This window comes from Chaetodon trifascialis, chromosome 11, assembly GCF_039877785.1.
Source record: "Chaetodon trifascialis isolate fChaTrf1 chromosome 11, fChaTrf1.hap1, whole genome shotgun sequence".
NCBI lineage: Eukaryota > Metazoa > Chordata > Actinopteri > Chaetodontiformes > Chaetodontidae > Chaetodon > Chaetodon trifascialis.
This window is the reverse complement of record NC_092066.1, coordinates 22,987,191-23,048,859: the sequence shown is the minus strand read 5'-3', so window position 1 is coordinate 23,048,859 and position 61,669 is coordinate 22,987,191. Positions and strand designations below refer to the sequence as shown.

Sequence of the window (61,669 nt, the reverse complement as noted above, 5' to 3'; positions counted from 1 at the left end):
AAAGGGAACAATGCCATGACAACACCATGAGACAAAGGGTGTAGACCTTGCTGGGCAGAACAGTGGTGAGTGATAATTTAAAGTCCCTGACCTTAGCTCTCACTCAGCAACAGCTGCAACACTTTATTGTCTCAGCAGAGGCTGTTGAAATGCATTCACCACCCTTCACATGACTGACCTTTGCTGAACTTTATCTTTTTGATTAGGAATCTGAAAGCACAATGTTTAAAGAACAAATTAGTCTTATTAAGTCATTAATCTTGTTTGTCTATCCTTGTCTATCCCTCCCTCTGTTTAGGATTTAGAAGAGACACTGAACTGACTAGTGATGAATCATGGAAAAGAAAGGCAACCCTGCTGCTTCTCAGTTTTGCTCTTACTTTATTTTCAATATAAATGTGAATTTAAATGGATACAGTAGTTTGAACTCTCTCCATGTTTGAATTTTTCCATCTTTTCAGTTCTGATTATCAAAAACTGCACCTGCTAGATAATTAAGAAAGATTATAAATGAAAGATCGTCTCACCCATATCAAAATATACTTTATAGGCTGATATTGTTTGGCACTAGGCCATTACATCCATGAGACATCAACATAAGACAGGGGTTAAAAAGGAACAGTACTTAATTCAAATTCAACATTTAAATGCCCTTTAAAATATTAAAATACCAATTTATTTTGGTAAAAGTGACCAAACAACAACAAACAAAGCTGAATTTTGAAACTATGAAATCACATTCAACAGATCTAAGTAAATCAACTCAGTAGCTGGTAAGAAAAAATATATAAAATGACTATTTTAAATGAATAAAATGAGTCACTGCATATCAAGTTTGTCCCTACTCCCCACCTCTTGCCCTCCCCTTTCTTTGTACCATGCATCGTCCTCGCCTTGTTTGTCACAAGGTGAAAGCAACAAATAGCAGCAGTACATTCTGCCCAATTATGAGAACGCTTTTTTTAATGTGCAACCTTTCTCCAAAACTTCATCCCATATTTGGGGGATAAACAGCCTTTATTAAAGGAGGGAGGGCTGCTGTCAGCTACAGGGCTCAACACTGCACTTGATTAAAGGTTGAGAGTCAAAGGTAAGTAAGACATTTATATCAATACTATGGAACAGAAATGTGACACATGTCTTGACTTTGCTATAACATGTTTTTGGGGAAAGTTTTAGTGATATACTTCACAAGTATATCATGTTCCTTGTAATGATATAATGTTTTGCTTTGTTGCTGGGTTTGAAGAGCATAGACCCTGACTGACCCGAGTCTCCTTTGGACTCCAAACCCACCCTTGGTAAAAGCCATTTTTGATTCAATACAAAAAATCTTTAATCATGACCATAACACACGAAACTTAAGTCAGGACTTGGAGTAAAATTATGCTATTTTATCTACAGTTTTATGTACATTTTTAAGAGGTTAACGGTATTTGCATACTAAAGACACAGATTACAGAGAAAATACTGTCATAGTACTATCTACCTTGTCATCCTGATGGCTAATGTACTGTAATGCATGAAAAGATGTGACCAAAGTTCTGTTTTGTAAATCTGTAACAGGTATAAAAATGGGTGATGCTGCCATGAAAGAGTTTGGGGCTGCTGCTCCTTATCTGAGAAAGTCAGATAAGGAGCGTCTGGAAGCCCAAACGCGCCCCTTCGACATGAAGAAGGAGTGCTTCGTCCCTGACCCCGAGGTTGAGTACGTCAAGGCTTCCATTACAAGTCGTGATGGTGACAAAGTCACTGCTGACACTGAATTTGGAAAGGTAATACATTTTAAGTTCTGCAAGAGATTACAGATTTCTACAGCTGCATTTGGTCAGATTTTGGTGAGTGTGACTGTAAAATGCGTCGTTTTCTTTTGTAGACTGTCACAGTGAAGGACTGCGATGTGCACCCTCAAAATCCACCAAAGTTTGATAAAATTGAGGACATGGCGATGTTCACCTTCCTCCATGAGCCCGCTGTGCTGTTTAACCTCAAAGAGCGTTACGCTGCATGGATGATTTACGTAAGACAGCTGCTAAATTGATACATTTCCTCCATTCATGAGACAGCTCAGCATCTGAAGCCACTCTCATCTGTCCCTCAATATGGCAGACCTACTCTGGGCTGTTCTGTGTGACTGTCAACCCCTACAAGTGGCTGCCAGTCTACAACCAGGAAGTGGTTGTTGCCTACAGAGGAAAGAAGAGAAGTGAAGCTCCCCCTCATATCTTCTCCATCTCTGACAATGCCTACCAGTACATGCTGTCAGGTGAATAATCTATTTAAGCTTTCATCTTGTTTGAATATTCAATTTTGATGTCATTGCATTTTTTGACTGATAATGTGAAAAATCTCTCATACTGACAGACAGAGAAAACCAGTCAATCCTCATCACGTAAGTCACACAGCCAACAAAAACCTCTCCAGTAGTTATTGGTCACAGATATTGGCCTAAAACTTTCTGTCTCTGTTCCACTCAGTGGAGAATCCGGTGCTGGAAAGACTGTCAACACTAAGCGTGTCATTCAGTACTTTGCCAGCATCGCGGCTGTACCAGGTGGGAAGAAAGATCAAGCAGCTGAGAAGAAGGTCTGTGTTACAACATGTATTTCAGAATATTTCACAAAGTATCATTTGTAAAGCACAATTACACTTAAAGATAATTTCTAAAAGGTGAAACACACTTTGGAATTTTATATATTTGGCGCTGAACCTGAAGTTATGTCTTTATTTAACAAAATCAGGGCACCCTGGAGGATCAAATCATCCAGGCTAACCCTGCTCTGGAGGCCTTTGGGAACGCCAAGACCATCAGGAATGACAACTCCTCCAGATTTGTGAGTGTGGGACTGCAAATTGTAATTTCTAAACTGAGTGAATTAAATGGAATATAATGAGTGGCATTCATTCTCTTAGGGTAAATTTATTCGCATTCATTTTGACAACCGAGGAAAGCTGGCATCTGCTGATATTGAAACTTGTAAGTAACGTGGTTTATGTGAAAAATTTGAAGGTGTCATCTGTAAACCTATCCATATAGCACAGTAACAACTGATTTCTCAATTACTCTCAAAACAGACCTTTTGGAGAAGTCTCGTGTAACCTACCAGCTCAAAGCTGAGAGGGACTACCACATTTTCTACCAGATCCTATCTCAGGCAAAGCCTGAACTTCTGGGTATATATCTGAAACAATTACTGTAAATCTCAAGAACCATCAACACTGAGAATTACTACTGTCTTTGAACATAGTGAGATATTTCACATTTTTTCATTCCCTCCTTAGAAATGTTGCTTATTACCAACAACCCCTATGACTACGCCTTCATCTCCCAAGGAGAGACAACAGTACAGTCCATCAATGATTCTGAAGAGCTGATGGCCACTGATGTGAGTTGAATCTTCAAATCCCAGTCAAAAGTGAATTTAGAAATCAATTTTTACAATGCCAGAAATGATTTTTATCATGCATTATCTTTTTCAGGATGCCTTTGATGTGCTGGGCTTCATTCAAGAGGAGAAGAATGGCATTTACAAGCTGACCGGTGCCATCATGCATCACGGCAACATGAAGTTTAAGCAGAAGCAGCGAGAGGAGCAGGCAGAGGCTGATGGCACTGAGGGTGAGAGGATTTTGGAAAAGAAACTACAGACAATTGTGCTAAAGAAATCAATTATGAAAGAGTGATGAGGACAATGAAAGGTCGTGATGACCTTGATGAATTACCACAAAAATTTCTCAACAGATGCTGACAAAGTAGCTTATCTGATGGGCCTGAACTCTGCTGACCTCATCAAAGGTCTCTGTCACCCAAGAGTCAAAGTAGGAAATGAGTGGGTCACCAAGGGACAAAATGTCGCTCAGGTAATGAGTTGTAGGGAACCCTCTGAGGATAGTTTGATAAAATATAAAGTTCAGTTTTAAAAATATTTCTAATGATTTTCTTCCCAAGGTGTACTATGCTGTTGGTGCACTGTCTAAGGCAGTGTATGAAAAGATGTTTCTGTGGATGGTGGTGAGAATCAACCAATCCCTGGACACTAAGCAGCCCCGCCAGTATTTTATTGGTGTGCTGGACATCGCTGGATTTGAGATCTTTGATGTGAGTTTTAAAAGAACAAATATTACTGTATTCTTTGGTGTAAGGAGAAGTCATTAAGCCTGGTTGTACTGTGGACTATTTGATTGCAGTTCAACACCTTTGAGCAGCTGTGCATCAACTTCACAAATGAAAAACTGCAACAGTTTTTCAACCACCACATGTTTGTGCTGGAGCAGGAAGAGTACAAGAAAGAGGGCATTGAATGGACATTCATTGATTTTGGCATGGACTTGCAGGCCTGTATTGACCTGATTGAAAAGGTGAGTTATGAAGTACCATAAACTACTGTATCAGGGCATTGGCATTTAAGTATGTTACTGCATTGTTAATTCCACTTTAAAGACCTGCCATGACATTTGTCTTCATACTGTAATGATTTTTACAGCCCTTGGGTATCATGTCCATCCTTGAAGAGGAGTGCATGTTTCCCAAAGCCTCTGATGCCACCTTTAAAGCTAAGCTCTATGACAACCATCTGGGGAAATCAAACAACTTCCAGAAGCCCAGAGTTGTCAAAGGAAAACCAGAGGCCCATTTTGCCCTGATGCACTACGCTGGAACTGTTGATTATAATATCAACAACTGGCTGGTGAAGAACAAAGATCCTCTGAATGAGACTGTTGTCGCACTGTACCAGAAGTCGACTCTCAAGCTGTTAGCTTTGCTCTTTGCAAATTATGCTGGAGCAGATTCAGGTTTGTATTTATAAAGGAGATAATAAGGATTATCAATGTGTCATGTGGAAGAGTTGTAAAAAGGTAGAACTGTGGAATGAAGAAGCTTTTAATATATATGAAAAATGTCTATTTTTCTTCATTTGCTTGCCATGTCATTTGTACTATTTAAAACAATCTAACAACATATCTTCTGTATATTTTTTTTATATCACATTTAGTTCAAGAGACTAGTGGGAAGGGCAAAGGTGGTGGGAGCAAGAAGAAAGGTTCATCCTTCCAAACGGTATCAGCCTTACACAGGGTAAGATCATTCTAATTCAGTTTGTGAAACATTAGCTAATTAAGAGATTCTTCTCAGATTAAAGACAGTGTCCTCGAAGTCCTTAACCATATGGAATTATATTGTTTATATTCATAATGGTGCTGTCATGGCAATGGCAACAGGAAATCAATTCTGACCTCTGTGGTACACTCACAGGAGAACCTGAACAAGCTGATGACCAACTTGAGGTCTACTCACCCTCACTTTGTACGCTGCATCATCCCCAATGAGACCAAGACTCCTGGGGCCATGGAGAATCCTCTGGTGATGCACCAGCTGCGCTGCAACGGTGTGCTGGAAGGCATCAGGATCTGCAGAAAGGGCTTCCCCAACAGGATCCTCTACGGAGATTTCAAACAGAGGTATCTGTCAGATATACAAATGGGTGACAAATTAAAGAAAAAAAACATCAAGTCTTGTTGAAGGTGGACAACCAGAGCAGCTTCAAGGTGAACTCTCATAGATTCTCCAAGTCTTCACACCATTCTACTAAGATATTCCCTTATTCCCACATTTTGATGATGTGGTGAAGAGCACAGTCTAACATGTTGGCCCAAAACTCTAATAGGTGTTCAACTGGGTTGTTATCTAGTGACTGTGAAGGCCACAGCATACAATTCACATAATTTTCAGACTCATCAATCTGTTCAGTGAATCTTCATGCCCTGTATGCATTTGTTAGGTTTCTCCACTGAACTCATTTGTTGTCATTTTTCACCCAACAATAGATTCTATTTTTAGTGATAGTCACTGAGTTGGGCATATTTTGGGAATGATATTTCATTAAACTTGAAATACTGAAAAAACTGAAAACTGAAACGATCTTTCATCTTCATGATGAAGATACCGCATTTTGAATCCAAGTGCTATCCCTGAGGGACAATTCATTGATAACAAGAAGGCTTCTGAGAAACTGTTGGGTTCTCTGGATATTGACCACAACCAGTACAAACTGGGCCACACTAAGGTAAGTAAATTGGTGAAATACATTCTAGCATACATATTATAAAGCATATATATTTCTGCCTCATTGTGGTAAGGAACTGTGCAGAGTGAAACTGGATTTTAGGTTATTATGGTTTTCCATTGACTACAATTCTTAACCATGGACAAAAATTGGATATCACTTTGTTCAGCTAATTCTGCTTTCATTCACAATAATACCATCTATGTGATAACACAAACAAACGTGTCTATAACAAGCTGCAGATAAGGGATCATCTTCAACATACACACTCACACTCGCCTTCAATGTGCATGCCACTGATGATCTCATCTACATGCAAAAAACAGGTCTTCTTCAAAGCTGGGTTACTTGGTCTGCTGGAGGAGATGCGAGATGACCGTTTAGCTCTAATTATCACCAGAATCCAGGCAAGGTCACGAGGTGTTCTGGCAAGAATTGAATTCCAGAAGATTGTCGAACGGAGGTACATGCAGTAATCAATCCCAACCTCTTATGCATAAGCAGACGATAAAGTTTCATTTGCATCAAATAACAAGCACAGCACATTCAGACAATGGGCTCATGATACAGAATGTCATTATTTTAAGTGTAAATGAAATAAGTGCTTGTATTGCTCTCCTCAATACTTTTATGAATCAATATCCACAGGGATGCACTACTTGTGATCCAGTGGAACATCCGTGCTTTCATGGGGGTCAAGAATTGGCCCTGGATGAAGATGTATTTCAAGATTAAACCTCTGTTGAAGTCAGCAGAGACTGAGAAGGAGATGGCCAACATGAAAGAAGAGTTTGGAAAACTCAAAGAGGCTTATGCAAAATCTGAAGCCCGCAGGAAGGAACTTGAAGAAAAAATGGTCACTCTTCTCCAAGAGAAAAATGACCTGCAGCTCCAAGTTCAATCCGTACGTTCAAACACTGTTTCTGACTGCATTCCAATTAATATCAACATTAAACCAGGACTACTTACGCTTTATGACATGCTTTATGGTCTTAATAACAGGAACAAGACAATCTCTGTGATGCTGAAGAAAGATGTGAGGGGTTGATAAAGAGCAAGATTCAGCTGGAGGCAAAGCTCAAAGAGCTGACAGAAAGACTGGAGGACGAGGAGGAGATGAATGCTGAGCTTACTGCGAAGAAGAGGAAGCTGGAAGATGAGTGTTCTGAGCTGAAGAAAGACATCGATGACTTAGAGTTAACTCTGGCTAAAGTGGAGAAAGAAAAGCATGCCACTGAGAACAAGGTGCCACAAACACAAATTACTGTGAAATTACTCTGTGTGTCCCAATTAACAATGGTGTTGGAGTCTGTTAAAAATTTCCACTGTCCACAGGTCAAGAACCTGACTGAGGAGATGGCTGCTTTGGAAGAGATCATCGCCAAGCTGACCAAGGAAAAGAAAGCCCTACAGGAAGCTCATCAGCAAACGCTGGATGATCTGCAGAGTGAAGAAGACAAAGTCAACACTCTGACCAAGGCCAAGGCTAAGCTGGAGCAGCAAGTGGACGATGTAAGGATTTACAAGATCAGGAGGATTTGTGTATAACAAATAAGAAATAAGTGAAAAAGAAGATTTTATAATATGTCTGCCCACAGCTTGAAGGATCCCTTGAGCAAGAGAAGAAAGTGCGTATGGACCTTGAGAGAGCAAAGCGGAAGCTTGAGGGGGACCTAAAATTATCTCAAGAGAGTATCATGGACCTGGAAAATGACAAGCAGCAACTTGAAGAGAGGCTGAAAAAGTAATATGAAAAGTGCACTTTTAAAAACTCAAATAGATTTTAAATTCTGTGCCGCCCAGTATGTTTTACTGTTTTTTTTTTTTTTTATCCACAGGAAAGATTTTGAAATCAGCCAACTCACTGGCAAAATAGAAGATGAACAAGCAATGAGTGCCCAGCTCCAGAAAAAATTGAAGGAGTTGCAGGTAATATTAAATAAGATGAAGAAAGTCAATTGGCTTGTGCAGGGATGTGACATTTGGCTAATTCCACAATTCATAGCCATTCAATGCAAAAACTGACTTTGATTTTGGTCTAGGCCCGCATTGAGGAGCTGGAGGAAGAGCTTGAAGCAGAGCGAGCTGCCAGAGCCAAGGTGGAGAAACAGAGAGCAGACTTGTCCAGAGAGATGGAGGAGATCAGTGAGAGGCTGGAGGAGGCTGGTGGAGCAACAGCTGCCCAGATTGAGATGAACAAGAAGAGGGAGGCTGAATTCCAGAAACTCCGCAGAGACCTTGAAGAGTCCACTCTGCAGCATGAAGCCACCACTGCCACACTCAGGAAGAAACAAGCTGACAGTGTTGCTGACCTGGGAGAGCAGATTGACAACCTGCAGAGAGTCAAGCAGAAACTGGAGAAGGAGAAGAGTGAGCTCAGACTGGAGCTGGATGATGTCATCTCCAATATGGAACATATCGTGAAGTCAAAAGTAAAATACTTTGTACTATCTTTTCTCCTCATTGCTTGATTGGTGTCTTACTTTGCTAGTTTAAGAGCATCACTCATTTTGAAGTAGTTTATTTGAAAGTGTTAAACTGCTTTTTGTTTTCAGAATAATTTGGAGAAAATGTGCAGGTCTCTAGAAGACCAGATGACTGAATATAAAACGAAGTCAGAAGAGGGCCAGCGTACCATCAATGACTTCAACATGCAGAAAGCAAAGCTTCAAACTGAGAATGGTATGCATTTGATTTGAACACTGTGTTTTGTTTGGCTTATTTTGAAGTACTCACTCTATTCTTCAAATTAGGTGAACTTGCAAGGCAGCTTGAGGAAAAGGATTCCCTTGTGTCTCAACTGACCAGAGGAAAACAATCCAACACTCAACAAATTGAAGACCTTAAAAGACAACTGGAGGAGGAAGTCAAGGTAGCAAACAAACAGCAATGAGGCCTCATTTTGTGTAGATTAAATGTTGGTACATGAGAGGCATTAAGATATGCTTTCATTTCAGGCCAAAAATGCATTAGCCCATGCAGTGCAGTCTTCTCGCCATGACTGTGACCTGCTCAGGGAGCAGTATGAGGAGGAGCAGGAGGCGAAGGCTGAACTGCAGCGCAGCATGTCCAAGGCCAACTCTGAGGTGGCTCAGTGGAGAACTAAGTACGAAACTGATGCCATCCAGAGAACTGAGGAGCTGGAGGAGGCCAAGTGAGTAAAATAAATTTTCACTCAAACAACCTTAGTTTAAAAGTTTAAAAGCAACGAATTTATAACTTATCCAATCATAATCCAGAAAGAAGTTGGCTCAGCGTCTGCAGGAGGCTGAGGAAGCTGTTGAAGCGGTGAACGCTAAATGTTCCTCTCTGGAGAAGACCAAACACAGGCTGCAGAATGAGATTGAAGATCTCATGGTGGATGTGGAGAGGTCTAACGCTGCTGCTGCTGCTCTGGACAAGAAGCAAAGAAACTTTGACAAGGTTGGGTTTACAATACATACTGTATGGCAATTTTGCTCTTTCAGATGAAAAATTTAAATGTAACGACCTTCAAGCAGACACATTTCAAATCCTTTATCTAAAATGTGAACTGTCTCTCAGGTTTTGGCAGAATGGAAACAGAAGTATGAGGAGTCTCAGACTGAGCTGGAAAGCTCTCAGAAGGACGCCAGATCTCTGAGCACTGAGCTCTTCAAACTGAAGAATTCCTATGAAGAATCTCTGGAACATCTGGAGACCATGAAGAGAGAGAATAAGAATCTGCAGGGTAAGAGTAACATCAGTTTACAGCTCTACTGCAGAATTTGCTCCAAGTGACGAAGCCACTTACAATGTTACACTTTGTTTCTCAGAGGAAATATCTGACCTCACTGAGCAAATTGGGGAGAGTGGAAAGAGTATTCATGAGCTTGAGAAGATTCGAAAACAGCTGGAACAAGAGAAGTCTGAGATACAAACTGCCCTGGAGGAAGCAGAGGTATGCTGAAAGTGCTGCCGCTGGACGTCACAAACTCACATTTTCTGGCCATTAGCAATAACCGGTCAAATATTTGATTTTCAATACATATTTTCTTATAGGCCTCACTGGAGCATGAGGAAGGGAAGATTCTCAGAGTCCAGCTTGAATTCAACCAGGTTAAGGCTGATATTGAGCGCAAGCTGGCCGAGAAAGATGAAGAGATGGAGCAAGCAAAGAGAAACCAACAGCGAACTGTGGATACTCTGCAGAGCTCTCTTGAGGCTGAGACTCGCAGCAGGAATGAGGCCCTCCGTCTGAAGAAGAAGATGGAGGGAGACCTCAATGAGATGGAGATCCAGCTTAGCCAGGCCAACAGGCAGGCAGCTGAGGCCCAGAAACAACTGAAGGCTGTTCATTCGCATCTAAAGGTATGTACTTTATTTCAAAAAGGACTCCCCGGGCACATTATGTTCTCATTTGATTGTGCTCACTTTACAATAAATATGGCACTCCTCCAGGATGCTCAGCTCCAGCTTGATGACTCTCTGCGAGCCAATGATGATCTTAAAGAGAACATTGCCATTGTTGAGAGACGTAACAACCTGCTTCAGGCTGAAGTGGAGGAGCTCAGGGTTGCTCTGGAGCAAACTGAGAGAAGTCGTAAACTTGCTGAGCAAGAGCTGCTGGATGTTAGTGAGAGGGTGCAGCTGCTGCACTCACAGGTGAGACACATTATCAATACATTCTCACATGTTTGTTTTACTGTTTCCAAATTCACATTCTACTCTATTTATGTAAAACTAGAACACCAGCCTATTAAACCAAAAGAAGAAGCTGGAGGCTGACACATCCCAGCTTCAGACTGAAGTGGAGGAAGCAGTGCAGGAGTGCAGAAACGCAGAGGAAAAGGCCAAGAAGGCCATTACTGATGCTGCCATGATGGCAGAGGAGCTGAAGAAAGAGCAGGACACCAGCGCTCACCTGGAGCGTATGAAGAAGAACATGGAGCAAACCATCAAAGATCTGCAGCACCGTCTGGATGAAGCTGAACAGATCGCCATGAAGGGAGGCAAGAAGCAGGTGCAGAAGCTCGAGGCCAGGGTGAGTATAAGCTGGATCTTTGGCAGTTAAACATAAATTGCTGCTCTATGTCAAGTACAGAAGCATTGGCCGACTTTTTGCATCCTTAATCCTGCAGGTCAGGGAACTTGAAAATGAGGTAGAGAGTGAACAAAAAAAGGCAAGTGATGCTGTAAAAGGAGTACGAAAGTATGAAAGACGCATCAAGGAGCTTACCTATCAGGTAACTATTACATTACAAATTTGGCCAAACATGCTGTGTTTTTACAATGCCCATCTTGATAAGCTCAAGTAATCAGATTTCCCCAGATAACCTTTGACCAGTGTCAAAGGTCAGTAAATCATATTCAGTTTCAAAATACACACACATTTTTATTTGATGTTTTTGCACATCTCAGACAGAAGAGGACCGTAAAAATCTAGTCCGTCTTCAAGATTTGGTGGACAAGCTGCAGCTAAAGGTCAAATCCTATAAGAAGTCTGCTGAGGAGGCTGTAAGTACTGTGAAATTCAAATGCAAACTTTGTTTGAACCAGAGAAACTATGCATCATCTAATCAGGTATATTGTATAATATATACGGTGTTTCTGTTGTACAGGAGGAACAGGCCAACAATAATCTGACCAAGTTTCGTAAGATTCAGCATGAGCTTGATGAAGCAGAAGAGAGAGCTGACATTGCTGAGTCTCAGGTCAACAAGCTACGTGCCAAGAGCCGTGATGTGGGCTCAAAGGTCAGTATACACCTACTGTGCATACATTAAAAAAAAAGGAAGTCCTCCTATACTTTCTTATGTCCCTGCACAAATAGAAATGTTACCTAGCAGTGTATAGCACATATACTGTATAACAATGAGACACTGGTCTTGTACGAGGTCATTGGCTATTGTTATTACTACATTTAGAATAATCCTCTGAGGGGTCTAAAGGGCAAATAATATGGGGATACTGGATACCATCACCATTGTAACATATGGGTTGAAAATACATCTCAGTATTTATATTGTATTTTCTTTCTTTTGTTTCAGAAAGGACATGATGAAGAGTGAAGTTCTCTCAATTTTTTTTTCTGAGGCACCTGTTGCCTGTGTAATGGTGTCTCCCTAAATATGTTTTGAGTTCAGTAGAATAAATTTATGTGCATCTGAACCATTTCCTGACTTTTCACTGACAAAGGCTCTAGTGGTTCATAAACTTGAGTTATTTCTCCAAAGAATTAAACAAATGAATACATTTTTTAAATAAATTGAGAAAAGAAATGGTGACATGAAGATAATGATAAACAATGAATAAATAAGTGAAAAGTACAATTACAAAGAAGAAAGTCTAAGGATATGTGTTTAATTGCCAAATGTATCTTTTAATGTGAATGAAGAACTGCATTTTAAGAAAGATCTGTGTGCTAAATATTGACACATATTAGAAGGTTGGTGGTTTGATCCCTGGCGTCAGCAGTCTGTGTGTTGAAGTATCCTCCATTGTATAAATGTGTGTGTGAGTGGGTGAATGCAGACTTTGAGTAGTTGTCAGACTACAAAAGAGCAATATATAAATACAGTCCATTTACCAGTGCTGAAGTTATAGGCCCTTTTTTGTTTTTATTTACATAATGCACAAGTGTCCAGCACATTTCACCTTCAACCAGATATCTGTAGGAACTAGTGGACTCAGTGCTTGTTCCAAAATAAATGGCAAATCAACATTGAAAAAAGATAAAATGTCTAAAGCTTTCAAATTTGAAGTTGAGTCACTGACAGCTGAAATCAACAAACAGAGAAACAACAGCAGAGAAACTGGCTGCTTTGCTCATAACATTACCTTCCACATTTTCATGAAACAATGTCAGACTGCGAGGTGGGCAGTCACCTACACAGAGGATAAAAGTGGTGCTGTTTTACATAGTGATGTAGGCAAGTAATAGAAGAAAAGGCTGGACTGCAGACAAGGCGTTTAAGGTGGCTCATATCAGTGTTTTCTGTCGGAAAGAAAAACTTCCTTTAATGCAGAGTTTGGGCTTTAACTTTGCAAATGTTTTACAAGTACAGAAAAGCCATATAACACACTGAAGGAAAGGGAAAAACCATATGCATAATATGACCTCTTTAACAAATTCTGCTGAAGGAAAAATGAATCCTGATCCTGATACGCATATATTTAATTCATTCATTTATTGATGCATAACCCAAGAATAGCAGGAATCATACAAGTACAACCTCAGCAAATATGCTGAAGTGCTTCCAGTGCTACATTTAGAAACAATATGAGGTGAAGAAAGAGTTTCTGTTTTTATCAGTTAATTATCTGTATTCATATTATTTAATGTGTAAAAGAAGGTACATGTATTTGGTAAATGAGTCTTGTTCAACAGTTAACCCTTACATACTGATAACACCTTCTGTACTATTTTAAAATTGATAATATTCTACAGCTGGTAAATATTTTGTAAGGTGTCTTTTCCCTTGGAGCATTTCTTTCAGGCATTACACCTTTTTTTTTTTGCAATATGTTTAAAATAAAAACGAATACAGCATTTCTCTAAATCAGTATCGATGAACTGAATCAATGTTTTGGGGGAAATGTTTTTAAATGCATTTCAAGTTTCCGGATTTTAATCAGATTGTAAAAGATACTGAAAGAGAATCGAGAATCTTCACAAGTGACCATGTGATAAGGAGAACAAACTGCAGAATGTTGCTTCTAGTGCACTACTTCACAAATCACAGTTTATAAAAGCTTTTTCTGGGAAGAAGCCTCCACTGCACAGGGCATATAGCATTTTGAGTTTTCAGTAGCCCTTAAGCAAAAGGGGAACATTTGGGATTATTAGAAGAGGATGTGGGTAGCTAGCATAAACAATATGGATGCCTTCAGAACAGTAGTGGATACACAGTGTATGAGAAGAAATATGAGAAGGATGTAATACCTACAAAGGACATATAAATATGAATCTCACCAATCACCCATTTAAAACTGCTAAAATAGTAATGCTGTAGTGTGAACTAATGATAAATGAAATATTTTATTGTTGGATTACGCTTATGCAAGGTAGTTGCAACTGAAAAATAACCATCTATTCATTATCCAAAATCTTTTAATTACTAATTTTGGACATAGAAAATTGGAGATCATCCATTGACGATGAAAACCTTCGCTTTTCACAATTTTATAACTCGTAATGTTTCACTCCACGTTGATAAGATGACAGACTAAAATGTCAAAGATCTAAACCAGACAAATTTAAATTACTAACCTTCATATTAGTAGTGCATTTCAGTCTTTGGAAAGCAGTATCTTCTTTTCAAAGGCAGATGAGGGGAGGCTATCTGGAACACAGAGAGGATACAGACTTGACAAAGATGTCTGACTGACTGCAGATAATCTGGATTTGGTGTGTTCAGGGTTAGAGTTCTACAAGGCAGACCTACGATTCAAGAAACACCATTTCATCAATCAAAATAGGACTGTAAGACTATATTATGGCTACATCAAATCTTAAAAAATAAAAATAGACAATCCAAGTTTTAAATGGTCAACAGTACCTTTTCATTATTTCACCATGTCCTGGTCATTGCCTCATGAGAAGAAAAGCAGTAATCAGGAGGAGAGTCCACACAGCAGTCCACAGTCTAAACCAGTGCGTGGAAGACAAGCCAAGAGAACATCAAGTCCTCACCTCCACCAGAGCTCAACACCCCCTTAGAAGTGACCTTTCACAACAACAAAGAACAAATACTAACAATAGCTTTGTTGGCTCTGGTTTCAAACTTAAGTCAGGCAAGGTGCCTCACACCTTCCCTTGTGTGTTCATGTGATTGTAAAAGTCAGAGACACAAGGACTGTGGACAGCTGGGAATGAGACCTTTACTGGACTGCTGAGTGCTCTGCAAGGGCCTGGAATACACTGAGGGACAAGTAAAGGAGATGTCAATTCTAGTGCAGAGGCAATAAGGGACAAGACCTGGTGAGATGTGATGTGATAGAGAGGAAGACAGCTGAGATTCCAGTTGCATTATTAGCCAGCATGCTGTGTAAGACTTCATTTGTATCGGCGAGTTTCACCATACCCATGTTTAACTTTTGTGTTAGAAAGCTTATGATTGCAATCACCCATGGTAGATTGGTAAGTTGATTTGCCTTATTGTCTTTGAGAGTATGACACACTTAAGTTCTTTTAAAATCTGGGGTGAATACAGATTCCTTTACCATATTCTTGTGTATAAGTGATATAGTATCCGATATCAAACTATGCAAAGCACATACAGTACATAATTGCTTTCTCATGGGTTTGTCACCTGTTGCTGCTGGTCAAAGAAAAAATAAAAATGTGTCCTGACTACCTGCGTCACAAGCTGTCCCCAAGCTGTCCTCTGAACCACCAAACCCCCAAAGGCAGCCAGCAGGAATTTCACAAGTTATCTTTGTGCTCAAGGATAAAGACAAGAAAACAATGCCATGTCAACAGAAGCAGGACAAGGGCATTCACAGCAGGCAGCTTTTGGAATGAGGCCTAGAGAACACAACAATATGAATTTATTTCAGTTGCATACATAGGTATCTTGTATATGAAGGTTTTTGTTTTTCTAAAAAAGAAATGATCGGAATTCACTCGGATTTCTAAGACTCAATGAGAGGGATAATACAATGAAAAAATGAATTAAACAAAAATCTGAGATCTAAAAATCAGAATCTCTGACCTTGAAATGATCTGTTCCTCAAAATCCAGTATTCTTTATTTACAACCAATAAAAGACAAGGGGAAAAAGGGCACAGCAACAAACTACATTCTGAAAAAAATAGTTAGTTTTATGATAATTAATACTGCCAGTATAGATAACAGAGAAGATAACATCATCTGCAAAGCCTGGAATGCACACGTAACTTTTTACCACCCTTATCCTGATGACTGTTTAATGGTGGTATGGCGACAATTCCTAAATTTACAGCTATAAAATACAAACAAAATGAACTGAATAAAATTAACTTAAGTTGTTTAATTTCTGACAAAAAAACCAAACTGTACAACACATTTTACATCCTGGGTCATAATGCAACATCTGAAAACTCAATCACTCTAACACACACACACACACACACACACACACACACACACACGCACGTGCCATAATGCAACATCTGAAAACTCAATCACTCTCTCTAACACACACACACGCACGCACGCACGCACGCATGCACGCACGTGCTTTTGTGAATGGCACAAAAGCATAAATTAAGAATCATTTCAATACCTGAGTGAATACATACACAGGTACACCAACAACACTTGTGCAGTTATACGAATCTGACATCAAAGGTAATAACTCATCCAAATGCAGAATGCGAGCAGGAATAAAAAAACTTCATGGCTTTGTTACTATGAAACAGTGGTATCTTTAATGTTGCATTCACAAGCAGACAGCAGACGGCTCATGTTGTTTCATGCCCTATTAGTTAATTTTATGTAATGCAAAGGCCTTGACCACAATGTTGGATACTCCCTATAAAAGATTGATAGGTGAGAGTGTACTCTAGCCCTTGTCACATTCAATTGCCTAGGTTAGTGGATGAACTGGAGGGACTGTGGGTCTTGCAGATATGGTATGGTATCGGTACTGGCTCATGAGAGCATACTATCCTACAGATTTATAGTTTGAACTATTTCAACTGTCTCTTTACTAATCTTTATTGATTACCAAGCATGTGGGCCTTTGACTCCAAAATCAAAGAAAATATTTAAATATATAATTATTCAGGTGGAGAGAGGTCTTGCTCAGTTCCAGCTCATTAAACACGGTCTCTCTGAAAAGGTCAGCTCAAGTACATTTATGTATGTTAACGTAATATGAACATGAGTTGGATTGCATGGTCTCTGAATATTTCTATTGTTGGTAAAGAAAAAAATTAAACAATGCCAAGTGACCAGGGTTAGACTTAGGGCATATATCTGTGAACAGTGGTGAGTGATAATAAAGGGATTTCACAGCTGTGACCTTGGCCTTGTCTTGCATCTCTGTAGACAACAGCTGCAGCTCTTTATTCTCCCTCTTGAAATGTATTTCACACCCTATCACTTGACAGACTATTGTTGAACTTTAGATCATGAGATGTTTGATGTCCCATAAATCCTGCTGGCTTGCAACTACTTTATTTAGTTTGAGTATAGAGGCAGGCTATGATAAAGCATGTATGCCATAAATAAGACATACATCATCATAAAGCACAGTGGATCTATCTTCTAAGCAACAAACAGCCATTAATATAAGCAGATGCATTAATGTGTTTCCTCTTGAGATTTTCAGTGCCAAGACAGGAAAGTATTTTTGCCTAGTTAGTGCTGTTACAGAGCACAGTGTACAGCAGTTCCTGTAATGTCGGTACAAATTAAAAATTAATTGAATCAGGATTGATTCAAGATTATCAGTTAGTGTTATACTTGGAATGGATTTATCTACTTTCTTTACTGTCATCATGTCCGAATAAGTTTTGTCAATCACTGATTTATGTAATATATTCAACAAACAAAGAAACTTTGAATAATTACATTTCCAGCATGAAGTCAACTGCCACTGCCACTCTGACTGTTCATTACTATTCCCAAACAACTTCATATAACTGGGACAAAAGAGAATTAGTTGATCGACTGTAGCCTGTCCCTGTTCCCCCACCTCCTGCCTTCCCCTTTCTTTGTCATATCCCGTCTGGCGTATTAGTCTGTCGTTCACAAGGTGAGAGCAACAAATAGCAGCACTAGGCTCTACCCAATTTGGAGAATGCTTTTTGTGACGGGCAACCTGGATGCCATTTCTCTGATATTCATCTCCATATTTGGTTGACTACCAACCTTTATTAATGGAGAGGCAGCTTGCTGACAGCCACTGGATCCATCATTTCACTTGACAAAGGTTGACAGTCAAAGGTAAGAAAAACATCATGTGAGAAACAGCTTCACTGTGTGTTCGTGACCATTTTGAAGAATGTTTAAGGTGTAGGAATATTTTACTTGTCAAACTTTGATTTGTCTTCATTACATAATGACGTAATATGACATTTGGTTTGCTTCTGTCCACTGATTATAAATAGCACAGATCCCAATTTCCTGTGAAGTGACACACACCTCAGGTAAAATTCCCAGCTACTTTGTAGTTTTTATTATGAAGTACAACATTTAACCATTTTTTTTATTCAAAGCATCTTGCTTTCCTGTTGATACATGGATATGTGAGCAACACATGAATGCCTTTTCCTATTCATACATTAAGGGGTGAAGGACCTCTGCATGTCCCTATAACTCTAATGTTAGTAATGTTAGAGACAAATCCATTTTTTTTGTGTTTGTATTAAAAAGATAAAAGGTTTTAAATAATACAGGTATGTTTATAAGGCAATGAGTGGAAATATCATATATTGTTTCGGGGGATACAAGAAACTTGGAAACAGGTTCACTAAGTCGACTTCTTTAACTACTTTTACTAAACCTATATCTTGTGTGTGTATTCCTCGGGTCTTATGTGAAGGATCAAAGGTCATGTGTAAAGAGGATTTTAGGCCATGAAAGATGTTTCATTCTTGAAAGGTTAAAAAATGGGTGATGCCGCCATGGCAGAGTTTGGGGCTGCTGCTCCTTATCTGAGAAAGTCAGATAAGGAGCGTCTGGAAGCCCAAACGCGCCCCTTCGACATGAAGAAGGAGTGCTTCGTTCCTGACCCCGAGGTTGAGTACGTCAAGGCTTCCATTACAAGTCGTGATGGTGACAAAGTCACTGCTGACACTGAATTTGGAAAGGTAATACATTTTAAGTTCTGCAAGAGATTACAGATTTCTACAGCTGCATTTGGTCAGATTTTGGTGAGTGTGACTGTAAAATGCGTCGTTTTCTTTTGTAGACTGTCACAGTGAAGGACTGTGATGTGCACCCTCAAAATCCACCAAAGTTTGATAAAATTGAGGACATGGCGATGTTCACCTTCCTCCATGAGCCCGCTGTGCTGTTTAACCTCAAAGAGCGTTACGCTGCATGGATGATTTACGTAAGACAGCTGCTAAATTGATACATTTCCTCCATTCATGAGACAGCTCAGCATCTGAAGCCACTCTCATCTGTCCCTCAATATGGCAGACCTACTCTGGGCTGTTCTGTGTGACTGTCAACCCCTACAAGTGGCTGCCAGTCTACAACCAGGAAGTGGTTGTTGCCTACAGAGGAAAGAAGAGAAGTGAAGCTCCTCCTCATATCTTCTCCATCTCTGACAATGCCTACCAGTACATGCTGTCAGGTGAATAATCTATTTAAGCTTTCATCTTGTTTGAATATTCAATTTTGATGTCATTGCATTTTTTGACTGATAATGTGAAAAATCTCTCATACTGACAGACAGAGAAAACCAGTCAATCCTCATCACGTAAGTCACACAGCCAACAAAAACCTCTCCAGTAGTTATTGGTCACAGATATTGGCCTAAAACTTTCTGTCTCTGTTCCACTCAGTGGAGAATCCGGTGCTGGAAAGACTGTCAACACTAAGCGTGTCATTCAGTACTTTGCCAGCATCGCGGCTGTACCAGGTGGGAAGAAAGATCAAGCAGCTGAGAAGAAGGTCTGTGTTACATTTGTATTTCAACCAAAATATAATTTTAAGTCATTGTCGTTTTTTTCCTTAAAGTCTTTATTTGTAAATGTCTCTATTTTCTATTCAAAATAAGGGCACCCTTGAGGACCAAATCATCCAGGCTAACCCTGCTCTGGAGGCCTTTGGGAACGCCAAGACCATCAGGAATGACAACTCCTCCAGATTTGTGAGTGTCTCCATGACTGCAGTGAAGCTACTTGGTTATCAGTAATTGACTGAAGGATTACTTTTTCATTTTAAAAATAGAAATGAACTACCTTTCCTCTTAGGGTAAATTCATCAGAATTCATTTTGACAACCGAGGAAAGCTGGCCTCTGCTGACATCGAGACTTGTAAGTCAAACTAAATCAGATCTGTACATCCATTTTCAAAAGTGGGAGCCAATCCCTCAATGTGAGAGGCAGTGTAGATAGTGAACAGGATTGTCCACATTAACACATATTATACCTCTAACAGACCTTTTGGAAAAGTCTCGTGTAACCTACCAGCTCAAAGCTGAGAGGGACTACCACATTTTCTACCAGATCTTGTCTCAGGCAAAGCCTGAACTTCTGGGTGAGTGTACAATATATACATGTTTCATATGTTTATTAATGTACTGTATCATGAAATGAGAATTTTCTATTTTGTAAATATCTTTTTAGAAATGTTGCTTATCACCAACAACCCCTATGACTACGCCTTCATCTCCCAAGGAGAGACAACAGTACAGTCCATCAATGATTCTGAAGAGCTGATGGCCACTGATGTGAGCTGAATCGTCAGTTTACTACAGAAAACAATGTTTAGTGAAGCACTGGTTTACAACAATATAAGGACATATACAAGAATTTCACTGTCTGATTTTTGATCAGGATGCCTTTGATGTGCTGGGCTTCACTCAAGAAGAGAAGAACAGCATTTACAAGCTCACTGGTGCCATCATGCACTATGGTAACATGAAGTTTAAGCAGAAGCAGCGAGAAGAGCAGGCAGAGGCTGATGGCACTGAGGGTAAGAGAGGCTGTTATATGTTCATGTGTATTATTGTATTATTATCATTATTATGATTATGTGACGTGGAGCAGTTAAGATGCAGATCCAACAGTTTTAAGCAGTGTACATCCAACTGAATTCATGAAAAATGCACTATTTATTTTCACATATGTCATTTCATGGAAAATAAAGACAGGTTCAGCAATGGATTTGCATTATCTGAACTGGTTTGTATGTTAGGTTGACATCTTGCTCATCGCGAATGTTTTTTAGGACAAAAGGTGGTCCAATTTTCAAAAATGATAATAATTTGATATATCTAAATAAAAGAAATGTTTTTACACATACATTCAGTTATTAATTTATTAGGCACATTCAGTGAACACTAATTCAGTCTAATGCAACAGTCCTGCAAGATGACAGAGAGTTGTTGATTCCACTTTATGGGAATTCTAGAGATTATAGTTTGTAACGCTGCTTAATTGTATTGCATTATATGAATAGGTTTTTCAGTTATTCAGCCTACCCTCACTGATATAGATGGATGGACAAAGTAATAGCAACACCTGGCAGTATCACACAAGACAATTAAACAGCTTGATCAAAAACTGTACGTTATAACCATCATAAAGGTAGAATATCTCTCTAGGTAGAGTGTCTCCTAATGCCCTGCAGGACAAGCACAGATGATCCACTACATCAAGTTAATCTGAAATTACCTAAAAGCTGCACAAAGCTTGTAATGTACAATATAATCCGCTGGAGGCACTGTGAATCATAACTTGACACTGCATTAAACAAAAGTTCCCACATTAATCAATGCTGCATTATTTGCAAAATAATGCCCACAATAATTTCAACTGTCTTTGGGGGGGTGGACACACACACAAGATCCAAATGACATTGAAAGCAAAGTCTCTGCTGCAATAAAGACTTTTTTTCATGAATGTACTACACATTTTCCAATATGTACTGTATGCCTTGTTGAAATGTATGCATGTATTGTCATGTGCTACATTGTTCACCACTTTATACTGACTCAACTGTGTCAAAGAATTCTAAAGAGAGAGAAATAAGTTGAGAGATCATGCCATGTCAGGTTGAAGAGGTTGTTACTTATGTATACGTGATTTATGTCTATCATCACTTTCTCAGATGCTGACAAAGTAGCTTATCTGATGGGCCTGAACTCTGCTGACCTCATCAAAGGTCTCTGTCACCCGAGAGTCAAAGTAGGAAATGAGTGGGTCACCAAGGGACAAAATGTCGCTCAGGTAATGAGTTGTAGGGAACCTTCGGAGAATAGTTTGACCTAATAAGAATTTCAGTTTTAAAGATATCACTAGTCATTTTCTTCCCAAGGTGTACTATGCCATTGGTGCACTGTCTAAGTCAGTGTACGAGAAGATGTTTCTGTGGATGGTGGTGAGAATCAACCAATCCCTGGACACCAAGCAGCCCCGCCAGTATTTTATTGGTGTGCTGGACATCGCTGGATTTGAGATCTTTGACGTGAGATTGAAATGGAATCCAAAGTTCATACACATTAGTGAACTTTCTGCTTAAGATTTTCATGCATGAATTAATTTCTGATTTCTTTCAATGTTATTGCAGTTCAACACCTTTGAGCAGCTGTGCATCAACTTCACAAATGAAAAACTGCAACAGTTTTTCAACCACCACATGTTTGTGCTGGAGCAGGAAGAGTACAAGAAAGAGGGCATTGAATGGGTTTTCATCGATTTTGGCATGGACTTGCAGGCCTGTATTGACCTGATTGAAAAGGTGATTTTTTTGAGTTTACACACACACACACACACACACACACATACGTACTTAGACCACCTTTGGGGTCGAATGGAAAAACACGCCACTTTTGGGGACACCCACATTTTTGCTGTTCTGTCATGGTTTAGAGAGAAGATGCCATCATTTTCAGATGTGGAAGGATGCCCACAATACAAAAATCACTTGTTTTTTTTGATTAAAGCTTCTTTTTTCCAGTATGATTTTTTACCTTGAGATTGGGGACAAATGATATTTTAGCAACCTTTGGGGACTTGGGCTATACACAAACTCTGATAGAAGTCATCTTTGGGGTCGTTTCTTCCAAGGCAGAGATTCCACACCTTGAGATGTGTCTAGTCCCCCATTTAGGGGAGTCATTTGATTTGGAGGTTGGAGATTCTTGAAATTATGTCAATACTAACTGAATTAACACAAAACATGTGAGGACAGTTGAATATATTACAAGTAAATGTTCCAACCAATGAGAATGGGACCCACACACAGGTGCAGAACACAGGGAATAAAGTCTGAAGAGAATCACGTTTGTTGCAGCTTCACTGATCTTTTATTAACAAAAAGATCAATTATTACAAAAAAAAATGGAAACAGAAAGAGACACAGGGCTCTATTTTCGACTCCGCCACCGGCGCAGCGCAGGCTGCGCCATCGGCGCAGTAGTATTTTCGACCGGCGCAGGCAGGCGCACTTGGTATTTTGGTAAACCCAGGCGTTCAGAGGTGCGCCAGGATGGGCGTTGCGGTGCAGTAGGGGGGAGGTGTCGCCATAATGAGCCGGCGGATTGGAATTTTTGACCATTTTGGTCTGCGCCGGCAGCGTAAAAGTGCACTGAAAGCTCACCACCTCAGACCTGGTCAACTCTGTGCGCCAGCAGCATAAGTGGAGTCATTCGCTCACCTCACAGTCAGGTTTCCACAGTGTCTGGCATTTCACTGCGATCAATAATTAGCAACAGCCGCAATTCAATGCAACTATCTGAGTCAGCACATACAGTCAGACCTAAATTTCTATGTTTTGATCGGTATCTCACCTGACCACATCGAAAGCGCGTTCGGCATGCGTAATGGTCACTCAACCTGACCGAATGTACACAGGTGAAACAGAGATGTCTGGTGATCTGTGACTCAAATTGCCTGGTGACAAACGTGTATGCCACTTTCCCCGGTTCTAGCATCCCTGCAGTCTTTCAGGGGGGCACCCCTCTGGATGGGTGGCTGCTAGGTGATAATGGCTATCCACTGAAAATGTGGTTGATGTCGCCATATATCACACCGTCAACAAGGCGGCAGCATGGTTTTAACGGTGTTTTCAGCAGTGCTCGGTCAGTCATCGAATGCACACTGCGATCAATAATTAGCAACAGCCACGATTCAATGCAGCTATTTAAGTCAGCACATACAGTCAGACCTAAATGTAGATATTTTGATCAGTATCTCATCTGACCACATCGCACGCACGTTGGGCACACGTAATGTTCACTCGCCCTGACCGAATGTACACAGGTGAAACAGGGATGCGAACTAATCGATTAACGTCGCTGTGCCAACTAGAAACAGCCGTGGTGTCCTACAGAGCAGATATACTGCATCTATCTCAGAGCTCTGAGAGACAGAGAGAGACAGACACACGGAAAAAAACGTAAATGATGATCATTGTCCGCTATTACCCACGTCATTTCATTCCAAATACAAATGTTATCATTGTAATGCTTAACGTTATCTACAAAGATGGAGTACATCATTGCTTTGAGGAGGATGAGGAGGAGGCCGAGGATTTACCATCCAAGGACCTCATATTTAGACACCAGAATCAGAAATCCTTTATTTATCCCAGAGGGGAAATTGTTTTTGTTGCAGTGCTCCTTACAAGAATAGAATTAGAATAAAATTAGAAAATAGTAAATCGTAACTTCTGTTGTGTGTTTTCGTGGGGACATTCATGTGTTTGGACGGCTTTAACACTAACACATAATAACCTATCCATACTACTGGGGACACTCCACACTCATACACATACTATATGATCCAAACTGGGGACACTCATGTGTTTGGACTGCTTTAACACTGATACATAATCCTATCCATACTACTGGGGACACTCCACACTCATACACATACTATATGATCCAAACTGGGGACACTCATGTAGGGCTGGGCGATATGGCTGAAAACTCTATCACGATATAAGTGTTTTATATTGGTCGATATCGATAATTATTGATATTTTTTATGACCTGTTTAAAATAAGGACCGGGAGAAAAATACATTCAGTTTAAACATTTTTATTTTAAATTGAACCTTCCTCTGATTATAATCCCCTCAGCTATCAAGGCAGAAAGGAAAGGAAATGTCAACACAACCATGGAAAACACTCAAATAATAAATGCAAAAAAAGAGTAAAAATGTAAACAGAGAAACCTGAGAACTTTTTCCTGCAGGTTTAGTGCAGAAAGTTCACAAACTGATTCACCTTCTGGTGAATAAAATGTTTTCAGATATGTGCAGTGTTTTAGAAACACAGCAGAAACTGAGGTAGACTTGACATCAGTAACATACAAACAAACAAACAAACAAACAAACATGATGACAGCACAGTAACACTGACTGAACTATAAAACCAGCCTAGACATAAGAACAACTTCAGTCACTCTTCTTACTCTAAACATACATGAACTATTCAGTTATATTTTTATTATAAGAGCTGTTTATAACCTGGCTTCTCCTCAGAGCTCAGTGAAGCGTGTCTTTAGCTATATGATATGCCGCTGCCTCCGTTACGTCTTCGTGCCTTTTAGATGATTTGTCATCAGGCACTGAAGCAGATACCTCTGCATGGCGGTCAGCTGCTTGTGCGGTGGTGCTGCGGTTGGCGGACGTTTGTGCTCCAAAGAGTGAGCGCGGCTAAGGTGGTTAAACAAGTTTGTGGTATTACCGGTCTTAGTGGGGACGAAAGTCTTGCATAAGTTACAGACCACATTGGTCTGACTACGGTCCAACTTATAAAATCCAAAAAACTCCGTACTGGCGAGCTGACTTTCCCTGTTTTATCGACAGTTTCTTCGCTCACTGCAGCGCTCACTTTCTATTTCTCATCTCACTCCTTGCGGAGCAACAAACACGTGACAACGACACGGCGCAACCGAACTTGATAATGTTACATGATTGGCGTGTTAGCGTGTCTCTCTCACTGATTAGCGATTACTCCCTACGTTGCTCGGTTACCTGAGAGCGAGTGCCTTTGTTCATGCAACTAACCTTGCTTCAAAACTTCAGGTTTCTTCCGACGAAGAAAAAAAAAATTATTGAATGTTTTATCGAACGCATTTTATATTGATATTGATGGCGTGTCTATCGCGAGACATATCGCTATTGTTCTATCGGCCCAGCCCTACACTCATGTGTTTGGACTGCTTTAACACTGATACATAATCCTATCCATACTACTGGGGACACTCCACACTCATACACATACTATATGATCCAAACTGGGGACACTCATGTGTTTGGACGGCTTTAACACTAATACATAATAACCTGTCCATACTACTGGGGACACTCCACACTCATACACATACTATATGATCCAAACTGGGGACACTCATGTGTTTGGACGGCTTTAACACTAATACATAATAACCTATCCATACTACTGGGGACACTCCACACTCATACACATACTATATGATCCAAACTGGGGCCGTTTATCTGTTTGGACCATTAATATATGTAAGCAAGCCTATAATAACAAGTTAACACAGACTATCACTACCTGGCCAAGACAAACACACAGGACTAGCTTTGTATGTAGAGGAAGATACTACACACATGGTAAATAGTACTTTTGCAGTACTACAGGAGAGCGCAATGTAGGTTGGACTTGTACTCTCTTTTGTTTATTATGTGCAGAACATGATATTATTAGCAACACCTGTGCTCACCGTGCTTTGATGATATAAAGTCTGTATAGAATGGCTCATAGAATTAGTAGGTTCAGAGCACCGATTAACTTACCCACATCAAATATAAGCTTGCTGTAGTTAAAATATTCTGGTGTTAAATGCCCAATGTGATCAGAATACCTTGCTGTCTCTGTAGTTAACATGTGGGATTTGATAACTGTTAGCCTGGCGAAAATATTCAGTCAGCTTGACCTTAACTGTTTGGTCTAACAATTTACTATGATTTTACAGTTATTAAACCAATGTTCTTGTGATTGAATAATGTAATCTATCAAGCAAATTCAGAAATCTAATCATCACAAACTTTTGTGGCAGTAGAGTGCTGATCTCCAGGCATCTTGGAATTCAGGATTTTCCAAAATCAGTCAAATTACAGTTCTGACTCGGAAACTTGGAGAAAAAGTGTCTTGAATCCATTGTGAATCCATCGTAAATCAGTTTTCTGACATCACATTACAATGGTAGCACTCTTGGAGGAGCATATCTTAAATAGTAAATCAACAACTAAAAAGAATTCAAGTATATTTGCCCGTATTTATTTCTAGTTATGCATACTTTCATATAAGTAAAACCTTTTCTGTATGTAAACTGATATGCCACTAGTATGATTAGGAGGCTTGTAAAGATTATTTCTTTTCTCTGTTGTACATTTCAGTTTATACTGAAATGTACAACAGAGAAAAGAAAGTTTATGAAATTTCCCCTCCGGGGGACTAATAAAGGCTTTCTGATTCTGAAGGGGGTAGGATGTATTTGTAGACTACACAAACATCAGCCAATTTGTATTTGGCTAGTCAGTGGAATATGTTTCCTGTTATAAAAGGACCAGATAAGATGTATAATGGCAACTGTTCCCCTTCACATAGTTTTCTCTCCCTTTTTTGTTTTAAGGAAGCTAAAGCAAAACAAGAGGGAAAAAAAATCTAAATTGAAAAACACCTTGGCACCCATAGAGGTATTCAACCCCAATTTTTTTCAATAGCTTTACTATAAAATACACAACATACACAATAAAATTTAAGTCATTCAGTTGAAACAACAGACAAATAGAATAAAGTCAGTATCCCTAGCTAATATTATGTGCTAACTTTGTTGTTTGTGGTGAAATTCTTAATGAATAAGAGTAGTCTACTGGCGAAAGACATTTAAAAACAGACATTATTTATACAGCTATACTATACATGATGTATAGGATTGCATTTTGCTTGCTGATAACCTTAAAAGCAATAGCTTTGTTATATTTAACAAGGAGTGGAGACACACTTTTATCAGAAAATGTATCATCAAATTGGGGACATGTGCATGATGTAGTACCATACACTTCCACCAGGGGCAGTGTGCAGAATTATACACAGATTGAGTGGGGGTTGGGGGGGGGGCACACACTCTCACACACGAAATCTAAAAAAAGTCAGTTTTGGGGACAGTGGCGATTTTAAGACAGAAATGCATGTTGGAGCTTGTAGAATACGATTATAATGAAATCTAAATGGGGACGGTAATTTTTGTCCCCATTTGCAAAGCCGTCCCCAATCAACTGGTGTGTATTCTGAAAAATGTCCCCAATTTTTGGTTAAGTCAACGCACACACACACACACACACACACACACACACACACACACACACACACATATACACGTTACTGTTTTTTGAATGTCTTGCCAAAAAGAGGAAAAATACAACTTTTTATAAAGTATTTTTTTCACAACATTGTCCTCCTCAGCCCATGGGTATCATGTCCATCCTTGAAGAGGAGTGCATGTTTCCCAAAGCCTCTGATGCCACCTTTAAAGCTAAGCTCTATGACAACCATCTGGGGAAATCAAACAACTTCCAGAAGCCCAGAGTTGTCAAAGGAAAACCAGAGGCCCATTTTTCTCTTGTTCACTACGCTGGAACTGTTGATTATAATATCAACAACTGGCTGGTGAAGAACAAAGATCCTCTGAATGAGACTGTTGTAGGACTGTACCAGAAGTCTAATCTCAAGCTGTTATCTTTCCTCTTTATGAATTACGCTGGAGCAGACTCAGGTAAGGATAAACTGAAAGGACTGCATTAATCTCTGCTGGAAAAGTCAATATTATGAATAAAATATCATTGTGAGAACAGAAAGACTAAATCATCTTTTCCTGTGTCTGTTGATGCAAACTAACGAGTTGCACACTGGTTTATTAGCTGAAGGAGGAAAGGGTGGCAAAGGAGGAGGAAGCAAGAAGAAGGGATCATCCTTCCAAACTGTCTCTGCCTTGCACAGGGTTAGTAAAAACACGTAAATATGTGTGAATGACTACTTCATATGGAAACCTGAGACTGTGACTTAATTGTACATTGAAATGTGCCACAGTAATCATTTGAACTGGCTGTTAAACAGGGTTTGAATTACCTCCACAGGAGAACCTGAACAAGCTGATGACCAACTTGAGGTCTACTCACCCTCACTTTGTACGCTGCATCATCCCCAATGAGACCAAGACTCCTGGGGCCATGGAGAATCCTCTGGTGATGCACCAGCTGCGCTGTAACGGTGTGCTGGAAGGCATCAGGATCTGCAGAAAGGGCTTCCCCAACAGGATCCTCTACGGAGATTTCAAACAGAGGTTTGCATGTGATGAACGTAACCAAATCTAAAACTGTCAATGAAAGCATATGATTGTCCTGTCAAAACTGTTGTTGTGTCTTATACGATGTTTTCACAGGAAACAAATAATTTTATCTTTTGTATTTGTGCCAAAGATATCGTATTCTGAACCCTAATGCAATTCCTGAGGGACAGTTCATCGACAACAAGAAAGCTGCTGAGAAACTGTTGGGATCTTTAGATATTGACCACAACCAATACAAACTGGGGCACACCAAGGTCAGTATACAGTGTTGATTGAGAGAAAATGAATTTTACTTAACAGGTTATTACTGATTATTCAATCTCCTGCTATAAAAAAGGTGTTCTTCAAAGCTGGACTTCTGGGTCAACTAGAGGAGATGCGAGATGACCGACTAGCACTAATTATCACAGGCATCCAAGCCCGGTCAAGAGGCCTCCTGGCAAGAATCGAATTCCAGAAGATTGTTGAACGCAGGTACCTGCTCACAGCATGGCCAAACCCTGTTGACCAAACTCTTATACACTCTACCTAATATACACAAACCAAACAGTACAACTGCTATTGAAATCAACATCAAACACAGGAGAGCACTGTGAATAGTGAGAATTGATTGAGGGCATATTGAAAAGGAGATTTTTATTGCTATCAAGCTAAAGTTGGAAATTCAGTTTGGAACTGGTTTTATAGACAGTGACAATCTGTTGTCTGCAGGGATGCACTACTTGTGATCCAGTGGAACATCCGTGCTTTCATGGGGGTCAAGAATTGGCCCTGGATGAAGATGTATTTCAAGATTAAACCTCTGTTGAAGTCAGCAGAGACTGAAAAGGAGATGGCCAACATGAAAGAAGAGTTTGGAAAACTCAAAGAGGCTTATGCAAAATCTGAAGCCCGCAGGAAGGAACTTGAAGAAAAAATGGTCACTCTTCTCCAAGAGAAAAATGACCTGCAGCTCCAAGTTCAATCCGTATGTTCAAACACTGTTTCTGACTGCATTCCAATTAATATCAACATTAAACCAGGACTACTTACGCTTTATGACATGCTTTATGGTCTTAATAACAGGAACAAGACAATCTCTGTGATGCTGAAGAAAGATGTGAGGGGTTGATAAAGAGCAAGATTCAGCTGGAGGCAAAGCTCAAAGAGTTGACAGAAAGACTGGAGGACGAGGAGGAGATGAATGCTGAGCTTACTGCGAAGAAGAGGAAGCTGGAAGATGAGTGTTCTGAGCTGAAGAAAGACATCGATGACTTAGAGTTAACTCTGGCTAAAGTGGAGAAAGAAAAGCATGCCACTGAGAACAAGGTGCCACAAACACAAATTACTGTGAAATTACTCTGTGTGTCCCAATTAACAATGGTGTTGAAGTCCGTTTTAAAAATTTCCACTGTCCACAGGTCAAGAACCTGACTGAGGAGATGGCTGCTTTGGAAGAGATCATCGCCAAGCTGACCAAGGAAAAGAAAGCCCTACAGGAAGCTCATCAGCAAACGCTGGATGATCTGCAGAGTGAAGAAGACAAAGTCAACACTCTGACCAAGGCCAAGGCTAAGCTGGAGCAGCAAGTGGACGATGTAAGGATTTACAAGATCAGGAGGATTTGTATATAACAAATAAGAAATAAGTGAAAAAGAAGATTTTATAATATGTCTGCCCACAGCTTGAAGGATCCCTTGAGCAAGAGAAGAAAGTGCGTATGGACCTTGAGAGAGCAAAGCGGAAGCTTGAGGGGGACCTAAAATTATCTCAAGAGAGTATCATGGACCTGGAAAATGACAAGCAGCAACTTGAAGAGAGGCTGAAAAAGTAATATGAAAAGTGCACTTTTAAAAACTCAAATAGATTTTAAATTCTGTGTCGCCCACAGTCGCCCCTTACTTTTTCTTTTCTTTTTTATTTTCAATCCACAGGAAAGATTTTGAAATCAACCAACTCACTGGCAAAATACAAGATGAACAAGCAATGAGTGCCCAGCTCCAGAAAAAATTGAAGGAGTTGCAGGTAATATTAAATAAGATGAAGAAAGTCAATTGGCTTGTGCAGGGATGTGACATTTGGCTAATTCCACAATTCATAGCCATTCAATGCAAAAACTGACTTTGATTTTGGTCTAGGCCCGCATTGAGGAGCTGGAGGAAGAGCTTGAAGCAGAGCGAGCTGCCAGAGCCAAGGTGGAGAAACAGAGAGCAGACTTGTCCAGAGAGATGGAGGAGATCAGTGAGAGGCTGGAGGAGGCTGGTGGAGCAACAGCTGCCCAGATTGAGATGAACAAGAAGAGGGAGGCTGAATTCCAGAAACTCCGCAGAGACCTTGAAGAGTCCACTCTGCAGCATGAAGCCACCACTGCCACACTCAGGAAGAAACAAGCTGACAGTGTTGCTGACCTGGGAGAGCAGATTGACAACCTGCAGAGAGTCAAGCAGAAACTGGAGAAGGAGAAGAGTGAGCTCAGACTGGAGCTGGATGATGTCATCTCCAATATGGAACATATCGTGAAGTCAAAAGTAAAATACTTTGTACTATCTTTTCTCCTCATTGCTTGATTGGTGTCTTACTTTGCTAGTTTAAGAACATCACTCATTTTGAAGTAGTTTATTTGAAAGTGTTAAACTGCTTTTTGTTTTCAGAATAATTTGGAGAAAATGTGCAGGTCTCTGGAAGACCAGATGACTGAATATAAAACAAAGTCAGAAGAGGGCCAGCGTACCATCAATGACTTCAACATGCAGAAAGCAAAGCTTCAAACTGAGAATGGTATGCATTTGATTTGAACACTGTGTTTTGTTTGGCTTATTTTGAAGTACTCACTCTATTCTTCAAATTAGGTGAACTTGCAAGGCAGCTTGAGGAAAAGGATTCCCTTGTGTCTCAACTGACCAGAGGAAAACAATCCAACACTCAACAAATTGAAGACCTTAAAAGACAACTGGAGGAGGAAGTCAAGGTAGCAAACAAACAGCAATGAGGCCTCATTTTGTGTAGATTAAATGTTGGTACATGAGAGGCATTAAGATATGCTTTCATTTCAGGCCAAAAATGCATTAGCCCATGCAGTGCAGTCTTCTCGCCATGACTGTGACCTGCTCAGGGAGCAGTATGAGGAGGAGCAGGAGGCGAAGGCTGAACTGCAGCGCAGCATGTCCAAGGCCAACTCTGAGGTGGCTCAGTGGAGAACTAAGTACGAAACTGATGCCATCCAGAGAACCGAGGAGCTGGAGGAGGCCAAGTGAGTAAAATAAATTTTCACTCAAACAACCTTAGTTTAAAAGTTTAAAAGCAATGAATTTATAACTTATCCAATCATAATCCAGAAAGAAGTTGGCTCAGCGTCTGCAGGAGGCTGAGGAAGCTGTTGAAGCGGTGAACGCTAAATGTTCCTCTCTGGAGAAGACCAAACACAGGCTGCAGAATGAGATTGAAGATCTCATGGTGGATGTGGAGAGGTCTAACGCTGCTGCTGCTGCTCTGGACAAGAAGCAAAGAAACTTTGACAAGGTTGGGTTTACAATACATACTGTATGGCAATTTTGCTCTTTCAGATGAAAAATTTAAATGTAACGACCTTCAAGCAGACACATTTCAAATCCTTTATCTAAAATGTGAACTGTCTCTCAGGTTTTGGCAGAATGGAAACAGAAGTATGAGGAGTCTCAGACTGAGCTGGAAAGCTCTCAGAAGGATGCCAGATCTCTGAGCACTGAGCTCTTCAAACTGAAGAATTCCTATGAAGAATCTCTGGAACATCTGGAGACCATGAAGAGAGAGAATAAGAATCTGCAGGGTAAGAGTAACATCAGTTTACAGCTCTACTGCAGAATTTGCTCCAAGTGACGAAGCCACTTACAATGGTACACTTTGTTTCTCAGAGGAAATATCTGACCTCACTGAGCAAATTGGGGAGAGTGGAAAGAATATTCATGAGCTTGAGAAGATTCGAAAACAGCTGGAACAAGAGAAGTCTGAGATACAAACTGCCCTGGAGGAAGCAGAGGTATGCTGAAAGTGCTGCCGCTGGACGTCACAAACTCAGACATTTTCTGGCCATTAGCAATAACCGGTCAAATATTTGATTTTCAATACATATTTTCTTATAGGCCTCACTAGAGCACGAGGAAGGGAAGATTCTCAGAGTCCAGCTTGAATTCAACCAGGTTAAGGCTGATATTGAGCGCAAGCTGGCCGAGAAAGATGAAGAGATGGAGCAAGCAAAGAGAAACCAACAGCGAACTGTGGATACTCTGCAGAGCTCTCTTGAGGCTGAGACTCGCAGCAGGAATGAGGCCCTGCGTCTGAAGAAGAAGATGGAGGGAGACCTCAATGAGATGGAGATCCAGCTTAGCCAGGCCAACAGGCAGGCAGCTGAGGCCCAGAAACAACTGAAGGCTGTTCATTCGCATCTAAAGGTATGTACTTTATTTCAAAAAGGACTCCCCGGACACATTATGTTCTCATTTGATTGTGCTCACTTTACAATAAATATGGCACTCCTCCAGGATGCTCAGCTCCAGCTTGATGACTCTCTGCGAGCCAATGACGATCTTAAAGAGAACATTGCCATTGTTGAGAGACGTAACAACCTGCTTCAGGCTGAAGTGGAGGAGCTCAGAGCTGGTCTGGAGCAAACTGAGAGAGGTCGTAAACTTGCTGAGCAAGAGCTGCTGGATGTTAGTGAGAGGGTGCAGCTGCTGCACTCACAGGTGAGACACATTATCAATACATTCTCACATGTTTGTTTTACTGTTTCCAAATTCACATTCTACTCTATGTAAAACTAGAACACCAGCCTATTAAACCAAAAGAAGAAGCTGGAGGCTGACACATCCCAGCTTCAGACTGAAGTGGAGGAAGCAGTGCAGGAGTGCAGAAATGCAGAGGAAAAGGCCAAGAAGGCCATTACTGATGCTGCCATGATGGCAGAGGAGCTGAAGAAAGAGCAGGACACCAGCGCTCACCTGGAGCGTATGAAGAAGAACATGGAGCAAACCATCAAAGATCTGCAGCACCGTCTGGATGAAGCTGAACAAATCGCCATGAAGGGAGGCAAGAAGCAGGTGCAGAAGCTCGAGGCCAGGGTGAGTTTCAATACTTTCTAGAAATAGAGCTGTAATGGTTCCTGATTATAACTAGCCCACACAAATATATTTAATAGAAAAAAAAAACAAACTTCACATCATTCCCTCAACAGATCAGAGAGCTAGAAAGTGAAGTTGAGGCTGAACAAAGAAGGTCCAGCGATTCTGTCAAGGGAATACGAAAATATGAGAGACGCATCAAAGAGTTGACCTATCAGGCAAGTTTCTGTGAATTTACAAAATTTTGGAACACTGAGAGTATAACTTCTGTGCAAAATTACAATTGTTCTTTTTTCTTGTCAGACGGAAGAGGATCGTAAAAATCTTGCCCGTCTGCAGGATCTGGTAGACAAGCTGCAGCTGAAAGTTAAATCCTACAAGAAATCTGCAGAAGTGGCAGTGAGTACAAAATCCATCCATGCCCACAGCATGTGTGTGCATATTCAATACTATTGCTCATTCTCTGCTCAATACCGCAAAATCCATGTGGTAGAGCTGGGCAATGTGGCCAAAAATAACATCATGTCTTGATGAAACTAATTTCCAACAGGCTTTTTCTCATCAGAACAACAATTTAGAGCAGAGTGGCCAGCCTTTGAGATATTGCATTAGATCTGCACAGCCTAGTGCAAACATTGTGTCAAGGAACACTATTAAAACATTTTTCAACATTATTATATAACATTATTAAATGTAATTGAAAAGATGTTACCAGTGGTGTCAGCAATACGTTTCATTCCATAAACTGCATTATAAATACAAAAATCGATGTCAGGTAGTGATGAGGAAATTGTCTTTCTGTCCTACAGGAGGAACAGGCCAACAGCAATCTGACCAAGTTCCGTAAGCTTCAACATGAGCTTGATGAGGCTGAAGAGAGAGCTGACATTGCTGAGTCTCAGGTCAACAAGCTACGTGCCAAGAGCCGTGATGTGGGCTCAAAGGTCAGTTATTGATTTTATTTCTGTTTCTTTTTTTGGACACCACACATACCTGTTTCAGGCCAGTTACTGTTACAGTAAATACAGCATTACACATTACGATTAAAATCTATAATAGTACAGAATAGAAGTTACAGCATATTATTTTTGTTCCATCAGAAGAATGGAATTACAGACAAAACAGTGAAGTAGTGTGTTTGGGCTAGTCAGTATATTGCTACAGAGCTCATTACTACCACTTAAGTAATATACATAGAACTTTCAAACTAACACAGTGGACAGTGGATCTACACAGTTTAAATGTTTGATCATGAATTACAGTGGATTTAAAAATAATATTTTAAATAGCAGAGAAATGTGTTTAATTGCTGTTGTTTTTGTTTGTCTCTTAATCAGAAAGGACACGACGAGGAGTGAAGCTCATGGAATGAAATTCTTGTGTCTGAGGCACATGATGTCTGAATAGTGTCTCCCTAAGCATGCCAGTTGTTCAGTAGAATAAAATTGATCTGCATCTCAAATTGTGGCTTGGCTTTTTTGAAATGTACCTATATTTTAGTATAGTTGAACTGTAAAATGCATGTCCAAATTCAGATTGTAGGATTTATGTCATAATTATAACCTGCACATATACAAATGTAGCTACACACATCATTGCACTACTCCAACAAACAATTCAAGCATTTTTTAAATAAAAGTTGATCGGTATTAATGATTTCATCAAGACAGCTTTAAAATGGCTGAATTTTCATTAGCTGTATGCATTTTATAAACAGTTTTATGTCCAATGTAGCAAATTAATCAAATCTGTCATACCACAAATACATCTGGGAATCAAAATACTTATTGTTGTACATTAGGGAGATTGTGATTAGTTATGGATATATTATGTGTCACGCATGGTGGCCATAGTTTGTGTTGTGTCACTGATCACACAGAGCAACACTTTTGTGAAGATTGAATTTGGTCAGAATTTGCACTTGTATCCACAACTGTAGCAGGGACCGAGGCCGGCTCTACGCAGGGGCAAGAGGGGGCAGCGTCCCCTCAAATAAATGTCTTGCCCCCTCAAATCAAAATTTTCGAAGTTGAGAAAGCACATTTTTAATATACTCACAAAATTAATACATTACAAGTTGACAAAATTATCTGCAGTAGCGGAAAAATCTGCCGAAAAGGGGACACAAAGACAATATTGTATCAGCTTCCTCTCATCTCCCCCGCGCGCATGCGCGCATGCGCGCATGCACACACACACACACACACACACACACACACACACACACACACACACACACACACACACACACACACACACGCACGCACACACACACACACACACACACACACCTCCCCTCAGCCCTCAGTAAACATCCAATCACTGTTAGTATGCAAATGAGCCAAAGTAATGAGCCAGACAGTGTGGTGTCAGGTTTCAGTGCGGCAACGGAGCGGTAAGACTTTGAAGAAGCGGCTGCGTTTTCTCAGTCAAGACGACCTTTCAGTTTTTGTAAATATTGATTATAGTGTGTGAAGTCTTACTTTAGGTTAAAATTTATTTGAGAAATAGGCCATCCAGTTAAGAGATATGTTACGTTGTTGGTTGATAAAATCTGGATGAAGGATGTTTTATTTTATTTTATTTTTTTTCAGTTTCCCCCCTTGAGGGATTGCCACCTTATTGTGGTCAGGGGGTTTGCGTGCCTCAGTGACCTTAAGAGCTATACCAGGAAAAAGTGCTGGAGCATGATGTGTGCATATGATGCCCCCTTCACATTTCTGACTGCCCCCTCATCTATGCCTGCCTACAACCGGCCCTGGTAGGGACACATCCTCGAGTACATCATCACAGCTGGTGAAAAGTCAAACCACTAGAGGTCAGCAAAGGATGAAGGGATTATTTACAGTACTGACAATATAGGCAACAGTTGGGTGATGTCTGTGAGTTTCTAAGTTTGCTCCATCAGCTTGGTGACCAGGACCGAGATATATTGTACTTTTGGCTACATAACAAAGCTGAAAGGTTAAAGCCTTGCAGGGATTATCTTTTCAAAGCATGCTTTCACTGGATGCTGGGCAGTGGATGGACCTTTCCACCAAATCAGACTGACACTTTATTGATCGCAGCAGCAGGTTAAACATACACATAAAATATATACAATAAAGAAGAATAAGGATGAGACGAAAATTAGTTCTAGTTGTATGGACACAAAACAGCTCCAGATTATAACCTGGCCTAGTGAGATGAGAGTCAGAGAGCTATGTCATGTCATAATAATAAGTATTGTGTTGTATGAAAAAAAATATGAAAATCTATGTGATCTTCACTAATGTAGACTGATTTTCATACATCAACATCAAAATTCCCACTCACAATCATGGCCTCTTTACATACATGAATCTATTGTAGAGAGTGTCTGATTATTGACCTATTATGAACATGTTACATTGTTACTAACAACAATAACAACAGCATTTAACGGCATTTCTCTTATAGGCTCACCTGTTATAATGAGGAACTGTTAGGGAAGGCCGCTCAATTCAAAGATTTGCGCTTTTTCATGATAAAAGCCTATGTTAAATGAGCAATTTCTTTTAAGTATTATGACAAACTTATAAGAATATGTGAAGCTAATAACTAAGATCATTAATATAAAATCAAATATACAATAACCTTTGGCACTATGTCACCACCTATATGCATGTGTAGCATGTGTAATAATGGAAAGATAAGCATCTGTCAAAATCTTCTCTCAAAAAAGAAGAGTAACCATGTCATAAATGTATACATACATATATATATATATTGCACTGCAAACCTCTCTCACCTATATATGTCTTCACTCTGTTCATTTTCAAGAACAGATTAGATAATAGTTAATTAAGATAATTAATTCAAACCCTACCTTTTTTGCCCTGTTACGCAAAATCTTTGGTCTTCATCAGCACAAAAACCTTTTAATCTATAGGAGTCTTCCAGCTCTGAGGGAAAATGCACCAACCACTAACTTCATGTCTGAATGCAGACCAGAAGAAAGGGCAAGACAAGAGAAGGACACATGGAGGCAGGGTCCTATACTCAACACCTCCTCAAGTGACCTTCAGTAAATAACAAGCATCCTAACAATAGCACCCTCATCTGAAAGCACTGTTGGCTCAGATTTCAAACTTAAGAGAGACAAGGTGCCGCACACCTTCCCTTGTGTGTGCATGTGATTGTAGAAGTCAGAGATGTAAGGACTGTGAACAGCTGGGAATGGGACCTTTGATGGAGGACTGACTGCTCCACTAATGCCTGGAATAGATTAGGGCTAAGTAAAGGAGTTCAAAATTCTGGTATGAAGGCAAACACATTGCCAACATCATGGAGGTCCATTTTACAGAGGGCAAACGAAAGAACTTCCTGTTGTTATCTAGGCTAAGCAAGGCTCACAGTTGTGCTCATAAATTTACATCCAAATTTTAATACATTTACATAGAATTTTACAATTTGCAAGAAGTGTACCATTCTTTCTTTGGTTGTGACCACAAAGTTAAATTTTGGTGTCAACACTCAAATGACTTCCAGAAATGTTGAGGCTTGTCTCAGTGCTGTTTGGCATATTGTAAGCAGACTTTTCTGTGGTGTTAGTGCAGTTAGTCCAGCTTTCGTCTGGCAACTCCACTGTGCAGCCCCTTGTTGTTCAAGTACCTCTTTCGTGTGCATCTTGGAACAGCAGCACCACTTTTTTGCAGAAAAGCCTGTATTTCAGCTGATGTTGCTTGTGGTTTTTTCTTTGCATCATGGCCAATCTCTCTGGCAGTTGTGGCAGAAAGTTTTGTTGGTCTACCTGACCGTGTTGTTCCACTTCTTTATCGGAGTTTGAACATGACTGATTGGCACTTTCAAATCTCTGGATATCTTTTTTGTCAAGTTCTTTGTCAGTTCTTTTGCTTTCCCCATAACTCAGTATCCAGCAAAGTCAGTGCAGCCCTGAATTAAATTTGCAGGGATCTCTCAAGACCTAAAAAACTCACTGACTATTCATACAGAGGCACTGATTAAAATTAAAACTCACCGAAACTTACCTTTAATGTCCATTTAAACTCATGTGTGCCAACTTATGTATACATTACCAGGGTATGTAAACTTCTGAGCAGGGTCATTTGGGTGATTTCAGTTAGCATTATGATTTAAAAAGGGCATACACAATTTTGCAATAAGAAAAGACTTCATGTGACCACTATCCCTAAAATAACGTTTTTTGCATGATCATATATTCCAAAAAATGTCCAATATTTTAAAATTCTGTTAGTGGTATGTAAATTTATGAGCACCACTCTAAGTCAGCATTAGGCTTGTATTAATAGTAGGTATTACAGCATGTAGAGTAAGATGTAAATAGTAAGTCCACTTTTAACAAATAGCGTGCAGATATGGCACCTTTTTTGAGTTACTGTTATTTTGTTTGTGCCCTCTATGGAAGCAGCAACGTCATCAACAAGCCTACTCGCTTTCTGTGAACTCTCTTGACAACGACCTTCTCTATTCACACACAGGCTCAAAGGCAAATTTGCAGCTAATGGGATGTGAATTTCTTTCTCTTTCGAAAGACTTTTGGTGCTTACATAGCTCACTTCGTAGCTGGTTGGTCTGTTTCAGGAATATACTTCACATCTTTATTCTGGGAGTTTCTGTATTTAAGTGGAGAAAATATAATGGACTTATACTTACAGAGTCTGGGCTGTCATACTTCAGGTGTGTACCTCTGTGGCAGATGTAGGAAAGGTCACTGTCCATGGTGCTGGCCTTCCTTTCCTGTTGTGGCTCAGTTTTCATTAATACAATACTAGCTACAATGTTTTCCCCTACCTAACAAAGCAAGAATCACTTTAAATTCTAATAAATTCCCCGGTGAAACTGAAGCACTGATATTTCTGTTCTAAACAGGATGTTACTGAAGTGTCTGCTGTTTTCAATGTATAAATACTAAAGACTGAGGTAACTTAAAAAAAAACAAAACAAACTAAAAACTAAAAGTAACTTGCTGTGGAAGTTAGTTAGATCAATTAATTAAGTTTTATATAAAACATGTCATAGTCAGAATTATATTAAAGTGTTCTTAACACTTAAGGTGTGGGGGGTTTTTTACTTGCAGGTGTTTATTTTACACTTGACAATACTGTTCCTCCTTGTTTCAGATGGTTGTATAATAAATCATGGACTGTCACCTGTTGCTGCTCCTCTCCATGTAAAAGCATGTTACTGATACACACTCCACTGTGCGTCATAAACTGTCCACTAAATCATCACTGCTGTCAAGGCAGCCAGCAGGAATTTCACAGGCTATCTTTGTGCTTAAGGATGCAACGCCATGCCAGAAGGCAAGGACAAGGGTAGAGGCAAGGGTATGACCAACTCCTGGAGCTTTACCAACCCACTTTAAACATGTGGTTGTGTATATCATGATATCACAGCCTGCCTACTCTACGCAACCAGTAAAATACATAAATTTGCAAAAATCATATTTCCACTCACTTTGAGAACTGTCTCAAAAATACATTTATACATGTTGCTTTTACAACAAACACACAAATTATCCAGTAACAACGTTCTTTTTTGAGTTTGCTTTGAAGAAAACTGGTCAAAAGAACTCATTTTAGATGCCTGTATTTGACAAAGACAAGTTAACGGTCTTTCATGAAAATAATAATAGGGTGCAGAACACAGCTTGGGTCTGATTTTCAGCATCCACAACTGCATTCAAAATCCCCCTATAGTAGAGCTACAGATATTCCAACATTACACACTGCTCAACACCTTATACTGTCTCCATGGCTTGCTAACAGTTTTAGTATAATAATTGCCAGACTGTTCTTTGTTTCTTGATTCTCCAGCATTTACGACTGGACTGATGTCTTGTCACCAACCCTGCCTGCCTTTGACCACATCTGTTTTCCTGTTCCCTGGTATATACATCAATCTTCTGTCCGTGACTAAGAGTTTTGCCCTGCCCTGGATCTTGACCTGCCTGTTACTGTTTGGTGTTTGGTTCACCAAACACCAAACAGTAACAGGCAGGAGACTCAGAGTTCAACTAAAGAGAGTTTACATCAATGTTAGACTTTGTACCTGTTGCTGCTCATCTGTTTCTGAGAAGTCTGAGATAGTGTTGTGGTGACATTTGTAACCTTTTGCTCTCAGTTGTCATCTTCTCTCAAGAATTCTTTTTCTGGCCAAGTCATTCGTTCACAAATTCAAATGCAACTCAGTATGCACAGACACCATGGCTAAAAGCTATAGTTTGTTCCGCGGAGATTAATATTATTGTTCACTTCTCCATACAAATTTGACTGAAAGAGTATGAAAAATATTGTTAGTGGAATTAATTCCACTTAATTTTTAAGATGAAGGCAGGCTATCCGCGTACAACAAACTACATGGTGGGAAGTCACATCTCAGACTTTAGGGCAGAGCAGGACCACACACCACCTGTGTAGCATTTAAGTAATACCTGACAGGGGTTGATGAGTAATACTCACTTAAGAATAGATGGACCAGTAGGTTCGAATACAGGAGCCCAGTGGAGTGTTCAATGAGACTCAGAGACCAGAGAATAAGCTTAAATTTATGCCAGCTTTTAGTAGAGAACAGTGTAGCAGAACTGGCCTCTAACTGACCTTCTCTTACCCTCTTCCTTCAGGAGAAATGGAGTTGTAAAGCATCCCAACTTTCAAGAGCTATTGACCATTTGAACTGTTTACAGGGAAGGTGTTAATTTCAGAGACAAGATGTCTGGACAAGAGACATCTCCTCCATGTTTTCTTTTCAGGGAAGTCAGGGACACATACACCTCAACATCAAAGGTGGCCTCTCCTCCTCACCTTCTCCTCACTATGTTTCTCATGGCAATGCTAATTCTCTCCTGATAGCCCCAATAGAGATCAAGACAATAAAACTGTCTGGAGGGACAAATGCCAGGCTCCAGAGGAACCTCCAAAAATCAGATAATGCTGATGGGTTGTAAACTGGACATTCTTGAAGCAACTTGTCTATGCTTGTGTGCTTTTTCTCAATACTCCAGGATAACATGGACTTCTATGTTAAACTTAACTTTTGATGCTTTCACCCTACAGGACTCATTGTACGCATAATATTGGTGTTTTCCCAGTATCTCTCACCTGAAGTATGACAAAGTTGTGATTTTAACTGTTTTATAAAGTTTGACTGAATTTTTATCATATAACCATACTGCCATCTAGATGTTCATAACAATACGCTTGACGTGATGCATTTATTAATAAGTAACCGTAATAGTGATAATCATCTTGGGCAAATATAGTCTGCCTTTCTTTATTTCTTTATTCTTTTTTTTTTTTTATTGGTATTAGTTATACATTGAGTAATTATACATGTTGGGATGAAACTGTACCAGGATTATCATTTAAGGTTGTCACCCAACCATAGGAAGTGTCTAATGCATGCTGTGAACAATGCTGAAATGTCATTGAAAATTTGTCATTGAAATTATATGTGATTGACCATAGTGAGAAGCAGATGAGCCCCTCGTATGAATCATTGATTAGTTCAGCTCCTTGAGGCGATTGCGTGTCACAAAGCGTCTCACGTGTTCGACGGCCTGCCCATTAGACACGCCTCTGGAGCGAGATTTAAATGTCTGCAGCCGCAGCATGAATTCAGTGCGCGTTACTCTGTCTTGTTTAAGTTATGTTATGTTATGTCTTAGTTTTGTTACTTCTTAGTTGTCTTAGTCTTGTACAGTCGTTTTGCTCTTTAAGTTTTTCCCGTCTTCGAGCTACTCAAAAGCCATACCGAGTAGCGTGATTTAATTTTCGAAGACGTGTTTCTATAGTTTGCCATAAACCTTCCTTTTTCTAAGCCACACGTTTTTGTTTGAGTCTGTAAATTTAGTCAAATAATAATAATTTTGTAGACCCTTTTCGATCGGCCATCGAAGAGACTATCAATTTTGTTACTATCCGTCTAAAATAATTCTTCACGGACTCAACCGAACCAAAACCCTGCAGCCAGCTGTTGATCCTTGGTCCAACTAAAGACCATCCGGAGCCGTCCCTCATCTGTAACCGACAACTCAGAACCAGTTCCAGAGACGTCACTGTCCAACATCAGCTCGTCACCTTGGTGCGCTTGGCCTTCACCAGACCACTGAGCAGATCGAGCCACGGACGACCCTCTGGGCATCTTCGAGTTAGTTCGGAGCAGAACACACCGGGACGACATCAGTCAAGTAGGCATGCCAAGCGGGTTTGAATAAGAGTTGGTCCGTGAGGTTAAGATACTGCTAATTTATCCAAATTCTCTCGACTGCTCGTTTAATCCCTTAACTTTACGTTCGCGTCCCCATTATCCCTTTACAACTACTTCTCACTATTGCCAAACTTGTTTTACCATTGTGTTGCCATAAGTTTCTTTTGTGTTCTGTCACATCACCTCATATCTTCTGTTGTATTATTCATGGTACATTACCCATTATCCATAATTCTGCTTAATAAATTATATTTTGATTTAAGTCCTGGTTAGACGGTGTCCTTTTGAACTGAATATATACGATCCCTGTATCCAGAGTTTATGCTTCAGATTATCAGACTGGTTTACGGGGTAGTTCATTCGTTAGTATTTTATCAGCGTTATAGCAGTTAATTTCTGCAGTCCTTCTTAGCTGAGGAAGGTGGTGCCCCGACATTTTCTCAACGAATGCAACATCAAATTAAGGTAGTACCCACTATAACAGTATACAACACAAGTTGTTATTACACAATAACATCAACAAAGAAAACTTTTGGAAGTATCAAATTGGCCAATATCTCTATCTTGGGTGCACCCTTGTAACCTGAATTTTGTGCATCAACCTTAGATTCAAGTCACTCTTATCAGATTCACAGTTCATAATATACAAAAGATACCAGGTTTAATAACAAACACCACTTCACTTAAGGAGGATGTCCCTCATGTCCATCACCACCATTCTGTTCCTGAGAAGGAGGAGGTATGTATATCAATTTCAGCCCAAAGTGCAGGAAAAAGAAGAAAAAAATAAAAGGGTTAAGTGTAAGTCCACAGTTCCTGAGATGTCAAAAAGGTAAGTGTGGGGGATTCAGAGTTCAGGAGGAGATGGATAAGTATGTGTGGTTGGAGAAAGAGGGGAATTGCATAGAGGGCTGAGTGTGAGGCTGTTTGCAGATACTGGGCCTACCACACTGTAGAGTGCAGTAGAACCTATCCAGTGATCACAGGGTATCTTTGGTCCCTCTCTAGATCCAGGTGGGAAGGCTCAGCATCTATCTTACTGGATGGAACAACACGAGGAAACAATCCAACACATACGACAAAAAAAACACACAAAAAACCCCAACCTGTCAACAGACACGGTCAGAAGAAAATCATGAGCTATCTAATATCTAATGTCCATTTTAAATATAATTACATCATGAAATGTTTTTTTTTTTTTCTACTTGTACTGACATCAACTTTTATAATTAACATCAATTCTTAAATCATGAAACTTGTACTGGAATCAACTTTAAATCATGTAATATGTAATACTGCACTTTTTTTTTATTTCTGTATACATGCCCTTTCACAGTGCAAACTGTGGATGTAACAATTTTAGCTGCTATTAACAACTTTTTACAAGTACAAAATAAAATGACTTAAATCCACTCAATAACTTGGTAAACAAACCTTACATTTGAAAAACCACACATAAAATATTGCAGAACAGCACAATCAATAACCCAGTAAAGTGCAAATCAGAATGAAATTCCTCAGCGAAAAGCAAAAATCATGCTCACCGATCTCTGAGTGGGTCGGGCACAGCAGAAAATATGGTAGCACCCAGTAAGCCACAAGGGATGGCAACTGCACAGTGACGACTAAGTCACAAAGTTCTCAAGACTTTGATATGATTGCTCTTCTATGCCATCAGGTTTATGCAGGAAACTTGCAAATGCCTCACTAAGGCCTTGAAAGAGGGCGTTCACCAACATCAACAGGGGACTACCCAGCCTTGAATACTGAAGCCTCTCAGGCTGTTCATGCAGTCTATGGGAACGATGAAAAGGGAATTCAGTATCTTGGGGCCTGACATCTTGTGCTTTTACTGATTTAGGCTGTTCAGTTACGTAAGTGTGTTTTTTTCAGATGCATCCTCTTCTTGGTGAGCTACATCTGACAACAGTGGACAAGTTTCACTTTCATTGGAAGATGTGTCCTCAGGTGGTTGTGGAGTCATGCTCAGGGGGGCACTGTGAGGTAAGTTACATTCAAGTGAGGGGTCTGGTACAGGTAAGTCATTGCATTCAGGTGGGACATCTTCTTCAGGCAAGTTGTCTTGTTCGGGTGGATTGACTGGATCAGGTAAGTTCTGCATAGACACTTTTCTGTCCTCCACAGGAAGTTCAACAGCAGGAGAGTCAGAGAGAACAGGAGTGGGTAACACATCGGGGTCATTTGATTTTCTGATCACGCAAGGAGGATTACTCAACCTGTGAATGTCTTGGACTGTGACAACCACATCTGGTCCTGGTGCAAGAAAAGGGGAAGATGTCCAAGTAGACATGATTTCCATGTCAGTGTCATCCTCTTCTTCTTCACTTTCAGTGATGGGGCATTGTCTTGTTTTTGGTCTCCTTACTGAAGACTGTTTGACAGGCTCAGTTGTTGCAGTTGAGGAAAGGAAACCACAGGGGAGGAGTGTGAGGCTGTTTGCAGATACTGGGCCTACCACACTGTAGAGTGCAGTAGAACCTATCCAGTGATCACAGGGTATCTTTGGTCCCTCTCTAGATCCAGGTGGGAAGGCTCAGCATCTATCTTACTGGATGGAACAACACGAGGAAACAATCCAACACATACGACAAAAAAAACACACAAAAAACCCCAACCTGTCAACAGACACGGTCAGAAGAAAATCATGAGCTATCTAATATCTAATGTCCATTTTAAATATAATTACATCATGAAATGTTTTTTTTTTTTTCTACTTGTACTGACATCAACTTTTATAATTAACATCAATTCTTAAATCATGAAACTTGTACTGGAATCAACTTTAAATCATGTAATATGTAATACTGCACTTTTTTTTTATTTCTGTATACATGCCCTTTCACAGTGCAAACTGTGGATGTAACAATTTTAGCTGCTATTAACAACTTTTTACAAGTACAAAATAAAATGACTTAAATCCACTCAATAACTTGGTAAACAAACCTTACATTTGAAAAACCACACATAAAATATTGCAGAACAGCACAATCAATAACCCAGTAAAGTGCAAATCAGAATGAAATTCCTCAGCGAAAAGCAAAAATCATGCTCACCGATCTCTGAGTGGGTCGGGCACAGCAGAAAATATGGTAGCACCCAGTAAGCCACAAGGGATGGCAACTGCACAGTGACGACTAAGTCACAAAGTTCTCAAGACTTTGATATGATTGCTCTTCTATGCCATCAGGTTTATGCAGGAAACTTGCAAATGCCTCACTAAGGCCTTGAAAGAGGGCGTTCACCAACATCAACAGGGGACTACCCAGCCTTGAATACTGAAGCCTCTCAGGCTGTTCATGCAGTCTATGGGAACGATGAAAAGGGAATTCAGTATCTTGGGGCCTGACATCTTGTGCTTTTACTGATTTAGGCTGTTCAGTTACGTAAGTGTGTTTTTTTCAGATGCATCCTCTTCTTGGTGAGCTACATCTGACAACAGTGGACAAGTTTCACTTTCATTGGAAGATGTGTCCTCAGGTGGTTGTGGAGTCATGCTCAGGGGGGCACTGTGAGGTAAGTTACATTCAAGTGAGGGGTCTGGTACAGGTAAGTCATTGCATTCAGGTGGGACATCTTCTTCAGGCAAGTTGTCTTGTTCGGGTGGATTGACTGGATCAGGTAAGTTCTGCATAGACACTTTTCTGTCCTCCACAGGAAGTTCAACAGCAGGAGAGTCAGAGAGAACAGGAGTGGGTAACACATCGGGGTCATTTGATTTTCTGATCACGCAAGGAGGATTACTCAACCTGTGAATGTCTTGGACTGTGACAACCACATCTGGTCCTGGTGCAAGAAAAGGGGAAGATGTCCAAGTAGACATGATTTCCATGTCAGTGTCATCCTCTTCTTCTTCACTTTCAGTGATGGGGCATTGTCTTGTTTTTGGTCTCCTTACTGAAGACTGTTTGACAGGCTCAGTTGTTGCAGTTGAGGAAAGGAAACCACAGGGGAGGAGTGTGAGGCTGTTTGCAGATACTGGGCCTACCACACTGTAGAGTGCAGTAGAACCTATCCAGTGATCACAGGGTATCTTTGGTCCCTCTCTAGATCCAGGTGGGAAGGCTCAGCATCTATCTTACTGGATGGAACAACACGAGGAAACAATCCAACACATACGACAAAAAAAACACACAAAAAACCCCAACCTGTCAACAGACACGGTCAGAAGAAAATCATGAGCTATCTAATATCTAATGTCCATTTTAAATATAATTACATCATGAAATGTTTTTTTTTTTTTCTACTTGTACTGACATCAACTTTTATAATTAACATCAATTCTTAAATCATGAAACTTGTACTGGAATCAACTTTAAATCATGTAATATGTAATACTGCACTTTTTTTTTATTTCTGTATACATGCCCTTTCACAGTGCAAACTGTGGATGTAACAATTTTAGCTGCTATTAACAACTTTTTACAAGTACAAAATAAAATGACTTAAATCCACTCAATAACTTGGTAAACAAACCTTACATTTGAAAAACCACACATAAAATATTGCAGAACAGCACAATCAATAACCCAGTAAAGTGCAAATCAGAATGAAATTCCTCAGCGAAAAGCAAAAATCATGCTCACCGATCTCTGAGTGGGTCGGGCACAGCAGAAAATATGGTAGCACCCAGTAAGCCACAAGGGATGGCAACTGCACAGTGACGACTAAGTCACAAAGTTCTCAAGACTTTGATATGATTGCTCTTCTATGCCATCAGGTTTATGCAGGAAACTTGCAAATGCCTCACTAAGGCCTTGAAAGAGGGCGTTCACCAACATCAACAGGGGACTACCCAGCCTTGAATACTGAAGCCTCTCAGGCTGTTCATGCAGTCTATGGGAACGATGAAAAGGGAATTCAGTATCTTGGGGCCTGACATCTTGTGCTTTTACTGATTTAGGCTGTTCAGTTACGTAAGTGTGTTTTTTTCAGATGCATCCTCTTCTTGGTGAGCTACATCTGACAACAGTGGACAAGTTTCACTTTCATTGGAAGATGTGTCCTCAGGTGGTTGTGGAGTCATGCTCAGGGGGGCACTGTGAGGTAAGTTACATTCAAGTGAGGGGTCTGGTACAGGTAAGTCATTGCATTCAGGTGGGACATCTTCTTCAGGCAAGTTGTCTTGTTCGGGTGGATTGACTGGATCAGGTAAGTTCTGCATAGACACTTTTCTGTCCTCCACAGGAAGTTCAACAGCAGGAGAGTCAGAGAGAACAGGAGTGGGTAACACATCGGGGTCATTTGATTTTCTGATCACGCAAGGAGGATTACTCAACCTGTGAATGTCTTGGACTGTGACAACCACATCTGGTCCTGGTGCAAGAAAAGGGGAAGATGTCCAAGTAGACATGATTTCCATGTCAGTGTCATCCTCTTCTTCTTCACTTTCAGTGATGGGGCATTGTCTTGTTTTTGGTCTCCTTACTGAAGACTGTTTGACAGGCTCAGTTGTTGCAGTTGAGGAAAGGAAACCACAGGGGAGGAGTGTGAGGCTGTTTGCAGATACTGGGCCTACCACACTGTAGAGTGCAGTAGAACCTATCCAGTGATCACAGGGTATCTTTGGTCCCTCTCTAGATCCAGGTGGGAAGGCTCAGCATCTATCTTACTGGATGGAACAACACGAGGAAACAATCCAACACATACGACAAAAAAAACACACAAAAAACCCCAACCTGTCAACAGACACGGTCAGAAGAAAATCATGAGCTATCTAATATCTAATGTCCATTTTAAATATAATTACATCATGAAATGTTTTTTTTTTTTTCTACTTGTACTGACATCAACTTTTATAATTAACATCAATTCTTAAATCATGAAACTTGTACTGGAATCAACTTTAAATCATGTAATATGTAATACTGCACTTTTTTTTTATTTCTGTATACATGCCCTTTCACAGTGCAAACTGTGGATGTAACAATTTTAGCTGCTATTAACAACTTTTTACAAGTACAAAATAAAATGACTTAAATCCACTCAATAACTTGGTAAACAAACCTTACATTTGAAAAACCACACATAAAATATTGCAGAACAGCACAATCAATAACCCAGTAAAGTGCAAATCAGAATGAAATTCCTCAGCGAAAAGCAAAAATCATGCTCACCGATCTCTGAGTGGGTCGGGCACAGCAGAAAATATGGTAGCACCCAGTAAGCCACAAGGGATGGCAACTGCACAGTGACGACTAAGTCACAAAGTTCTCAAGACTTTGATATGATTGCTCTTCTATGCCATCAGGTTTATGCAGGAAACTTGCAAATGCCTCACTAAGGCCTTGAAAGAGGGCGTTCACCAACATCAACAGGGGACTACCCAGCCTTGAATACTGAAGCCTCTCAGGCTGTTCATGCAGTCTATGGGAACGATGAAAAGGGAATTCAGTATCTTGGGGCCTGACATCTTGTGCTTTTACTGATTTAGGCTGTTCAGTTACGTAAGTGTGTTTTTTTCAGATGCATCCTCTTCTTGGTGAGCTACATCTGACAACAGTGGACAAGTTTCACTTTCATTGGAAGATGTGTCCTCAGGTGGTTGTGGAGTCATGCTCAGGGGGGCACTGTGAGGTAAGTTACATTCAAGTGAGGGGTCTGGTACAGGTAAGTCATTGCATTCAGGTGGGACATCTTCTTCAGGCAAGTTGTCTTGTTCGGGTGGATTGACTGGATCAGGTAAGTTCTGCATAGACACTTTTCTGTCCTCCACAGGAAGTTCAACAGCAGGAGAGTCAGAGAGAACAGGAGTGGGTAACACATCGGGGTCATTTGATTTTCTGATCACGCAAGGAGGATTACTCAACCTGTGAATGTCTTGGACTGTGACAACCACATCTGGTCCTGGTGCAAGAAAAGGGGAAGATGTCCAAGTAGACATGATTTCCATGTCAGTGTCATCCTCTTCTTCTTCACTTTCAGTGATGGGGCATTGTCTTGTTTTTGGTCTCCTTACTGAAGACTGTTTGACAGGCTCAGTTGTTGCAGTTGAGGAAAGGAAACCACAGGGGAGGAGTGTGAGGCTGTTTGCAGATACTGGGCCTACCACACTGTAGAGTGCAGTAGAACCTATCCAGTGATCACAGGGTATCTTTGGTCCCTCTCTAGATCCAGGTGGGAAGGCTCAGCATCTATCTTACTGGATGGAACAACACGAGGAAACAATCCAACACATACGACAAAAAAAACACACAAAAAACCCCAACCTGTCAACAGACACGGTCAGAAGAAAATCATGAGCTATCTAATATCTAATGTCCATTTTAAATATAATTACATCATGAAATGTTTTTTTTTTTTTCTACTTGTACTGACATCAACTTTTATAATTAACATCAATTCTTAAATCATGAAACTTGTACTGGAATCAACTTTAAATCATGTAATATGTAATACTGCACTTTTTTTTTATTTCTGTATACATGCCCTTTCACAGTGCAAACTGTGGATGTAACAATTTTAGCTGCTATTAACAACTTTTTACAAGTACAAAATAAAATGACTTAAATCCACTCAATAACTTGGTAAACAAACCTTACATTTGAAAAACCACACATAAAATATTGCAGAACAGCACAATCAATAACCCAGTAAAGTGCAAATCAGAATGAAATTCCTCAGCGAAAAGCAAAAATCATGCTCACCGATCTCTGAGTGGGTCGGGCACAGCAGAAAATATGGTAGCACCCAGTAAGCCACAAGGGATGGCAACTGCACAGTGACGACTAAGTCACAAAGTTCTCAAGACTTTGATATGATTGCTCTTCTATGCCATCAGGTTTATGCAGGAAACTTGCAAATGCCTCACTAAGGCCTTGAAAGAGGGCGTTCACCAACATCAACAGGGGACTACCCAGCCTTGAATACTGAAGCCTCTCAGGCTGTTCATGCAGTCTATGGGAACGATGAAAAGGGAATTCAGTATCTTGGGGCCTGACATCTTGTGCTTTTACTGATTTAGGCTGTTCAGTTACGTAAGTGTGTTTTTTTCAGATGCATCCTCTTCTTGGTGAGCTACATCTGACAACAGTGGACAAGTTTCACTTTCATTGGAAGATGTGTCCTCAGGTGGTTGTGGAGTCATGCTCAGGGGGGCACTGTGAGGTAAGTTACATTCAAGTGAGGGGTCTGGTACAGGTAAGTCATTGCATTCAGGTGGGACATCTTCTTCAGGCAAGTTGTCTTGTTCGGGTGGATTGACTGGATCAGGTAAGTTCTGCATAGACACTTTTCTGTCCTCCACAGGAAGTTCAACAGCAGGAGAGTCAGAGAGAACAGGAGTGGGTAACACATCGGGGTCATTTGATTTTCTGATCACGCAAGGAGGATTACTCAACCTGTGAATGTCTTGGACTGTGACAACCACATCTGGTCCTGGTGCAAGAAAAGGGGAAGATGTCCAAGTAGACATGATTTCCATGTCAGTGTCATCCTCTTCTTCTTCACTTTCAGTGATGGGGCATTGTCTTGTTTTTGGTCTCCTTACTGAAGACTGTTTGACAGGCTCAGTTGTTGCAGTTGAGGAAAGGAAACCACAGGGGAGGAGCAGATCACGATGCAAGGTGCGCACAGGGCCATCCTTGCCTTCAGGCCTCACTGTGTAAACTGGCATGTCACCAGCTTGCCTGAGAACAACATAAACATTGTCCTCCCACTTGTTTGCAAGCTTATGCTTCCCACGCAGCTTCACATTGGGGATGAGAACTCTATCGCCACTTCCCAGGACTGAGTTTACAACTCGCTTATCTAATTGGGCCTTGTTGCGATCAGCATTCCTCCCTGCATTGGAGGTAGCAATTTTGTGACTTTCCTCCAACCAGCACTTTAAGTCACTGACATACTGGGAATGAGTCTGCTTATTGGTGTTCGTGGACAGCCCAAAGACTAGGTCGATCAGGAGCCTGGGTTGTCTCCCAAACATCAATTCATAGGGGGAGAAACCAGTAACTTCATTTTTGGTGCAATTATAGGCATGCACGAGGGGCCTTACAAAATCCTTCCCATGGAGTTTATCAGGCTGACTCAGTGTACCGAGCATTTGGAGGAGGGTTCTATTGAACCGTTCAACTGGATTGCCTCTGGGACGGTATGGGGTTGTGCTACCTTCTTCATGCCAGAGAGCTCACCTAGTTCTTTAATGGTTCTTGACTCAAAATCAGGACTCTGATCACTGTGTAGTCTCTTTGGAAAGCCATAATGCACTATGAAGTTTTCCCAAAGACATTTTGCTACAGTGCGGGCTCGCTGGTTGGGAGCTGGTATGGCCACCGTATACTTTGTGAAATGATCGCTAATGACTAGTATATCCTTTGTGTTGGACCGATCTGGCTCCAAGGATAAGAAGTCCATACACATGAGCTCGAGAGGCCTGCAGGTCTTAATATTCACAAGTGGAGCGGCTCTCTCAGGAGATGTTTTACGGCGAATGCATCTCTCACAAGTCTTGATCATTTTTTCAATGATCATGTACATTTTTGGCCAGTGGCCCTTTCCAGATCCACAGTCCATTCAACTCCCACGTGGCCCATTTCATTGTAGAGACTGAAGTACTATTGCTCTAAGCTCCTCAGGGAGTACCAGCTGACGGGTGATATTAGGTCCATCTTGTCGCCGTCGATAAAGCACACCATTTCGCAACTCCAACCGGTTGAGCTGACGCAGAAGTAAAGGAAGCTCACACAACTCAGCTCTGAGGATGGAAGGTGGGGTTTGACCAGTCTCCATCTGAACAATTACTTCACTGATTGCAGGATCTGATCTTTGCTTTTGTCTGAGTTCCTGTTCAGAAAATGATGGGATAAGACGGGACCCTCCCACTGGGGTTTCCTGAAAGCAGTCAGGGATAGCTGTAGACTGGTTAGCAAGGGATTCAACTAGTGTCAACCCAGGGCTAGGGACTTCAGCATCAGCATATTCAACATGTGTGACAATATGCCTTTCACAGATGGCCTTCATCACCTCTTGTAGAACAAGGTGTGAGGAGTTTCAGCGTCACTCAGGTGGTAAAGATTGAATTTCCAAATTCTCTCACTCTCCTTCTGTGATGCATGGTCATCCTTTGGTGGATCATGAAAGCGACGAGATATGACCCCAGATAGCAAAAATTATTTGGCCCGGATCTGGCCCAGACCCTCCATAAGTTCTGGGCCGGATCCGCATAACGGACTTGGACCGATGTCCTTTAGCAGGGGGCCAATACCGGTTCGGATCCGTTTTTTCATCTGGGCCGCAGTTGGACCGGCTCCTAACCGGACTTGGGCCAGTGTCTTTTGGCACAACTGGGCCAGTACTGGTGCAGATCCATTTTTTCATCTGGGCTGCAGCTGGGCCAGCTCCAAAATGGACTCGGACTAGTTTCTTCTGGTGATACTGGTGCGGATCCGTTTTTTTTCATTTGGGCCGCAGCTGGGCCGGCTCCTAACTGGACTTGGGCCAGTGTCTTTTGGCACAACTGGGCCAGTACTGGTGCAGATCCATGTTTTCATCTGGGCTGCAGCTGGTCCGGCTCCAAAACGGACTCAGACCAGTTTCTTCTGGTGATACTGGTGCGGATCCATTTTTTTTCATTTGGGCCGCAGCTGGGCTGGCTCCTAACCAGACTTGGGCCAATGTCTTTTGGCATACCAGGCCAGTACTGGTGCAGATCGTTTTTTCATCTGGGCCGCAACTGGGCCAGCTCCCAAACGGACTTGGGCCGGTGTCTTCTGGCAATACTGCTACGGATCCGTTTTTTTCATCTGGGCTGCAGCTGGGCCAGCTTTCAAATGTACTTGGGCTGGTGTCCATATCCCCAGCTCATTTTGTGGGTATTACTACTTTACTGTAATTAACCTTTTTAGTGAAAGTGAAAATACCATAACTCTGTGGCTAGCAGGTTACTGTCATGTTACATCGCGCGATCGTCCCTCTGGTTCCATGCCGTATCCAGCTGGATTCCACTGAAAGACTGCCACCCACAATTCCCGCTTCCGGAAACCTGAGCCGGGAACGGTGTCGTGTCACGGCAGTAACACGGATGCAACTGTTACGCGGATCTGATGGTTTGGAGGCGGATCCGTTGGGGAGTCAGCTGCCATCTGGGACTGCTATGACTGAGCTATGACTCTTGGTTGGTGATTTTGAATTTGGTACAATGCAGCCCCAAGGCAAATGGTGCTGGCGTCCGTATGTAGAACGTACGGGAGCTGGGGGTTTGCGAAACCCAAAACTGGAGCTGATGTCAGCTTTTCGATTATCAGATCAAATGCCTCCTGGCATTGGCGTGTCCACCTTTGACCAAAGGGCTCTTTTGGGTTGTGATACTCCATGTTTGTGGCTTTCTTAGGTTTTTTGCTTCCTCTTCGAAGTGGTGGGTAACCAGAGGTAAGTTCATTTAGTGGCTTGATGACGTTGGAGTACCCTTGAATGAACCTTCGATAGTATCCAGCAAAACCTAAAAAGGACCGGAGTTCTTTCAAGTTGGTGGGGATAGGCCAAGTTCTGAGAGCTTTGACCTTCTCTGCATCCTTTTCCACACCCTTTTCTGAAACCACATGGCCAAGGTATCTCACAGAGGTCTGGAAAAACTTACATTTTTCTGGTGCCAGCTTCAGTCCATACTCTCTCAGCCGTTCCAAAACACGGCACAGTCGCCGTTCATGTTCCTCCAGGGATGATGAGAAGATGATTAGGTTGGCAATGAACACTATGAACACTAAAACTAAACATCTTTAAGTTTTGGGAGGGCATATGCGTCTTTGATGGTTTGAAGATTTAGCTTCCTGAAGACTATGCAAAGACGAATAGAACCATCCTTCTTCTGGACGACGACGATGATGGGGGAAGCAAATGGGGATTCAGACTCTCGTATTATCCCTGAGTCAATAAGTTGTTGAGATGAGATGTTTTCTGACAGCATCGACATCATGGGGATGTATGGGATATGCTCTGTGTTTGAAAGGTGTCTCATCACTGAGTTTGATTCTGTGTTTGACTTTGTATGTATGTCCAAAATCCAGGTCATGATGGGAGACTATGTCTGGCTGTTGGAGCTTCTCTTGCATATTTCAAGGTTTTTGAGAACAGCCCGATAGCCAAAGGACAACTGCTGGAAGGCAGAGAGCTTCTCGTCAGTCAGGAAGTCAGCATACAGAACAACAAGGGTGTTGGTCCCACTAAGCACCTGTTCATTTGCTGCAGAGCGAAGATGGGGGATAACCAGAGCCAATGTGTGGATCTCAGTTTTAGACCCTACAAATAACGATGGGGCAAATGACTGGAGGTGTCGGAGCATCTGTCGAGCAAAAGTGGACATGCCAGATGAAGCCCCGATTCAAGGCTTGTATCGTTCTTGTGGAAATCACATAACCAATGACAAACGATTGGGTTACGTCACTGTCTCATTCCGAGTATCTCTTCCATATAAAGCAGGTTTGAAGTTTGCACTTCTCTGTGGGTGTGTCAGCATTTAGTGGCATGGAGTCAGCATGGAGTGGAGTGTTTCAGCGTGTCTGTAGCGAGTTGGTAGAAAGTTCAGTAAATTATATAAGTAGATTATCAGCGATAGATAGATAGATAGATAGATAGATAGATAGATAGATAGATAGATAGATAGATAGATAGATAGATAGATAGATCAGTACTAGTGCCATTATCACAATCATTATTATTAGCTTCTGTTAGTTAGGGTACAATTACAACAAACCTAGCTGGAGGGCTTCATCCTCTCTTTCTATGGAGCCTCCAAGAAAGAGGAAGTCTTCTCCTGTCTGGGAGTATTTTGAAATGGTTGCTCACAACAAGGTATATGTCAATGATTATATGTTATTTGCACATCATCACAATATGGCCATATAATCTTCATTGTGTATTATTTTATCTCAAAGGTGAAATGCCTGCTGTGTCAGAAGGAGCTGACTTACAGCAACAATACATCCTCCATGCTGAGGCAGTATAGAACACTGCATGAGCATGTTCAACCTTCCAGCAGACCAGACAACAGCCAAAGTAATTGATCTTTTTAATCTTGTCATGTGCTTGTCACTTACAATTGACCAGTATTTCTTTTTCTCTGTAAATTCCAGTAAGCAACTGGTTGATGAGGCCCTGGTGAACATGGTCATTATAATAATAAAATAACTTTATTACAGACTCAATGGTCCAGATAGATGCCCAAGATACTTAACTTCGCTCATAACTCTCAAATTATCACCTGCCAATTTGAATGTAGGAAACATTAGACATTTGTCCTCCTTTGTTCTACAAATCATGACCACACTCTTATCTGTATTAAATTTCATGTCATGGACAATACCATATTCAGAGCAGACATTAAGAAGCTGCTGGAGACCGGCACTGCAGGGACTAAAGACCACAAGGTCACCCGCATCCATAATATGATTCACCAAAGTATTGCCATATCATCTACACCCAGTGTTACAGGTGTTCAGGCTGATAAAAAGGTCATCAACATACAGATTAGAAAGAATTGGAGAGAGGATTCCACCTTGTCTGACCCATTCCTGACCCCAAAAGGGGCAGAGACACAGTGACCCCATTTTACATGCATTGACTGGTTGGCATACCAGTAGGACAGAATTCTCACAATGCATTTAGGTACCCCTCTGTTACTCATTTTGTCAAATAACTTAAAATGATTGACCCAGTCAAAATAATCTCCACAATTCTGTCCAACGGGATGCTTTCAAAAACTTTAGACAGTACACTGGCAAGGGCAATTGGTCTGTAGTTATCAGAGCAGCCAACTTTACCAGATTTGTCCTTGATCACCAGATCTAACAAAAGAGATACCAGTGCATCCGACAAGAAACCATGAATTAAAAAAGCATTGAGGCAAATGGCAAGAAGGGGGGCTAACCCCACGCTGGCATATTTAATGTACTCAGCAGTGATGTGATCCAAACCACTTGCTTTGTTATCTGTTAGCTTATTTATCGTGCGGGATACCTCGTGAAAAAACTGCCTTAAAATCAACACACTCAACATTATCAGGCACATAAATATCACTTTTAACACAATTAAATAAGGTGCTGTAGTGCCGTCTCCGCAGCTCAGCAATATTGTCAACCCCTGAGATACCATCTATAATGCATGGGGGCGGTATTCTACAGTTGTTAAGAACCTTTACCTCCTTCCAAAAATCAGTAGTATTGTTACTTATTACTTTCTCGGCCATAGAGTCAGCCCTCATAACTTGCTCATTTTTACAAATAAATCATAACAGCATATTTATACAGTGCATTAGCATGTTTCTTATGTTCAAACAAAGGCCCTTGCCTTGGTCTACCAGCCAACACCCATGATTTAAAAGCTAACTTTGCTTCCTCATGATACCCAGCAACATACTTATTCCAGCCAGGCCTCATATTACCCCTTTTTTCTGTTTACAATAGGGTCTACTGCTTTCACACAGAGCTCTCACAACAGGAGTATATAGAAAGGAAATTTCCTCCCTATGCTTCCAGTCATTACAATTTACATCACTCCACCTAATTGCATCGCTGGGTAAATTAATATTACTCAATCATTTATTAGTATCAGCATAGTAGGTAGCAATATCTCCCTTGAGAGGGCAGACCAGTCCAGAAATTCAGTATTATGATCATAACTGTCACTGGAGAGCATTGGAATATCTTCAACATTTATCAATATAACCACAGGCAGAGGTTGATCAGAGGTTGCTGCCCCATACAGAATGTTCATAACCACTATAGATGTGTGCGCATCGGCTGTGCTGATACAGTGATCCAACCTCACTTAGTAGTTTTGACAAGTCTTGCTTTGCCAAGAACGTCTCTTGCAAGTACAGTATGTCACAATTTTCCAAGAGGTTGTCAACAACCAAGCGGCAAGCCCTGCCTCCTGCGCCCTGGCCCAGACGCAGGCCTCGACAGTTGTAGGACAAAACACGAAGACGTCCAGCCATATGGGGGATCTAGTGAGTGCTCCCTGCACCAGCTGACATGCTTCTCAGCTCAGCAGGCAAGACAGCGTTAGCCCCGGTAGCACCCGTCCAGCGCAGCTCATAGTTGCGCCAGACAAAGACACTCAACCATTTTCTATTGTGGAGGATGAGGGATTTAGGGGGCTCCTCCGTGTGTTGGATCCCACCTATGTTCTCCCAACTAGAAAAGTGTTTTGTTGTTGCTCATGTAGTTTGAAATGAATAGTAACTACATTTCATTCCATCAGGCGTTGAAGCAAATGGTTGAGAAAAGATACCAAGAGGCCAAGAAGAAGGCAAAGGAACAGCTGCAAAATGCTGTAGCTGTTAGCCTCACTTCAGATATGTGGACCTCAATTGATATGGAGGCATACTTGGCAGTGGCCTGTCATTACATTAATAACAATGGCGAGCTCCACACAGTTTTGCTTGGAGTGCAGCACTTCCCTGAATGCCACACTGCTGACAATTTAGTTGTGGAGCACAACAAAGTCATGGAGGAATGGGGCATAAATGGCAAGGTGAAATGCCTGGTGACCGATGGTGCAGCCAACATGACTGCCTGTGTGCGAGCACTGAATATCAGGCATTCACTTTGCATAGCACATGTCATGAATTTAATGGTTAAAAAAATTATTTGATGACGTCGCTGCCCTCAGTGACATGAGAAACAAGTGTAGGAAGCTTGTAATATATTTCAGAACAAGTACTACAGCAAGAGAACGGCTGGTGCAAGTACAGCAGCAGATGGGGAGACCAACACTGAAGTTGGTAATGGAAGTTGACACTTGCTGGAACAGCACTTTTCTGATGCTGGAGAGGCTTTTCCAGCTGAGAGAGCCAGTGGGGGCAGCCCTTGCCTCCTTGAGGACTGATGTCACGGCACCAACTGCGTTAGAGTATGACACAATAAAAGACGCACTTCATGTTCTTGCCCCATTCCACCAGGCCACAGTTGAGCTCTCTGGTGAAAAGAGGGTGTCTGCTTCAAAAGTGATTCCACTGCTGAAGATGCTGAGCCACACCATAATAAGCAAGTCAGAAGGCCTCACTTCAGACAGTGGAAGACAGCTGAGTGAGAACCTTCTCCAACAGGTCAATGCACATTCCTCACATGTTGAATCACAAAGTGTGATGACATTACCCACCTTACTGGACCCAAGGTTAAAAAAAACTGGGTTTTTAAGTCAAAGAAAACTTCAAGAGGCTATTACAAGGCTGAAATATGAATATGCAAACATAATCAGGAACTGTGCAGAAAATTCTGCTAGTGGCACAACCCCAGCTCAGGTAGCAGCCTCTTCAGCAACAGCAACACCATCAACATCTGCAACCAACAGTAAGTAGTTTGTTTCTTTGTTTTGTCAAAATTAACATTAATTGGTAGTAATGTGATTCTTTAGTGCCATTGTTAATGTTTTTTTTTTTTCTTTTAACATTTATTAGATGACCTTTGGCATCTGCTGGACACAACAGTGAATCAAAGCTGAAGACGCTCAAGTGCCACAGCAGATGCCACGGTGGAAGTGGATCGTTACTTAGCAGAGGTGAACCTCACAAGAACTGAAGATCCCCTTACCTACTGGAGCAGACAAAAACACCAACATCCCCAACTTTACCAGCTGGCTCTCATGTTCTTATGTTGTCCCAACACTGTGAAAAAAACTTTTGTTTTTAAATAAAAACCAATGACCATTCTCATCCACCACCCCAATGAAACAGTGTTTCCTGTGTCCCACACTAAGCGCAAAAACAGTTTTATTTATGATGTTCATACAGGCATCTGTAATCAAAAAAATATTTTACAAATGAGCATAAACATGTGTGTGTGAGAAAACTGTGACAAGGATTAATGTTTTATTATATACAACCACAGGAAAAAGTGTCCACTCAGGTGATGAACAAAATTTGTTTTATGTCTTTGCACAGCAGGTGTCACTAGTGAGAATTGAATGAAGCTTCAAATAGTGAACCTTCTGGCAAACCAATGGGCTGCGAAGCTTCAGTGGTTCAGGAAGCCTCAGTTTGCCATCACTACCTACAAAGTCTTTCGGGAAGGTGATTGAGTTCAATATATCCTAAGTAGGGGACTGATTGGCCATTGGCACCCTCCAAATCATCACATAATTTAACAGATGGATGGTCAGATCTGAAAGATGTTGTTCATAAAAGGACTGGGGTACCGTGGTCACCTGCAAACCAGTATCCAGAAGGCAACTTGTGTCTTTTCCCGCAATGATTACGTGAGCTGTAGTTTTAATTCCCACAAGGCCTCGAGGAAGTTTAATGGACTGCCCTTTTAAGTGAGCTCTTTTTGAAGGTTTCTCATTTGTGGGACGGACATTTGTCAGGTGTCACCCCCATATGTCCCTCTATGGGAGCAGATTTCAGTTTAAATGTGGCTCCTCTCTGAGGGCATTAGAGGACTCCCATGTACCCTGTCTCTCTCTCAGCTGCTTTTTCTTGGCTGCTACCAGTAAAGGATTTGGTTTGTTCTCACAAGCTACGGCGATGTGACCATCCTCCCCACACTGGAGGCAGTATCAAGGATGAGGTTTGTTGCTTGTTTTGATCCCAGGGCTCTGCTGACTTGTTACATTCTTTCTCACAGGGTGAGCCTCAGCTTTGGCACCGGAGCCAAGGGACGTTGCTTTTTGGTTTTTTGGTGGTTTCCGTTTATGACTCTCTGCTGTTATGGTGCTAAGCTGGGCACTGATGTCAGCTACAGATGCAGCAGCCTCGAAATTCCCCTCCCAGCCAGAGGCCATCCAGCTCCCAGCCGGCTGCCAGCCAGCTACCAGTCCCCCCCTCCTCTTGGGGGTGTGCCCAGAATCCACTATAAACACGCCTCTTCATTCAATTGCAGGGTGTCACCAAGAGATGGCGTGTCCCTCACAGGAGCACATCTCAAGGGCAAAGATTTTTACTCCACTACATTCATCTGCTTTAGTAGGCTTATTTGTAGTTAGGCAGTCACAGTTACTCAACTATTTTACGTTGATTATTTAAATCAACTTAGAGTTTTTTTATATTGTAAGTTTTTCTCTTACAATATACTGTTTTTTGTGATTGTTGCGATCAAAAAAAAAAAACTCATGTAAAAAAGTTGTATATAATCACTTCCTATATGATAATAAGCATACTTCACATTACAGAAACAGTCGAAAAGATTCAGTTCCCAAAAAGCCCAAAACATAACTTCGAAAAACAAAAGTTACAAAATCATTCCTGAGTCATAACAGTGATGTAGCTTTACAAAACAGCCTGTGACTCCAAGAATAAACAGGCTCCATCTGTTTACATAGAGTTTGCTTTTGATAATTATCAACAAAAATGATGACCTAATTTTACTTAACATGCGCTGGAACAGAGACAGAGCTGCAGGAGCAGAGCGCGTCATCTGGAGA

At 40.9% G+C, this 61,669-nt stretch overlaps 2 protein-coding genes across 2 annotated transcripts; both read left to right on the top strand.

Annotated features, from left to right (window-relative positions):
* The first annotated feature begins 1,044 nt into the window (after positions 1-1,044).
* LOC139338445 (myosin-7-like) lies at positions 1,045-12,094 on the top strand. Its single transcript, XM_070973437.1, has 39 exons — positions 1,045-1,090; positions 1,250-1,301; positions 1,567-1,775; positions 1,877-2,020; positions 2,110-2,266; positions 2,365-2,392; positions 2,478-2,586; positions 2,742-2,834; positions 2,914-2,977; positions 3,076-3,174; positions 3,283-3,386; positions 3,481-3,619; positions 3,743-3,861; positions 3,950-4,099; positions 4,189-4,359; positions 4,485-4,794; positions 4,995-5,077; positions 5,255-5,460; positions 5,942-6,065; positions 6,392-6,528; positions 6,714-6,969; positions 7,068-7,310; positions 7,401-7,577; positions 7,664-7,809; positions 7,904-7,994; positions 8,108-8,497; positions 8,621-8,747; positions 8,819-8,937; positions 9,023-9,219; positions 9,305-9,488; positions 9,609-9,774; positions 9,860-9,984; positions 10,086-10,394; positions 10,485-10,688; positions 10,771-11,067; positions 11,165-11,269; positions 11,445-11,540; positions 11,645-11,779; positions 12,074-12,094. The coding sequence occupies exons 3-39, from the start codon at positions 1,575-1,577 to the stop codon at positions 12,092-12,094; spliced, it is 5,826 nt and encodes a 1,941-aa protein (XP_070829538.1). The 5' UTR covers positions 1,045-1,090; positions 1,250-1,301; positions 1,567-1,574.
* Positions 12,095-17,905: 5,811 nt separating this feature from the next.
* LOC139338443 (myosin-7-like) lies at positions 17,906-35,530 on the top strand. The gene is made up of 39 exons (XM_070973435.1): positions 17,906-17,958; positions 18,123-18,161; positions 18,616-18,824; positions 18,926-19,069; positions 19,159-19,315; positions 19,414-19,441; positions 19,527-19,635; positions 19,742-19,834; positions 19,938-20,001; positions 20,126-20,224; positions 20,314-20,417; positions 20,524-20,662; positions 21,800-21,918; positions 22,007-22,156; positions 22,259-22,429; positions 28,133-28,442; positions 28,588-28,667; positions 28,804-29,009; positions 29,146-29,269; positions 29,353-29,489; positions 29,727-29,982; positions 30,081-30,323; positions 30,416-30,592; positions 30,679-30,824; positions 30,929-31,019; positions 31,133-31,522; positions 31,646-31,772; positions 31,844-31,962; positions 32,048-32,244; positions 32,330-32,513; positions 32,634-32,799; positions 32,885-33,009; positions 33,113-33,421; positions 33,512-33,715; positions 33,794-34,090; positions 34,204-34,308; positions 34,394-34,489; positions 34,900-35,034; positions 35,428-35,530. Exons 3-39 carry the CDS (start codon positions 18,624-18,626, stop codon positions 35,446-35,448), a joined length of 5,823 nt encoding a protein of 1,940 aa, XP_070829536.1. The 5' UTR covers positions 17,906-17,958; positions 18,123-18,161; positions 18,616-18,623; the 3' UTR covers positions 35,449-35,530.
* Positions 35,531-61,669: the final 26,139 nt, after the last annotated feature.

What these genes read in the sequence shown, in the direction of transcription:
- LOC139338443 (XM_070973435.1), top strand. Translation starts at nt 18,624, where the DNA reads ATGGGTGATGCCGCCATGGCAGAGTTTGGGGCTGCTGCTCCTTATCTG. An exon ending in TGCAGCTCCAAGTTCAATCC is followed by an intron (nt 29,983 to 30,080) that starts GTATGTTCAAAC and finishes TCTTAATAACAG; the next exon opens with GAACAAGACAATCTCTGTGA. An exon ending in CTGTTCATTCGCATCTAAAG is followed by an intron (nt 33,422 to 33,511) that starts GTATGTACTTTA and finishes GCACTCCTCCAG; the next exon opens with GATGCTCAGCTCCAGCTTGA.
- LOC139338445 (XM_070973437.1), top strand. Translation starts at nt 1,575, where the DNA reads ATGGGTGATGCTGCCATGAAAGAGTTTGGGGCTGCTGCTCCTTATCTG. An exon ending in AAGAGCTGATGGCCACTGAT is followed by an intron (nt 3,387 to 3,480) that starts GTGAGTTGAATC and finishes TATCTTTTTCAG; the next exon opens with GATGCCTTTGATGTGCTGGG. An exon ending in GCCGTGATGTGGGCTCAAAG is followed by an intron (nt 11,780 to 12,073) that starts GTCAGTATACAC and finishes CTTTTGTTTCAG; the next exon opens with AAAGGACATGATGAAGAGTG.